General features: G+C 41.0%; 6 protein-coding genes across 8 annotated transcripts; all 6 read left to right on the top strand.

Moving 5' to 3' along the window:
* The first annotated feature begins 6,418 nt into the window (after positions 1-6,418).
* Positions 6,419-9,023, top strand: nfkbil1 (nuclear factor of kappa light polypeptide gene enhancer in B-cells inhibitor-like 1). Its single transcript, XM_083793056.1, has 4 exons — positions 6,419-6,890; positions 7,617-7,729; positions 7,865-7,982; positions 8,088-9,023. The coding sequence occupies exons 1-4, from the start codon at positions 6,617-6,619 to the stop codon at positions 8,681-8,683; spliced, it is 1,101 nt and encodes a 366-aa protein (XP_083649182.1). The 5' UTR covers positions 6,419-6,616; the 3' UTR covers positions 8,684-9,023.
* A 1,703-nt stretch (positions 9,024-10,726) lies between these two features.
* On the top strand, positions 10,727-22,946 carry atp6v0a2a (ATPase H+ transporting V0 subunit a2a). The gene is made up of 20 exons (XM_083793087.1): positions 10,727-11,306; positions 12,117-12,195; positions 12,722-12,822; positions 13,544-13,681; positions 14,507-14,604; positions 14,866-14,992; positions 15,099-15,181; positions 15,319-15,412; positions 15,535-15,747; positions 16,393-16,543; positions 17,005-17,144; positions 17,240-17,397; positions 18,030-18,120; positions 18,212-18,330; positions 18,423-18,633; positions 19,118-19,237; positions 19,852-19,968; positions 20,681-20,798; positions 21,171-21,342; positions 22,006-22,946. Exons 1-20 carry the CDS (start codon positions 11,196-11,198, stop codon positions 22,106-22,108), a joined length of 2,544 nt encoding a protein of 847 aa, XP_083649213.1. The 5' UTR covers positions 10,727-11,195; the 3' UTR covers positions 22,109-22,946.
* Positions 22,947-28,514: 5,568 nt separating this feature from the next.
* Positions 28,515-38,875, top strand: osbp2a (oxysterol binding protein 2a; the record flags this gene model as incomplete). Its single annotated transcript, XM_083793272.1, is given in 13 exon segments — positions 28,515-28,646; positions 29,669-29,789; positions 30,076-30,158; positions 30,160-30,185; positions 31,304-31,373; positions 31,499-31,633; positions 32,478-32,723; positions 34,981-35,101; positions 35,540-35,643; positions 36,177-36,272; positions 36,627-36,811; positions 37,099-37,307; positions 37,516-38,875. Coding segments are annotated over 13 exon segments (1,671 nt in total). The 3' UTR covers positions 37,659-38,875.
* Positions 38,876-43,097: 4,222 nt separating this feature from the next.
* On the top strand, positions 43,098-50,514 carry slc35e4 (solute carrier family 35 member E4). Of its 2 annotated transcripts, none has more exons than XM_083793894.1 (3): positions 43,098-43,208; positions 44,433-45,043; positions 47,068-50,514. In XM_083793894.1, the coding sequence occupies exons 2-3, from the start codon at positions 44,452-44,454 to the stop codon at positions 47,604-47,606; spliced, it is 1,131 nt and encodes a 376-aa protein (XP_083650020.1). In that variant the 5' UTR covers positions 43,098-43,208; positions 44,433-44,451; the 3' UTR covers positions 47,607-50,514. The 2 variants fall into 2 exon arrangements, with proteins under 2 accessions (XP_083650020.1, XP_083650019.1); XM_083793893.1 differs by having other exon boundaries at positions 43,110-43,257.
* Positions 50,515-51,323: 809 nt separating this feature from the next.
* smtna (smoothelin a) lies at positions 51,324-56,931 on the top strand. Of its 2 annotated transcripts, XM_083793152.1 has the most exons (8): positions 51,324-51,529; positions 52,534-52,635; positions 53,545-53,620; positions 53,751-53,879; positions 54,017-54,074; positions 54,469-54,589; positions 54,773-54,924; positions 56,596-56,931. In XM_083793152.1, the coding sequence occupies exons 2-8, from the start codon at positions 52,549-52,551 to the stop codon at positions 56,741-56,743; spliced, it is 771 nt and encodes a 256-aa protein (XP_083649278.1). In that variant the 5' UTR covers positions 51,324-51,529; positions 52,534-52,548; the 3' UTR covers positions 56,744-56,931. The 2 variants fall into 2 exon arrangements, with proteins under 2 accessions (XP_083649278.1, XP_083649279.1); XM_083793153.1 differs by lacking the exon at positions 51,324-51,529 and having other exon boundaries at positions 52,362-52,635.
* Positions 56,932-58,194: 1,263 nt separating this feature from the next.
* inpp5ja (inositol polyphosphate-5-phosphatase Ja) lies at positions 58,195-69,660 on the top strand. The gene is made up of 13 exons (XM_083793800.1): positions 58,195-58,348; positions 61,520-62,140; positions 63,379-63,486; positions 63,815-63,899; positions 64,071-64,187; positions 64,669-64,844; positions 64,955-65,066; positions 65,207-65,316; positions 66,227-66,437; positions 68,062-68,199; positions 68,340-68,405; positions 68,526-68,630; positions 68,752-69,660. The coding sequence occupies exons 2-13, from the start codon at positions 61,524-61,526 to the stop codon at positions 69,244-69,246; spliced, it is 2,340 nt and encodes a 779-aa protein (XP_083649926.1). The 5' UTR covers positions 58,195-58,348; positions 61,520-61,523; the 3' UTR covers positions 69,247-69,660.
* The last annotated feature ends 732 nt before the right edge of the window (positions 69,661-70,392 follow it).

Here is a 70,392-nt window from a genome sequence, read left to right as displayed (position 1 = left end):
GATCCAGACTACCGGTGGTCAGGTTAAACCTAATTTATCTATGATCCATACTACCGGTGGTCAGTTTAAGGTAGATTGTTGAGATAGTTTTGAGCAAAAAAACACTATATGTGGGCGCAGAGCTGACCTTTAACCACATCTATTTTTGGGGTTGACATATAGGTGACATTTTTCTAAAAATGTTCAAAACATTTACAAAAAATGGTTGCAGATCCATTAGTGAATCAATGCCTTGCAATATTTTCGAATAGCCAAAATATAATAAACTAGGGTTTAAGTGGTTAAGTTGACATCCAGTGACTTTGCTGTAATGAGCTTTTTCAGGACATTGTAGCCTATAATCACCATCAGCAGGAGGACAGATGATTGGCTCCTAATCCTGGGTCTACTGACCGGTAGTAGCAGTAGTAGCACCATGTGGAATGAACAGCTGTGGAAGTCCTTCGGGGACCCCCAGGGGTCCTTGAGGGAGGGTCCCCAGTCAAATGATAGTTTGTAACTAAATGGACCCTTTTGGGTCTGCAACTCTGAGAGTGTACAAATGGAACCAAACGGGTCAGTTTGGTTCCATTTGTACACTCTCAGAGTTAAATTAACATTGGTTTTACAATATAAATTGGGGGTCTCAGAGAGAAAAATGCCATTAAATGGGAGTCCGTAGCCTAAAATTAAACGGGTTGAGAATCACTGCTAGAGAGCCGTACAAATCTTCTCTCATGGGGGTCCCTGCCGTATCTTTTCAAATGGGGGTCCGCGGGCTAATTAGTGTCAGTTTGGGCGTCCTTGACATGAAAAAGTTTGGCAACCACTGGTCTAAATCCATCACATAGTACTGAGTACAGCCTGTGTTTATTCAGAGAATGCTAACAAAAGGAAACAACACATCTCTGTTTTCTTAGTGAATATACTCCGCTCCAGCCTGATTATTATACGGCGGTGTCATGTGACAAAAAAAATGGACAATCTACAAGCTCACAGTGCATCACATTGTTTTGTTTTAAATTAGTAAAATTAATCGTGACATTCTCAAAATAGGGACACCAGGTTGTCTCTTCACATTAATCCATGACATACAATATCTATCATAATCAAATGATATAATAAACCCTTATTGATCCTGTGAGGGAAATTCAGGAGCCGTGAGGCAGCAGAAGCCGATTCTACAAAAATGGCTTCGAAATCCTAAAGGTTTTCTGAGTTTCTATGTCAGTGGTGCTCAACGTGCTCAATGTCAAGGACCCCCCCAGAATGTTCTGTATTTGCCCGCAGACCCCATCTGAAAATATGTTGTTCCAGGGACCCCTGTGGAAGCAAAGATTTTGACTTAAAAACGTTCTGAAAGAATATATATTCAAAGATTTGTGCCACATTTTCACTCTTTTTCAAAATTGCCGCGCTACGAGCTTGTATATCTGCTATTTTTCAATAGCTAGCGTATAACATAATGCTTAAAACACCAAAAGGGGTTCCCGTCCAGAATGGGTTAAGTTACAGATACAGAGAGAAGTACTGTGAGGTACAGTGATGAACAAATAGGCAAATTGTGTTCAAGTAAAACATTAAAAACAACATGTCAAAATAATGTGATAAATACTGTATGACGCTACAACATGGAAGTATGTGTTGGTATCCTTTAAGTAGCTACTAATTAGAATAGATCATTAATGGAAACAACTCTCGGATATTCCCTAAAATTTTAAGTACAAATAATTCTTTATGAAAAATGAATCTCTGAATTTGAGCTCAATATAGAATATAGACTATCAGTTTATGTATTGATTCAATTTCAGTGTTGATTCAATTTCACTTTAAAACACTTCTTTGGTCATTTTCCCATCTACGGTACTCAAGCTTATGGGTGCAACCAAGACTATTTTTTTTTAAATTGCTTGATTCAATATTTCCCATTAATTTGATCAGACAAGCCTCACCAGCAACGTTTGTGGTAGGCTACACCTACTACTGTAGTACACAATGTCTCAAAAAAGCCAGACAATCTCACAAAGATGAATTTTACACTAACTTTCACATTATCCCCACCTGCTGCTGGCATCAAAGTCACAGTCAGACTGCTGTGAAACATAACCTGAATAGATTAGATTCATGGGTTTTCAAGTTTTATGAAGGTAAAGCGATCACGTTACAAAGATTTCATGGTACGGTCCTTGCTCCTGCCGGATTTCTCATTTGGCTAGAAAGTATTATTTATGCCACGCAGAAGAATATGAAAGAAATTTTCCCCGTTTATCAATGTATTTTTCTGAGGAGGCACAGAATAAGGAATCCAATACAAGTAAGATGACAGTTCAGTAATTATCACACAATGTTTTCGGATCAACATTCCTCTATAATCACAGTGTCAAGTGTGTCTATACACAGAAGCAGCCTTGCCATGGGGAATCCCGAGGGCTATAGCTCTCACTCACTGAGAAAATGACAAACACAAAAAAACACTATATCCAGACAGATAACCGACTGGTGTATTGTAACATTTAGGCTTTGGTTTGGGTTTTTTTTAACCAGAAGTGTTACACTGTTACAGTTGCTTCTTTAAATGGACAGCTACGAATTTCAGAACAAAAACATTATTCAGATACATACAAATAACATTATTATTATTATTATAATTATTGTTTCTGTGAAAATTCCGCCATGTTAGCCGTTTTGGCAGTTCTATTGTTCTTCACGAAATTCAGCTATATGGTAGAGGGCCGTGAGGATCCCTCAGGAACTGACGCTCACACTCATTCGTCAAAAGACCTCTGACCTTTAGATCTGACCTCTGACCTTTAGATCTCCTGATGAGTAAATTGTTAGGATTTGCTCGATCCACTTTTCGACCTTTTTTTTTGGCCACGTAAAAGAAATTTACATCGCATTTCCATACATGCGAATGGAGTCTGACTCTGGTTGACAAACAACTAAGGGTTTGAGGTCAGATCATGTAGAGTTGCTGGTCGGCTCCATATATGCAGATCTATGTGATGATCCAGTCTTCTCCATGTATAGCTATACTGGGATTGATGAGGTCAGTGAGTGTCGTGATCTTCATCGGCTATATGGAGACGGCCATGTATGGTGGTGTGAAGTGTCACGAGGCGTGATGTCACGAGACATGACCATATATGGAGGCGTGATGTCACGAGGCGTGACCATATATGGATGAGTGATGTCACGAGGCGTGACCATATATGGAGGCGTGACTAACAGACGGCATCGTAAATGCGACCTACGGTCGGAAAAAAACATTAAACGCTGAACATAGGATGTGAATGGCCGGAATGAGATAATGTATGATGATAAGAGCGCCCCTCACTTCACACGGGTGTGATTTTTATTTATTACAAATAATGTCAGTCATCAATGTTTATATAATTCATTGTGTATATATTGCTTATAGCTTTTTTCTTTTTGGGCCCGTCTTATATTTATTATTATTAATAATAATATTTAAATAAAATAATGCATTGATTGATTGATTGAAGTGTTTATTAACAGTTTGCAGAATGGTTACATTTCACATGAAAGCACAACTCAATACAAAGACTGTTACTGTGGACCTCTGTCATCACTGCCTGCCATCACCTATCTGTCGTTCATACCATTAAGGAAACAGAAACTTGACAGAATCTGGACAGAAACCTGATGCCACACCCTAAGACGTCTGTGGCTTTTAGAGTCACCAAATGGATTGCTCACAAGATCAAAAGGGATCAAAGTTGTGGGGGCAAAGGCAGAGGTTTGTGTGGAACACACCTAGACTCAATTGGCATATGAATGGGTGTCAAGCTGTTGCAGTTGCCCTGTTTTAAAACAGACATGTGGCCAGCCCAGCTATATGCCAGAAGCACATCTCCAGCTGTCATAAATCAGAGCCAAATAAACCAGGCCAATGCAGAAAATAGACATGCAGGAAGTGTATGCACGTTTCTCCTCAGCCTGAACAATGGGGACAGGGTCTTTTCAGCCAGCGACCGGACTTTAAGCCTGCCTGACCATAATATGGCGGGTTGGAGAGATGACCCCTGGAACGTCTTGGCGGACCCTTGGCTTCCTGCTGCCTGCCCTCCATTACGCCACCCCCACTTCCAAGAGAAGGACAGACGGACATCATGCAGGACAGGATAGAGTCAGCAGGCCAGGCAGGAAAGTCAAGAGGCGGGTGGGCAAGTTACGAGTTCCTGTCCGGGGATATCCTGTCTTTCAGCAGCATCTCTCTCCTTGGTCCCCGGTGCAAGAAAGATGCATGCCCCACCTGACCCCATGGGAGACCTGGGATCTTACTTCAGTAGCAGTGATGAGTGCCAAATTATTGTGGTAGGATATAAGGAAAGCCCCGTCAATTTATTAAAAAAAAAAATGGGAAGATCAAAAAATGGGGAGTCCTGCAAGACAAGTTTAATGCATACGTTTTGGTCGCTCTGACCTTCATCAGCCATGCCTGATTAAGGTCAGAGTGACCTAAACGTACCTGCATTAAACCTTTTTGTTGTAAGTGAATACAATGTGTGGGATATTCCCCCTTTTTTGCTCCGCTCAAGTGCATTACTCCAATGCACCTGCCCATCTCAGTACCTGTGTGCAAAAGGACTTTTCTTTTTAAAAGAAGAAAAACTAAAATCTTTCTTACTCTGCCATACTGTATAAGAGAAACAGCTCTGCAGTGTTACCATTAGGCATGTGACACCTGAGGTGACGAAATAGGCCTCTCTCTTTTGAAATGCCAGACATTTAAAAGACATTCACACAAGAGCATCGTTAGTGAAGACACGTCGTTTCCGACAGCAAAGGGGGTGGAAGTGGCCATGCTTTGGGATGCTCCGGATCCTCTTCACAGGGCACAAAGTGTCCCTTCATTCCCTCCTCTATCCTCTCCTTTGTGAGGACGCATGCCGTCTCCAAAGGGCCCCGCACTCCCTCCCTCAGACTCATCACAAGCCTAAATGGACCCCCTGTCTTAAGCCCTAGGCCCAAGCCAGTTCAGAAGCTCAGCTGCACTTACTAAAACATCACAGGTAGCCTTCAAATAAGTCCCAGATCCAGTAGCCTCCGAAACCCTACAGATTCAGTGACTGTGGTACATGATGTTGCATCAGTGACAGTGGAAAAACAAGTACAAGTACAAATACAATTCTGAAGTTTGATTACGATTAATCATTGTACAGTGGTGGGTATTGGTAATAGCGGTTTAGCAAATGTTTTAATGTGACAGACTATACCAAGTGTGCATTGGCATTTGCCACTACTAGGCTGCACACAGAATCACAGCTGTAGGCCTAATAGGTCTGCTGTTGCTGTCCTCTCTCTCTCTCTCTCTCTCTCTCTCTCTCTCTCTCTCTCTCTCTTCAATTCATTTCAAACACACACAAACTGTTCTGCATAACCCTTTCCTGGCAGGAGGTGGTATTTTGAAAAGCCCATCATGACAAAGAACAGACTGACAAATCTATGGTAGAAAGTTAAAAACTAAAAAGAGCTACGAAAGTGCGGAACAAATTAATGCCACCACTACTCTAATTGTAAAATGAATAAATGATGTAGGCCTATTGACATTCCAAATCTGTCAACACGACCACGTGTTGTAATCTATTGTGTCTATTGCATGCAATGTGAGATTTTTAGCAGTAAAAAATTGCAATAAAAATATATTTCTTCATCTCTCCCAGACCCAGACTCATTTTGTTGAAGTCGAAGTCGTACCTGCGTAAACATTCAGAGTTTGATGTCAACTTCTCTCTAAACAAAAAGCAAAGAAGCCCATTGCACCTGGCCTGTAAACTGGGCGACGATGCTGTCCTTCGACTTTTATTACAACACGGAGCTGACGTTCTTCAGAATGATCTTAAAGGAGATACACCTTTACACCTCGCAGCCAACAGAGCACTCAAACATGGGAAAAGAGGTGAAGACTGAAGAGTTTTGATTGATTGATTGATTGAAGTATTTATTAACAGTTTGCAGAATTACAGTACATTTCAAGTACAACTCAAAAAGTTAAAAACTAAAAAGAGCTACGAAAGTGCGGAACAAATTAATGCCACCACTACTCTAATTGTAAAATGAATAAATGATGTAGGCCTATTGACATTCCAAATCTGTCAACACGACCACGTGTTGTAATCTATTGTGTCTATTGCATGCAATGTGAGATTTTTAGCAGTAAAAAATTGCAATAAAAATATATTTCTTCATCTCTCCCAGACCCAGACTCATTTTGACCCCGTGTTTGCCTGTTTTTTTTATTAATATTATTGAAACAACTGCCACATTTCACCGAGGCACGTTTGAGCTGGGGAAACACTGACCCCTCGTGACCAGCTCGTGACACGCCACCGCTAGAACATCTTGTGCGGAACCTTTACTAAATGTCTCTGGCGGACTTTCGCTGTGCCGGACATGTAAATCAGTAGGACCGGGGCGGAAGTTCCGATGTTAATGTTTTTGTATCTTGTTGTTTCTATGTTTTGTTCTCTTTTATTTGCCAGTACAGTGTCGTGTAGACTTAACGTTAGATATAATTCACTTGGGCTATATGTTGTACTAGTAGTGGTGGTTATTTTGCCAAGGTTGTTGATATTAAACAGTTGTATGTTCGGTTTGCTAGTTACGTTTAATAATGGCTTCTCGAAAACAGAAGCGCGTTTTAAGATACGTGGAGGAGGGTAGTCTGTTGAAGTTGAAGTCGTACCTGCGTAAACATTCAGAGTTTGATGTCAACTTCTCTCAAAACAAAAAGCAAAGAAGCCCATTGCACCTGGCCTGTAAACTGGGCGACGATGCTGTCCTTCGACTTTTATTAAAACACGGAGCTGACGTTCTTCAGAAGGATCTTAAAGGAGATACACCTTTACACCTCGCAGCCAACAGAGCACTCAAACATGGGAAAAGAGGTGAAGACTGAAGAGTTTTGATTGATTGATTGATTGAAGTATTTATTAACAGTTTGCAGAATTACAGTACATTTCAAGTACAACTCAATACAAAAACTTGATTGAAGTATTTATTAACAGTTTGCAGAATTACAGTACATTTCAAGTACAACTCAATATAAAAACTGTCAACTGTGAGTGGACGACACCATATATTACACTTGTTTATGTGCAAGAGGGTCCACGTGGACCCTCTTGCAAGTAATCCTGAAGGTTACTTGCTTAGGTTAGGACTAGGTTAGGATGGTTTTATTTTAAATATATTAACATATTGTGCCAAATTTGCCAATATAATATGGCAAGTATATGCGGAATATAGCCTATGCTGCTGCTGCATATATTATGCCATATTCAGGTTCATATTAGGTGCATATATGTTAACAAAAGGAGATAAATCTCTATATAGCTTATGCAATTTATATTTCCATGTGGGGGGGTGTGTCAGCTAGGTTTATTTTAGACCATAATTGTGTCGGGTAGGACTCCATGGTGGACAAGTATTACTGCATGAATCTCCCCTGAAGGGGTCTCATATCATATGACCATGTTATTGATTGTAGTTTCAACTGAGAGTTACAAATGGATAAATGAACACGTTTACTGAGTATAATCTGACTCTTCTACCCCATAACATCCCATTGCTGTATAATTCTTAATCTGACTTTGTTTTACTTTTCATTTCTTAAGCATACGATGAGCTGGTTGTGCCTTTACGAAATAGTTGCCCGGAAGCTATGGATATGTGTAATAATGCTGGGATTACCCCGAAAGACCTCTTGCTGTGGATGAAAGATGAAAAGGTAATACCAGTTTCAAATTAATTTGTATTAAAGAGAATAGAAAACTGATGTTTGAGGACTACTCTGGAATTACACGGTTGAGTGTCAAAAACATACATTAATTTATTTTATATTATGTATTGTATGTAATTATAGCCTGCTGCTGCAACTAGTAGGAATAGGGCACCTGCTTCAGACGCTGAGAAGGAATGGAGGGATAAGCTCTTTGGGGAGTGTGAAGATGAGTTCTTTGAAACCTTTGGGGTTTATGATGGTAAGTAATTTTTTTTTATATATACACACACACATACACACGCTATTTTGAACCAAAACCTGAATAGGCATATCATGTGTTAATTTTGCGGTCTTTGTTTTGCAGATGATGATTTCCTTCCAGTTGACGACGACGAAGAGGACTTCGGGGACTGGGCTGATAAAATCAGAAGAGAGTATTTTGCTGAAAAGCATGCTGAAGCTCAACGACTGGCGGCGGCAGCAGCATCATCCTCAGGACGGAAAAGGTCTAAAAGTAGGGAGGAGGCAGAAGAGGAGGAGAGAAGCCGGAAGGAGCTGACGGAGAAGCTGCAGAGGGAGCACGAAGAGTACCTGGCCCGCGCAGCGCGCAAAGAGGACGAGACGAGGCGGGGCAAGAAGCAGCGCTATGAAGAGAGATGCGCCGCCACTTTCCAGAAAGGTGCTTCGGCAGCAAGCACGAAGCTGAGCTACAGTGACATCCCGTGGCCGGCCCCGCGAGGCACAGTGCTAGAAATGGTGGACGTGATGTTGCACGGTGCCAACCGGAAGGACGTGCCTGTGTTCCGGAAACTTCTCAAGCGGCAACAGACGCTGTGGCACCCAGATAGGTTTGCCCAGCGCTGTGGTGCCCGACTGGCCGAAAATGACAAGCAGAAGATTCTAGACACGGTCACCGCTCTTTCACAGGAGCTGAACAGACTGTCTCAGAGTCTGAAGTAGAACTAGTTATTACCAGAACCATATGTGACAAGCAGAAGATTCTAGACACAGTCAACGCTCTTTCACAGGAGCTGAACAGACTGTCTGAAGTAGAAGCAGATACCAGAACGATATGTGGCTTCATTAATTTACTTTTTTGATAACATCCTTATCGGCCGCTGGTGTGTGAACGTTCACATGTAACTGTAAAGGTATTAAATCTTCGGTATCTTGATAATGATAACTGAATGGTTTGTGCTTTGTCTTTCTGTTGATGAATTTATTTATTTGCCACTTGTTGGAGGATTATTTAGTGTGGGTAGTTGGTCCAGAGGTTGATATACTTCTCATTAATTTACGTAATTTCCACAGATTTTGTTTTCTTCTGGGGTTTTTTGAGTGGTGCAACCACTCCTATAGACAGCTATGTGTGTCCCTGGGTCTGTCTGTCCAAGCAAGGAAATAGCGTTATAGCGTTTGTTCACCACCAAGTGTCACTGTTGCACAGCCTAACACAGAGACACAGACACACACAGGCCAGGGAGGAGGGCTTGTATAGTACATCATCATCATGGCAAACCTCGTAAAACGAGGATCCGTTCTCCTCAGCCATTCATTTCTTCTCCTTCTGGACTAGCTGACCCAGCTGCACTCTCCGTCTGTGTGCCTGCTGGTGACTGTAGAGTCCAAGGTGTGTGGAAGAGTCGGGGGCAGTCTGGGCATGGAAGTGTTGGAGGTGGACGGGGTTGCATAAGACGTCTTTGCTGGTGCTTCTCTGCTGCTTGTGCTCGATCAGTCTCAAGTCTCTGAACAACAATGGCAATTGTGCCACGCCAGGCTGAGCGGTTCACTGCCAGGGCCTCCCAGCTGTCCACAGGGATCCTGGTGTTTTTGAGTAGCTCACCACTCACTTCAGACAGGTCTGATTTTTTACTAGACATTTTGAAATTTTGACTGAAATCCTAAGGTCAGTCCACACCAATGCAACTGCAATATGCAACTACAGGAGTTGCGACTAGTTGCATTGGTGTGGTTTGGGCTTTACTCTGCTTAAATGGTATTAATTATTATGAAACCCAGGTTCCTCAAAGTAGTTTTGAAGCTTACGAAAACCATTGTGAAGAGAAGATAATGAGCATCAATTTAAAGTCACCAATGCATGATTCATTAAAATACATGGATATTTAAAACCTCTATACCAATATACTCTCAAATACATTATTTTGAAACAGCTGAGCAGTGACTGAGTGATAAAATCACATCAGATTCACTCTTTCACACAAAGGAAAGGCAGATGGTCGGCCTGGTTTCAGCGATGGAACGGAATATATTGCAGTGGATGCAACGGTTGCCATGTTTGATACTACCAAGTACCACCCCCTTCTAGAATAATCTTAGAATTATATGAATTCAGCATTCTTATAAAAAAAAAAACCTATAGTATGATGTTCACCTAAAATGGTACGATCACTGGTATAAATCTTGTGCGATTGAGTATAAATATTTTGCAGTTTGGCGATTAGATATTATTTGCCCACACATTCCATTCGTTTTTATTTCTCAGAGGGTTATAGTTTGGTAATGTATAGGCCACATAATTCGTATCAGAAAATATATTTTCATAGCCACTTTTTTCATAGCCACTTTATTTGAACAAGAATTGATATATTCATTTGACACCTAGACATGGGTTGGTGTACTGTAAATAATAGGCTATAATAATAAATAGACCAACTGGGCTGCAGGAAATCTAGTCATCATGCTAGTGTGATTATCCCGGTGATTCATATATAATATTAATATATCATTTAAAGAACTAGGTCAGGAGCTTCTTGTTTGCTATACATTTCAAACAATTAAGGAAAACGAACATTTCTCCTAGTTGAAAAAGGTCTACGAGTCAGGCGCACTTATTTGCGTATATAGCAATATCTGGCAACCCAAAGACGCAATCTGTGTCAATTATTGCCGGGGCGACGTAGCAGCCCGGTGCGAATCTAAGGCCGTAGCCTATTTTTGATAATCGCCTTTTAAGCGTGAATTAGATTAATTTTCCATATTTCCTAAAGCATCCAGTGTTTACCGTATACAGCGTTTAGCTGTTTCTTTTGTAGTTTTGACCGAACAGTATCGCGTTGTTGCAGTCCTTTTGCAATACGGTGACAGGTGTTCAGACTACTGTTCAAGGTAGCCTGCAGCAGTATGAAGGCTTTCACGGAGCTCCTCCGATGGAATAGGTGCAATAAGGATGTTTTGGCCTTTGTTTCTGCGTTATTTATGCCGTAGAGATTAAACGCCGCCTTGAAGGAACGCGAGCTAAGCATAAGAAGCAATACAATGTGATGGTGTCTAGACTGACAATGTCACAGCTGATCCTTTGAAAAAAACCTTTATTTACTATCATTAATTCACCATCGCGATCGTGTAGTGCGATGATTCGCGATCATGGCATATTCTTATTAGTGTTAAATCGCTCGATGTCTAACGGATAGTAGACAAATTAAGGCCGGAAGGTGGGTAGCCTACAGATAAGATGGGGTTCCGAAGTGAGGAGATGTGCTTGGCGCAATTGTTCCTGCAGTCCGGATCGGAATATGACTGCATAAGTGAGCTTGGAGAAATGGGACTGGTCGAGTTCCGAGATGTAAGTATAGGCCCTATAGGCAACTGAAGTGAACTAACTGCCAATGTACAGTGAACATATCGCAGACAGTGCTCATGTAACTCTCATAATGTGTATAAGTGGACGCTTGTGGGTCCATTTGGTTACATTTGTACACTTACTGGTGGATAAATGAACACTGGGTGGTAATAGATATTATTTTAGTTTTTACTGTGGAGCGTTATGAACTGTCTGTTTTAAAATAATGACGTCGTTTGTTTTTTAAAGCTGCAACTGTCATAAATTGTTATTTCCTACATAGCCTAGTCTTTGTTTCTGTGTAGGCCAATTAGAGCCGCCATAGATATGCCTGAATGCCCCCAATATGCAATATATAGGCCACTTACTTACTCCATTTAGACGTCACTTGGGTAAAAGTAGAACACTACCAAAACTGTAGCTATTTGCACATGGGAACTAGTGTGTCAGCCTAATGTTAACCCTATAATTCTTAAATCTGACCCTGACATGGACCCTGGGAATATAGGGATTTGTGCTAATCATTATAATTTACTTTATTTAGACAGGTAATCAATCATTTTATTGAAGGTCAAAAGAGAACTGAAGACATGCGATATACATGCAATTTTAAAAACAGCAGAAACTGTCGCACACAATCATGTGATGAACTGTTCGGCTGACTGAAGTATGTCAGTGGCATCAACTTTCCAACAGTTGACTTAATGGTGCCTGCTGTCAAAAGTCCTAAAGAATGTTTCCACCTTTCATGACCTCGATCAGGTATTATTTTTATTTGCACAGTACGTGACTGGAATGCTTCTCTTGTTACAGCTCAACCCGAGTGTCAGCTCGTTCCAGCGCCGCTTTGTCAGCGAAATCAAAAGGTGCGAGGAGATGGAGAGAATTCTGGGTAAGACAGCGATTGGAATGGACCACTAAATATCTGCATGAAATGTCATCTGGACTCTGAACAGCTGATGGTTGCTATGGTGACAACAGACTGACCACATCTCTGATTATGATAGCCTATAGTGAAACTAATCTTTTAGCCTAGTAGTTCTAACTTGTTCTGATGTTTTACCCATTTAGACCTGAGGCCGATTCTAAAAGAAATGTCTTCTAAATCATGACAGTTTACTGAAAAGCCTATGTTTCTCTGTCAGTGGTGCTCAACCTTTTTCATGTCAAGTACCCCCAGAATTATGTGTATTTGGCTGCGGACCCCCATCTGAAAATATGTAGTTCCAAGATCTACATCGACAAGCTCATAGCGAGGCACCGAGTGCCACGCGCTATGAGCTTGTAGATCTGCTATTTTTCAATAGCTAAGGTATAACATAATACACCAAAAGGGGTTCCCGTTCTGAATGGGTTCTTAATTTGACCCATCATAACAAGATGATCTTTGATTTTGGTTATTTCTTTCTATGACCAAGGCTACCTCTTAAGAGAGATCCGCAAGGCTAATATAGCTTTCCCAGAGGATGATGATGAAAGTCCAGTGGCTCCACCACCCAAACAAGTCCTTGAGATCATGGTAAATTATCTGTGCTTACCTTTGTTTGATTACGTATGAACATGCTAAGATATATAGTTTAAATGTGCCAAGTCCTTGAGATCATGGTAAACTGTCTGACATTGGGTCCAATGTTTAACCGCAACCTCCCAGACTCAGGGCGGACACTCTAACCACAAGGCCACTGAGTAGGACAGTAGGTAATAGTTTTCTATTCCCAACTCTCTACCATAAAGATTGGTTAAAATCACCGTTTATTCACACACAAAAAACAAGTTATCGATTATTATTATTACGCATCATTATCCTTTATTTAACCGGGTAAAACTATCAGTGAGATTACAAATCTCTTTTCCAAGAGCGCCCGGTTCAAGAGAGCAGCATAGAAAGGTTATCCGTCTTGATAAGGTATACCGGCAAAAAGCTACAAGCAGTGGTGGAAAGTAACTAAGTAACTAAGGCCATTTGAAAATAGCAGATCTACAAGCTCTCGCGACGCATTGAGAGCTTGTAGATTGGCTATTTTCAATAGACTTTCTACACATTTTGAACTTGTGAAATGGGACATTCTGCTATATGAGTACTTTATGTACATTTTAGTACATTTTCAATTCCGTACTTTTACTTGTAACGAAGTAGTTCTAAATTGCAGTATTGGTACTTTTACTTAAGTAAAACAGTCGAGTACTTTTTTCCACCACTGAGGCTACAAGCTTACGTTGGATCTGCCGTGATGTTTCAGGAGCAGCTCCAGAGGCTGGAGATGGAGCTCAGCGAGGTCACCAGGAACAAGGAGAAGCTGCAGAGGAACCTGTTGGAGCTCACAGAGTACACGCACATGTTGAAGATCACACGGACCTTCGTACACAGCCGCTCCAGAGTGAGTCTGTTTATCCCATTTAGGCCTGACGTAGAAATAAATATATGTCCAAAGATTTGTGCCGCATTTTCACGATTTTTCAAAAATAGCAGACCTACAAGCTCGTAGCGCGCCACTCTGTGGCGCGCTATGAACTTGTAGATCTGCTATTTTTCAATAGTTAAAACACCAAAAGGGGTTCCCGTACAGAATGGGTTAAATACGGCTACAGTTTAGGCCTGTTCGTCAACAGCCGTCTGTCACACGCAATCCATACTCCCTGTCTCAGATTGATCTGTTTTCATGTCAGGTGAGACTCGGCGACATCTCACTCTCGTGTCACGATATTTGTTTTACTACGCAAGGTTGTAATAGACAAGCACCCTGTAACTAATAGCACACAGTGTAGGTATTATTTATTTAAAGACCTGTAAAGGCCTCGGACAAAGCCAACTCGGATCGCGACAAATCATGACAACAAACACAATATTTTGGGACGAACAAAATTAGAAAGAAGAAAAAAAGGGCAGGGAACACTTTTTTTGTTTGTTTTGTTTTTCTTTGTAATTATTTTTCGGCCCAAAATATTGTGTTTGTTGTCAAGATTTGTCACGATCCAAGTTGGCTTTGTCCGCTGTCTTTAAATAAATGCTTTTTGAAATGTCTGGGAAAAATGAATGGGGAAGTATTTCAAAAGAGAGGTATCTAGTCTAGAGAAGCTAAAGCCAATACACAGCTTTATGTGTATAGAAGTGTGGGGGTTACCAAAACACTTTCCATGTGTTAGATGCTTGTCATAAAGAAAGAAATCTGATTTTTCTAATGTGTTTTTTATATGTACTGTAGCATGAGGCTCTTGGTCCACAGTATGAAGAATTCCCCACCATGGAGACAGACTCTGTGACCGGATGCACTGGCATGCAAAGACTAGGAGCCAAGCTGGGGTGAGTTACAGTATGCTTGATTTATATTTGGTTGCGCATCGATCGTGCCGCACACCAAAGATATGCAATCTACAAGCTCACAGAGTGCCACATTGAGACGTGTTGTGAGCTTGTAGAGCGGGAGTGTGTGACGCTGCCCGCACAACTAAAGTATAAATCCGTCTTTATAGTATCAGAGACAGTTACGCTATATATAAGATTGCTGACATGACTGGCATCATGATATGAATCTGGACTCATGTTGAACTGTCCTGGCCATAGATTTGTATCAGGACTTATCCAGCGAGTAAAGATAGAGGCTTTTGAGCGGATGCTGTGGAGAGTCTGTAAAGGTTACACCATCCTCAGCTACGCCGAAATGGATGAGAACCTCACCGATTTGGACACCGTGAGTTCAATAACGCAACTATTAATGGATATGATATGGTCGAGACATGCTATCCACAGAAATGACATGACAGTATATGACAGTAATAACATATCTATTATTACAGGGCGAGCTCAACAAAAGCGTTGTGTTTCTCATCTCATTCTGGGGTGATCAGATTGGCCAAAAGGTTCAAAAGATCTGTGACTGGTAAGTTTGTTGCCATACAACTTGCTAACTTCACCTGAGAATACATTGTTATTATCGGATGCCTCATGTACTTCACCGCCTCGATACCGTGGTTTTAATAATATTTTGCATCGCCGTGTGCTTGGTTATCCCCTCAGTTACCACTGTCATCTTTACCCTCACCCCGAGAATGACGAGGAGAGAGCGGATGTGATGGATAGCCTAAGAACACGCATGCAAGACCTTAACAATGTAGGACTTTTTGCCAAAGGCTAAAACGGCCATAGTACTAAAAGTGTGTTACCGAAAACTCTGCGACTTTGCAATCAATACAGGCTCCACACGGACATAAATAAACGTGCTCTCTCCCCCAGGTGCTGCACCGTACAGAGGACTACTTGAAGCAGGTGCTGCAGAAGGCCTCTGAGTCAGCCTTTACGTGGGTTGTGCAGGTGAAAAAGATGAAGGCTATTTATCACATACTCAACCTCTGCAGCTTTGATGTCACCAACAAGTGTCTAATAGCAGAAGTGTGGTGTCCTGTTAATGACCTGGCGAACCTGCGCGGGGCACTAGAGGAAGGTTCGGTGAGTGTGTGTTGCTAAAACAGTCATTAACCAGGTCTTGTGGCTAAATGACTCTGTTACCTGTCTATAAGAGGTGTGTGCATGCGTGCGCGTCTGTGTCTGTCTGTCTGTGTGTGTGTGCGTGTGCTCGCGCATGCGTGCGTGCATGCGTGAGTGTGTGTGTGCGAGTGTGTGTCCGGAGCTAATCTAAACGGCCTTGAGGTTTGTGCAGGCGGGTTTAGTACACTGTTTCAATCTAAAATGTTGAAATTCCAGTCACGAGCTCCACTGATTTCATTCTTCTTGAACTGCACTTTTACAATGGAAGTCACTGGGGCTTGGATTGGACTAAAATGGTGCCCCAAACTGAGAAAATACTACAGCTCACATCATGAGCTCACATCATGAGTCCACAACACTACATTATGAGCTTGTAGATTGGCTATTTTAACTTCTTTTTTTTGTAAAAGATTTGTTTTAGGCTTTTCTGCCTTTATTGATAGATAAAAGTGAAGAATGACAAGAAAGAGGGAGAGACAGAGGGGGGCATGAAGCAAAGGTCGCCATGAACAGGACTTTAACACAGGCATTACAACTTTTGCAATCTTTTGTTTTTGAAACATATGAAATATCGATGACATAATATGAGTTATTCACCCTTTTCAGAGAAAAGGTCAGGCAACTGTACCGTCCTTTGTGAACCGGATCCCAAGTACTGACACTCCGCCCACCTTGTTGAGGACCAACAAATTCACACGTGGCTTCCAGAGCATCGTGGAGGCCTATGGGGTTGGAGACTACAGGGAGGCCAGCCCAGGTAAGAACAGACGCATGTACAATGTGTTGGTCTTATATGTAACCCGATCAATGTCTCCAATATTCTCAAAGGGCACGAGACATTTTTAACTCAATTACACCCGAGGCCGATTCTAAAAAAAACTAAAATATTTTAAATCCTAAAAGTCTTCTGAAAACCCTATGTTTCTATGTCGGAGATGCTCAAACTATTTCATGTCAAGGACCCCCAGAATTATCTATATTTGGACGACGCAGACCTCCATCTGAAAATATGTTTTTCCAGGGACCCTCCCAGAAACAAAGATTTCAGTTCAAAACATTCGCTCTGAAAGAATATAATATTCAAAGATTTGCACTACATTTTCATGATTTTTCAAAAATAGCTAAAGTATAACATAATGCTTAAAACACCAAAAGGGTTTCCCGTCCTGAATGGGCTAATAATGTGTGTGTGTTTAATCCTTTTTCTTATGTCGGCAGCTCCCTACACCATCATCACATTCCCTTTCCTGTTTGCTGTTATGTTTGGGGATCTTGGGCATGGCCTGGTCATGGCTCTCTTTGGCCTGTGGATGGTGCTGACAGAGAAGGGTTACAAAAGAAAAAGATCCAGCAATGAGGTAGAAAATATCCCTGTGGTCATTTGTACGATGCATTTTCTCTTTGTTATTTATCATTCCCCGGAATGACGGCATTCTACTGTATCTCGGTTAAGATTTGGATCATGTTCTTCGAGGGACGTTATATCATCCTGATGATGGGGCTTTTCTCGGTGTACACTGGGCTGATCTACAATGACTGTTTTTCAAAGTCCTTCAACATATTTGGCTCTGGTTGGAGTGTCAGGGCTATGTTCATAAACCAGCAATGGACGTGAGTCATCAATAGCAACATCCTCAGACATGCAAAGCATGCAGCTATGCTATAATAATGTTATTATAGGACAATAATAGTTGTCTGGAGTTTTTATCTCATTGAGTCACAGTACACCTTATATTACTGATGGCCATTTTCCAAAGCATACTGTCGTTTTTTGTTATTGTTGTATTTTTCTTTATTGACCTGACTTCCCTGGCTTTTTTAATTCATACTTTCAGGTGATAAGCTCACTTTACAATTCTCAGTTCTCAGTTCTGGCTGATATTTATATCCACGTGACAAAACAATCTTTGCTTTAGAGACACATTTTTAGCAAAACCTTTTTAGATCTGCACTATAAGCTGCATTAAATGATGATAAAACATTGACATAAAAAATAATATGGATAACCTGTCTCAAGCGAGTTTCAATACATGGAATGTATTTCATATCGAAATTAATTTAAACCATTGGGTTCCTCAAAAACATCAGCTACGATAGGCTTTGGAAAATTGTCAGCAGTAATGTAATGTGTATGTATCATAAGTCATAGTCAATACTTTGCGGTAAGTTGTATCTTGTATTGGTATGTGTTTGTTTATATAATGTTTGGCCAATTAAATTAATATGTTCATTTTATATTGCAGAAATGAAACCCTCCAAACAAATGCATTGCTCACCCTTGACCCCAATGTCACTGGTGTGTTCAATGGACCCTACCCATTTGGCATTGATCCTGTGAGTATCCCCAGATATCAACAATAGAATTAGTGTCTGGTGCAGTATTTTGTGAATTGTTATTTCTTTATGTTTCCAATGCTCTTGACAGATATGGAACATGGCAGTGAATCGCTTGTCCTTCCTCAACTCTTACAAGATGAAGATGTCCGTCATAATTGGTGTCATACACATGAGCTTCGGAGTGGTGCTCAGTGTCTTCAATCACTTGTGAGTGAATGAATGAATTATATTGTTGTAGTAAACCCGTCTATACCGATGTTCAAGTCCTGCAGGTTAATACACGTGTTCTCTCCCTCTAGGCATTTCCAGCAGAAGTTTAATGTCTACCTGCTATTTCTTCCTGAGCTGCTTTTCCTACTGTGTCTCTTTGGCTACCTGGTCTGCATGATTCTCTACAAGTGGGTAGCATTTGGCGCGCGTGACTCCCAGCTGGCCCCGAGCATCCTCATCCACTTCATCAACATGTTCCTAATGCAGGGAGGAGATGTTACTCCACTCTATCCAGGACAGGTTTGTGTTGTGTTCATTGACTGTTGAGGATACACAATCATACCGTGTCAAATATGAAAGGTCCTACTGATGACATTATTTTCTGGTCATCATTTAATTAATTTTGTCTGGTCCCAAAATGATCGGTTTTGGTTACCTTAACCAAATCCTTAAACTATCCAGATGTTAAGCTATCGCTATCCAGATGTTAAGCTATCCAGATGTGAGTCAGGGAATTGAGGAAGTAAGGACCTCTATGCAACAGAGATAGAGGGGGGGGGGGGGGGGGGGATTTGTCCGGGATTTGCTGATTGCATTCTGTACAGCACCTTGTAAATATTCGTGTCCTTGTATTATTGTATCTCTTACGTGGACATAAATACATTATTAAAATGTGTGTGTGTGTGTGTGTGTGTGTGTGTGTGTGTGTGTGTGTGTGTGTGTGTGGATGTGTGTGTGTGTGTGTGTGTGTGGGTGGGTGCGCGTGCGTACCTTGACTCCCCAGACTGGACTACAGATCTTTCTAGTGGTGGTAGCTATGCTGTCCGTTCCTGTGCTGTTGTTAGGAAAGCCTCTGTATCTCTACTGGTTGTACCGTGGAGGCAAAGGCCTGCGCAGACGCAGGGTGAGTTTGGGAACCCCTTTTGGTGTTTTTTGTAAGCATTATGTAATGCTTTAGCTATTGAAAAATAGCAGATCTACAAGCTCATAGCGCGGTACCAAGTGCAATTAATTTATATTTGTATTTAAATTGCATTTTAATAAATGCAATTAAAATCTGATTTCTCTAAAGATGTGTCTCAGTCTGGACACTCGGACACAATGCATTACTTACATTGCAATGCATTGTGAGCTTATAGATGTGCAATTTACTTTGAGTGACACCATCATACGACAGAGTATAAAGCCTAAAGGTCATTACACACTGGCGAATTAGCGACGCGATATATTCGTGCGAATAATTCGCATTTAAAAAAACCCAATTGAAGTCCATGCAAGCTTCCACATCAGTGGCGAATGTGCAAATGTGCTTTTATTTGTTCGCTCTGGTGTCGTATTTTGCAGAGATTCGCAGGCGAACTGCAACATGCAATATTTCGCATTTTCAGATCGCTTATTCGCATCGCGTCGCTAATTCGCCAGTGTGTAATGACCTTTACTCACGACTACAGTATGTGACACGCCTGTGGCATGTTTTGAGTTTCTCACGTGATTATTAAAGCTATTGTCTTAACTCAGGGCTATGAGAGGGTGAGGCGCGTGAGTGAAGATGACAACTCTACAGTGCCGTCCTATGAAGAAGATGAAGAAGAGGGACTTGATGAGGTGACCGACAGAGGAACCATGCCCAAAGAGGTCAGGCATTTTTCCATCCATCCATGCCAAATATTTGATGTAATCACAACTTGGCCCTTAATACTGAATTTTATAATACTGAAATATACGCATACTCTAAAATTGGATCGGTTCAAATATTTTTTCCGTGCGTTTGCCCTCGCGTGTAGCTCAGCCCCAGCTCTATTCATGATTTCATGTTATTTATTTTATTATATATATATTTTTTATAATTTGTTAAATTTGATGTCAATGATTTGTATCTACTCTATGGACCCCCTTTGTGTCTGGAATAAAGTGAATTAATTGAATTGTTAAATTATCACCATTTAAACATTTGAGTACATACTGATGTACTCAAATGGTAATAAACTACTATAAATTGTGGTAGAGTTCAAATTAATTTCCCTCAAAACCATTAATATAATGCTGCCTTTTGAATGTATATTTTAGGGATTGAGTTTTTTTTCCCAGCATAATTTTGAACCACATTAATTGGTTCAGATCCCTAAAAGTTGGTTCGGAACTGGAACGAAAAAAATACAGTTCTTGCCCTGAAGTGGGAACCAATGTGGGCGTGTCACTACTATTCAGGTTGGAAGATGCAGTCATGCAGATGTGATATAAACCATTATAAAAAAAATAAAGAACGGAACCAGTTCTAGAACCAACGTTCTTTTTTTGGAAAACGGGGCCTCACTGTCTTATATATATGCTTTTGTCTGTGTCGCAGTTTGACTTTGCAGATGTTCTCCTGAACCAGTCCATCCATACCATTGAATACTGCTTGGGCTGTATCTCCAACACTGCGTCCTATCTGCGTCTCTGGGCCCTCAGCTTGGCCCATGCCCGTAAGTCCAGATATTTCCACACCCAACTCTGCTACGCCAGTGGTTTTCAACCCTTTCCACATCAAAACTAAAGTATGTTCTGTTTTCGTTGGATAAGATTTAGTCTACAATTCCATGCTTTTGGCAAACGTTGATAAAATGTTTAATTCTCTAATTGTGTATAATTCTTGTAGATGAAGTAGTGCAGATGATTAACAATAATGTAACTCTCGATAGGTCCATTTTACGCTCTCTCGAATTAAAGATCTATAAGGGTCCATTTGGTTACCATCATTTAGCTGGGGACCACCTGGAACCCCCTCGAGGACCACCGGTGCTGCGGTATTCATGTGTTGTTGGTCGTGTGCTGCTGCTGCTGTTTTGTTCTTCTAGAGCTGTCTGAGGTTTTGTGGACCATGGTGATGCGCCTGGGTCTGAGGTTCACCACCAGAATAGGAGTGTTGTTCTTGGTGCCTGTATTCGGCCTCTTCGCTACACTCACCGTGTCCATCCTACTGGTCATGGAGGGCCTGTCCGCCTTTCTCCATGCTCTCCGCCTCCACTGGTGAGTATACCGCCTCATGTCCGTGAACCTGAACTACAATGTAAGGTAGGTTTATTAACCTATTCTGAGTGGGAACCCCTTTTTGGTATTTTAAGCGTAAAAAATAATTATAGTTATAATTTAGCTATTGAAAAATAGAAGATCTACAAGCTCATAGCGCGCCACCCTACGAGCTTGTAGGTCTGCTGGTTTTGAGAAATCGTGAAAATGTGCCTCAAATCTTTGAATGTATATTCTTTCAGAGTTTCAGTTTTTAACTCAAATATTTACAGATGGGGGTCGGCGGGTCAATTACATATAATTTTTGGGGTCCTTGACATGAAATATTGAGATTCTCTGATATAGGTTTTTCAGAAAAAAGGACATTTTAAAAATATTTTGTTTTATTTCGATGTCAGGCCTAAATGGGTTAACAACGTCCCTATTATAGGCTCATCATTATAGGCGATGTGTTGTTTTTAAGTGTAATGTACAAATGTACAGAAATGCTATAACAGCACATCGGCAACGCAATTGCAATGCGACAATGTTGTTTTCTATAGTCGATGTACGACAAAGTATTGGGCTTAAGTAGTTAACAAGCGTTTTGTTCCTTCTGTGTCGAAAGACATCGCTACAGTGTAATTGCTAAAAATGAAAGAAAAAAAATAATGTCAATTTCAGGGTGGAGTTCCAGAACAAATTCTACCATGGGACAGGTGTCAAGTTTGCCCCCTTCGACTTCTCCCTGATGCCCTCCGTATTTGAGCAAGATGGCTTACTGTAACAAAGGGACTCGGCTGTATTGGACGTGCGTGGGGAAATGGATGATTTTTATAATTAAGAAGGATGCTTAAGGTTTGAGCAATGCACACTGTGATACTGACAACAGACAGGAACTCATTGTTATAGCAATGTTTTTCCACCATGACAATGTTTAAACTATATATTATCGGCTGCACTGACTGCCTTATATTGCCACCGTATCCAGCAAACCTCTGAAAACACTGGGGTTCAAAATTCGTAATTATTTAAATTATTTGAAATATCGCATTTTGTAGGTAGGCTACAGTATATGCTATACGATTGGTAAGTCCATAAATGGGCAAATTCTAACATTTGATTTGCTTTGTGCTGTGTAAAATAGTTTTTTGTAATATTTATTACTTGCAATTAACATATGTTTGGGGCAATACAAATATGTTACAACAGTACACTTCATATCACGCATCCTGATTTTGAGTGCCATATAGATTAGCTCCCAATTATGACAAGTGAACAGCCAAAGGGTTGTGAAGTTATTCAATGCTGCTTATTTATGTGATGAAGATACTTGATGGCAAAGATCATCAAAGTTCCTCTGATAAATCTTGTTACTAATATTAAGGAAAGAAAGAAAATAAGTCATCACAACCTTTTAGTGAAAGCTACTGTCACAACGCACTTTTCAACAACAATGTAGAAATGATTGTACAAAGACAAAAAAAAATCTGAATTTCCAACCATGACTGTGATGATGCCAAATGAAAATAATCTTCAACTGTTTACCGTTTACTTTAATTTAATGCTTATTTAAAAAATAACCTCCCCTGCAATAAATAGGGAAATGTTCATGAAAAAGTCAAGACGCCTTAGTTCTTCCTTCAGACATGATACTGCTTATAGTATGATGATTGGTTAAATTATAATTATTTAAGCCTAAATTGTTGTCAGTATAAGGCTCTGATCCTATATCACAATTCTTGTGTTGGATAACGGTTGCAAGAAATGCCGTCAAATAAAATGTTTATGCTCAAAGATATATTTCCTGTTTCCCTGCAAATCTAATTCAATCGTCTCTACAGTATGTTTTCTTGTTTCCTGACTGAGACACTTGGCTGGACTTGTTTGACCATCGCGATGGTTGACCTACGCGATGTGAAAACACAAACAAACATGGGATAGCCTACAGTACTATACACTGGTCGACTACGGTTAGAGTCTAACCACCAATCTCCCATTTTGAGCCGCCCCGCGATAATTGCGCTGAAAACCTTGACCCGTCCGCCCGCCCCGCGGGTCAACCCGCGGGACCTCACTGCTATCTGTGATGTCACTTAACTATTTATACTGTTGATGTGGAAAAGCATACACACAGATTGGACACGTGTATGCTTTTTGGTCTGACTAACTTTGGCTAGCCTGACGTCAGTGCGCAGTTTTGAAACAGGTGATGATGATAACCTATTCAGTTCACCGTGGCTTTTCACCTCGGATGTTTGTGTTGCAAAAATAGCAGATCTACAAGCTCAAAACGCGTGGCAGGGCGACACGTTTTTTTGCTTGTAGATCAGCTATTGCTATATTTGAATTGAAATCTTGAATATATATTTAAATATTTAATTTCAAATGCATTTAATAATTGCAATTGTGTTTGCATGTTTGGAATTGTAACAGCTGAAATCAATAATATTTCAGTATGACGATCAGAATCCGAATAGAATCAGAATCATCGAACATGAACCTGTGGGCCGCATTAAGTGAAGGTGGGGGCCACATGTTGCCCATGTAGAGCATACAGCCATACACGCTGTGTAGAGAGATGCTATAGGTTTGATTTCCTTTGTGGTCAAAGGTCAAGGTCACTATCCCCTCACATCCATCCCATTCTCATGAACAGATATAGGATCGGGAGCGCCTAGCTAGCTGGAGGGAAATGTTATTACTTACACAAATGTTCACTTGGACTCATGGATGATCTGATTAGAATTTGGTTGCCAATTAATGTTTCTCAACACTACCAAACTGTAGACACCATAGGCTTCTCTTATTCCGTCACATCCAGCAGTTTTGGTGCTTTAAACAGGTTGGGTTAATCTGGTTTCCCAGTGCAGCTCTTAAAGCAGAACACAACAATTGTTTGTCATGGGTGTTATGTCCGATTGTCTTTGAAATAAACAAGCAGCAAAATGTTGGTGGGACGTGGTCAAAAAAGTCCTGCTGCTTTCTTTCGTTTTAGTGATTTTAGACATGGGAGCAGGGGCATTCGATGGGGCTAAATATGTATGTATTTTTACAGAATTGTATAGTGATTTAGTTTTGTATTATTTACTATATTATATACTATAGTATATAATCTATTGAATGTGAAGGGGGAGGTGACAAACTGACATATTGAGCCAACACACAGTATGGCAGCCCCCCTAGTAGTCAGTTGTTCGTTCAGACCTATGGTTCAGACACACCGAAAACAACTAATGTGGCCAGATGTAATTTACTTTGGTCTAGAAGGACTAGTTCTATAGTAAATGACAATAAAGAAATCACCTTAATCTTTTGTAAATATTTAGCCACCCCCGTCCCCTGTCAAAAACACTAAAACGACAGAAAGCAGCAAACGAAGAAAACATTTATAACGACCTAAAACATGAACCGTGGTTGGAAAAAAACAAAGTTGTCCTTTAAGATCACTATGTTAAGGTAAGGATGTGCGTAGGTGAATATTGATTCTGTAGGAGCTCACTGTAGAACACAATTTCTTCCCCAAGGTGATTGGTGTAATTCTCCTAATAAGCCACAAGAAGGCGGTAGTGTTCCACAAATCTTTATACCAAATGGGGTTTGTGTGGTATTTTTATTTAAAATGTATAATTTTGCTGTCTGGAAGAAGAAACCACCTAAGTCCAATTTTGGAGTTTTTTTATTTTCTTTTTACTGCTATTTTTAGTGCATCTTGGTGATGATTGTTGAGTTAAAGAAATTTATTTAGGCCTAGATTTTTGTCAGTATGAGTCTCTAATTCGTATTTTACTTTGTGTCAATAAATTCACATTCATGTTCACCATATTTTGATTGAAATATCCTTGTGAGTGAGTGCAGCTTCTATCCCGTCTTGTTTGGATTGTCTTGACTCTGATGTAGATATAGCACTGCATGTACATATGCTGTACATTGTGTCTTTTTCCTTTTCATACCCAGATACTTATATCAGTCATTCATCTTATGAAGATATGTTGCATGATGTTGTGAAGCTCCCACCCGCCCTATACGGTTTCTCTGTCTCCCTCCCCCTTTCCCCCAGTGTGACGACAGTCAGAGCTGAATGAATTGACCTTCCTTTAGACTCCTCCTCCTCCTATTCTGTAAAAGGTAGAGAGAGAGAGAGAGAGAGAGAGAGAAAGGCAAGGTGAATGAAAAAAAAGGAAGTCTAGCTATTAGCTGCACATCTATCTCCTCCTATATCTTGACAAGACAATAGAGAGCAATGACAATGAGGGCATTCTTCTTTACTAGTGTCCCATGGTAAGTAACCTCTTTATTACTTGCAGTTATACTATGAACAAAATGAAAAGTAACCTTCAGTTGTGTGCCTTTGTGAGGTTAAATGACTTGGCTGTGGCTTCACAGAGCAGCACGTGTAAAACAATGTGTGTGTTTAAGCAAATAAGACATCTCTCAAATATAACCTGCAGATTTTTTTCATAAGGTGAGTAACGGCTCTCTTAATTAAAAAAGTAGGTCATTTCAGAACCTCAAAACACAAATGGGTCTGCATCTGACCCTCTTTGGGAATTGTGGCTAGCCACTATACATACTGTACAGTGTCTATTTCTAAAAGGGGTGTGTCTCTTGAGTGCTCAGTGCTCCTAATACTTTCAATTATATTTTAGGCATTCATCTGACGTGAATGTGTAAAGGAAGCTTTCTCTTATTCTGACTGCAGCTGCTTGAAAAAGTATCCAAGTATCCATGCAGTACGTGCTTGTTTGTTTTTGTTTCTTTGGGTTGGCTTTGATCAGCATCTACAAATGTACAAAGCGTTGCATTGTTTTTGATGTGTCGTGAATTTGAAGCTATTTTCTGTGAAAGTGGTTAAGACACTATAAGCAGGGTTTTAACACATCAAGCTCATCCCATTCAGAAGGTTTTGTTGGTCATGTTTATTTGTCAAAACACTGGTATATTTAAATTGAAACATGGATATTTATTTTCTTAGTTGTGTTAAATTGCTGCAGCCCATTGCAGCAGTTGTAACAAAAACAATAGGGAGATTTTTTTAACACAAAACTGTCAAACATCTGTCAATCTGATCTGTTGCCTACAGGCAAATTAATAGATTTGTAAACTGTCACTGCATTATAATCTGAATTCTATAATTCTATTTATATAATAAAATAACTCCCCTAAGGAAGAAACAGTGCAGTTGTAATGCTGCGGAGCAGACTTGCATTAACTATTTAAACGGCTATACATTAGTTGTACATTTTATCAAACACAGAAAATAGCTCATCTACAGTCATTCAGTGATGACTGATGAGTCATGTCTCATACTGAAGGCAACGAATAAGCACAGCTCACCTGCCTTAATTCTTGTTTACAAATTCATATTCACAGTTTGATTTCCCACATTTTCTATTCCATAGATTAAATTATCAATGTCCGTTTATATATAGTATATATAGAGTGCACGTATTTGTCTTACATGTATATGTGTCATGAAATGCCATAATGTGTTTTAATTATCTCTCCTTTAAATCTTCACTGCTCCCGACTGTTTTGATCCAGTTTAGCTTGACTGTTTGTATTTAATTTAATACAGCATGGCAGTCCGCCTCACTGCTCCGAAGCCCAAAGGAGATCAAGGCAGATCTGACGCTGGCCTACATTCAGGCAACGTGTATGGGTGATTTCACCTTGCACTACAGACAAACAAAACTGTGGAATTTTCCTGTAACTGTTCTACCGGACATAACAGGATGTCAGCAGTTAATCTTATAGCATCAGGCAAGGTGAATGAAAGAGGGTTGCTATATATAAATCTGTTTGACATTTACCTCTGTGACAGCCAGGCCACAGTTTGTTTTAATATTGATTGCAAGTGGAGTGAATTCAAGTGGTAGTCTATTATTTAACTGTTTCTTTGTTCTCTTGCGAGGTGAGATGCAATCACCTCCTGTAATAATCTGATGGAAAATGCCCCTCTTCCTTGGGGAATGACAATAAGACAGTCTCTCCAGGGGCGTGCAGAGAACAGTAGAGAGATAGGGGCTGAAATACCCTAAAAGGGCACTTTTAGCCCAAAATTGCGAAAATAGATCTGCACGGCTTGTAGATCAGCTGTTGTCGAGGCGCAACCCTGCACTCTTTATCTACTTGATATGCGCCGTACGACCTGGATTTCTAAGAGATTTCTTTAGCGCAAAAATGCTGCGTTCGAGTTCAGGAGAGTTCGAAAAAGATAAGGCAATTCTCCTGAATGCTGATTATGGCATGATGACGCCATAGTAAATACTGCATTCAAGGTCTGGCCGGAGAGGGCGGGTTTTGTTTTACAGACGGGTGAAGGGGCAGGGGCTGAAGCCCCCTTTTGATGTCTATGTATGCACGTCCCTGAGTCTCTGTGTCGTACATTTAAAGAGCTGAGACTGATGCTTTACCTCCTCATGCCTACACAGGAAAGAGAGAGTGCAGGCAGCGTGTAAGGCGTGCGTCATCTTGTTTTTCTTCTCACTTCAGCTGCTATAAATAGCTCAACCTCCCAAATGGCACAGTCCTGTGTTTCCAGGACAACCACGTTCATTCATAGCTTTCTGGTTATTGTAGAGGAAGGAACATGTGGATGAGAGTGCGTAAAAAGCCTCTCTCTTCACTCCTCCGGCCTAATTACGACCGCGGGTCACAGTTTACTATGAAAACCTGCACGAGACGTCCGTCATGCCTCGTGACACGCTCCATATGTGGCCGATACAGAATTCATTCCATATGTTGATCTGACCTCATCAAACCCTGTACACTCAAGTCACGCTCCATATATGGCCAGTACAGAATTCATTCCATACGTTGATCTGACCTCATAAATTCATTGTGGATTTTTTGGGTCAAAGTTGATCCCATTGTGATCCCATGCCAAAGCGCCAGCGCTCGCCCAGCAGTCTGCCATCGCCCGACGAGCAGCGGCGGCATCAGGCCAGGCGTGACCTCTAGAGTGAGGTCGCTTCTCACCCCTCAGGGCGTCTTACTGGTTTATACTTATTCTTACATCTATACAGCCTATTGTAGTGGCGCTGTTATGTAATGGAAAAATAACTGGGGACAGTATGACCTTCAGAAATACCCGAGTGTCATACTGTCGTTTGTAATTTATGTAATTATCCCTCAGTTCAGTTGGCTGTATGTTTTATGAATATAGGTTCATGAATGTTATTTGAACATGCATGACCCTCCTTTCTCCTCCACCTTTGGTGGAAGATGACTCGGGAGATGAGAGTCTTGCACCACAAGAGGACTGCGCACTGACTCAGCGGGCACTCAAGACTTTGTCCATTAAGCTTGATTTCCTGCAACGAGTTAAAAATCTTGCAGTGTGTGCTGGCCTTTAAAGCCCTAACCACACCAAAAGGTCAAGACGGTTTTAGCGTTGTCCCTGCGGTGCGATATGTCTTGTTGCACGTTGACCCACGTTGACCCTAGTGATTAAATGCATGGAATTCAATATTGGCCCAAGCCACACCAAAGGATCAAGATTTTAGCGCTAACTCCTTGCAACCGTTTGGTGTGGTTATAGGGCTTAACAGTGACACTACTGTACTGGAGAAACTGCAGGGATCCACTGATGACAAACAAACTGAATGCTGTCAACGAGTCATGTGGCAGTTCAGCCTGCCACTAACACAGAACTTAACAAACAGGGTTGAACTTCATGGTTTATGTTGCAGAGAATGAGCTTTGTTTGACTTAATTGTTTCCATCTGTTTGATGGTTGATTGTTGGCTCCAGTGTAGGGAGCACATACCAACTGTGGGTATGTGTATGTAGGGAACCTACCAACATTGGATTTGTGTAACATGGGAAATTGAGTACTAATTACAGTATTGTATGTTTATATTCTGTGGATATTTTGATGAGTATTGTGTGACACTTTAAAATGTGTTTGTTAAAGTATTGTAATACACTCGTTTTAAAATGTCCCTCACAGCTGACCACAACGGTTTGGTCTTAGGGAAGGTCTAGCTGCGCATGTCTGCTCTGATACACATCACCAGCTGCTTCTTTTTTACCTGACTACGACTACAATAGTGATTAGTGTAACTAGTGTAGTGCAGTGACAGAGATTGCCCTCCCTACCTGGCCTAACGACAGGCCAAGCTGGGGGCACTGCAAGCTAGGATTCGAACCGCACAGTGCCACTCCACGTTACTGTGCTGCACACTACATACACACACACACACACACACACACTGATCAATGCAACAGTGATCATTGTAATGGGAAGGCCAACAGGTGCCATTACATCTTTCCTAGTGAATGGTGCTCACCGCTTATGAGGTCTACATTGATGGGATCTAGATCTTGTGTGTTGACACCTCAGGCTCCTCTGGACCTTTTGGAAATAGCAGAAACTCACACAGCCGGAGGTGGCAAAAGGCCCCGCATGCAGCATGAGAGAGAACATATCCACCATCTGGAGGAGACCATTGGACAGCTAGCCGGCACAACAGCCTAGAAAGAGCCTGGAGGGAGAATCCCAGTTCCAAACAGGTTAAAAGTGCCTCAGCATATCTCTCTCTCTCTCTCTCTCTCTCTCCTCTCTCTCTCTCTCTCTCTCTCCATCCTCAACAAATTACAGCTCTCAAATATGAATACACCTTCTAATTCAGCAGTGGTATTGCAGTCATGTCATGTTGGTTTGTGGCTGATATTTTATACTGTCTGTAATACAAGGACTGCGCCACAAGCAGTGCCCTCAATCACCTCACTGCTTTTGCACTTTTGCAGCAGCTGATGTGGAGGCAACTCAAAGGAGGAAAAATGAGTTCATTGATGCCGTGGAAGAGTCCCCTGCATTCATATCTGTGACTGACTGCCAATAACCACACAAAGCACAAGTAAGTAAGAGGCGTTACATAGGAGCAGCTCCATGCACTGATGCAGTGGTGAAAAGGAACCAAGTAGGCTACATGTACAATGTTGAGGTACTTTTACTTTACTATTTCCAATTTTATATTGTACTTTTAATTCCACTACAATCATTTGAAGAGTTTAGTTACTTTGTAGATTTGGATTATTACGGCAGCCTATTACAAAACATACATTAACCACTTCAGCCCTATTTAAATGTATACAAACTTGTAGCCTGTAGTTCTGCTACCGGTATTTCTGTCATGGTCTGTCTCCCTACAGACCAATGAGACCATGTTTCCATGTCAGCCACTCCCACATTCCATGCTATCTCTCAGTCCTTGCCACACACCTGCTCATACTCCCTCATTAGTCCAACAGTGCCATGCCCCTTTCACACCTGAGGACATTTCTCTAATCATCCTGCTCCCTATAAGACTGGACTCATTCCACACACACATACTTTCTGTTCCTGTCATGTTCCTTCTCCTCTGAGAGATTTTGGACTTTACTGCTTGCGCCTCTTGTAAGGTTTGCCTTTTGGACTTTTTGAACTGTTTGCATTTTGGGCATCACTGCTTTTGTGTTTGAAAAGTTTAGCTTTTTACTTTCCTATTTTTGTGCTTGCAAATATTTTTGTAAGCTGTACTTTAGTTTGAATTAATAAATATGTTGATTTAAACTCTCCTGCTTGTGGCTTCTTGCATTTGGGTTCTATCCTCTGCCAACCGTGACAATTTCAAAGATTTTTCTAAATTTAGACAATGATAACAGCCTAACGGGACATTCCGCATAATAAGTACTTTTACTTTTGGGTACTTGATGCCAATACTTTTGCACTATTACTCAAGTAAATCTTGAATACCACACATAATTGTAAAAGAGTGTTTCTAGGTCACTGTACTACAGTATTGATACTTTTACTACTTAAAAAAAGTACTCCTTCCACCGCTGCACCGATGTGTATGTTAATTATGACATGCACAACCTCAAGCCACCTCAGTGCTCGACGTGTCATAATAAATGTGCATTAATGGAGGAAGGTTCTTATAGGTAGATGAAGCAAAGTTGTTTAATGAAATCTTGTGAATGCAATTGATCTCAGGCACTCAGGGAGCAATCAGAGTATGATGATGAGTGGAGGAATTCCCAATGACTGGAGCCACAATGACAACGTAAGTCCTCAGCAGACTTATCTTCATTAAGAAAAAATGAAATATGCATTACAGATGTTACCAGCTGTAGCTCTATGCTTACATTAAGAGTAGCTCAACTACTGTTTTCTTTTTTTTTTTAACAGGACTCAACCAGCTCGAACCACACACAACAAAGGACACGACGCAACCGTATCCCTGACAAACCCCATTACTCTCTCAGCCTATGGAGCATCATGAGGACCTGCATTGGCAAAGAGCTGTCCAAGATACCCATGCCTGTAAAGACTTTTGACTTATCAACTTGTTATGATGGAGGCCTAGTTTTTGTCTCCGTTCTATAAGCTCCAGGTCGCATGATTATTGGTGTAGTGAAAATAGCAGCTCTGCAAGCCCATTGTGTTCTTGTGCGGTTTTCACTATTTCAGAAATGTGTTTTTAAATATCTGATTTATTATTTCTTTGATTCTTTTTTTATTTGAAAAAAAAAGAATGTCACACATACATGCCCATGATTGCCCAAGGAACACCAGGGTTAAAGGATTGTTCACCACAAAAATAACTTATTTTCAATCAGTCAATTACACACCCCATGAAGCCTTGAATTCATGGAGATTTTATTTTGTTTTTTGTCGCATTTCTAAAGCCAATAATTTGATGACTGGCGAAGACTCAAATGCAGGTCAAGTGAATCAAACCTAAACGGCTGTAAAGTGTTGAAATATCGCGTTCCTCCCTACGGTCCATACAAATGACATACAAAAAAAATAAAAATGTTTAGGATTTATGTGCTCAATTGCACCCAAAAAACCTGAACTTTTAACATTCAGTAGCTTTTCTGTGGTCTGGGGTGGTCTCTGATTTTGCTGTGGAGTGTGATGTACCGTAAGAGCCAGCTAATCCCATATATGACAATGGGATTCGCCAGCAGATGTCACTCTTTTCACTGTTTTGCCTGTTTTCTTTCTAGCTCAAAAAAGGCTTCACAGACACGGAATGTAATCTAGACCACAGAAAATCCACTGAATGTTCAAAGTTCAGGTTGTTTGGGACGTAATTGAGGTCATAAAACGAAAGATAAAAAATAAATGAATGAATGTCATGAAACCTTTTAACATGCTGCAGGTGAACTTCAACGAGCCCTTATCGATGCTGCAGCGTCTGACTGAGGACCTGGAGTACAGTGAGCTTCTGGACCGGGCGGCCCACTGCGGCTCCTCCTTGGAGCAGATGTGCTTGGTGGCTGCGTTCTCCGTCAGCTCCTACTCCACCACGACGCACCGCTCGGCAAAGCCCTTCAACCCTCTCCTGGGGGAGACCTATGAGCTGGACAGCTTAGATGAGTGTGGCTATCGCTCCATCTCTGAACAGGTGTCACACACACACACACACACACACACACACACACACACACACACACAGAGAGAGAGACTGGTGGAAAAAAAGTATAAAAGTAGCCTACCCAAAAGTAGAAAGTGCTCATTATGTAGAATTATTTACAAGCAAAGTATATAAGGTAGAAGTGACATTATAGTAGAAGACTAGAAGTAAAAGTATAGAAATTTGGAAATACTCCAGCAAAGTAAAAATGCTTCAAGATTGCACTACTTTTTCTTTTTTTTAAAACATTGTTTATTGTGTTTTTTTAGTTTTTTTTTTTTTCATACATTTAATAATTATTGCATTTTTATAGCGCTTTTCCAAGTGCTCAAAACGCTTTACAATGGTTCATTCATACATTGGGAGTATGTACATAACATGGTGATTGCTGACATATAGGAGCGGAGAGGATCAATACAGCAGACCAAGAGACAAAAGAATAACGACACAGTTGCCTACTTGAGTGCGTGTACTTAGTTATTTTACTCCACTGCACAGAAAAGTACCTGTGCTTAAATGGATTTGTCGTGGCAGGAGTTAATGTAGCCTATACCTGCTTCACCTATACAATTTCCAAAGGGTAAAGTGGAATGAATGTATTTATTTAACAAAAGGCAAGAGCTCTGGGACCCCACCCCAATTTCAGACATCTGTTACCTTTACACAACAAGAGAACCCAAATAGATGAGACACTTGGTTAGTGGAGACAGAGCCATACATGGCTCTTTTTACATGATTTACAAATGGTTACCCTGACAGACTGCAACAGGTGATTTCATGGTTTGCTTACTAAACTGTGTTGTAAATAGACCTGCATAGTGACCAGAACTCTAAGTAAAGACTCATATGGAGGCATAACTATAATCACGGATAGAACAGTATTATCCAGTGGTGGAAAGCAACTAAGTACACTTTACTATAGGTAGTGTAAGTTACTGTAAGTAGGCTATAATTTGGAGTTACTTTTAATTTACTGGAGTATTTCACCCGCTTCTTTGCTTATACTCCACTACATCTCAAAGGAAAATATTGTACTTTTACTCCACTACAATTAAATGAAAACTTGAGTTACTAGTTACTTTGTAGATTTGGTTTATTACAAAACACACTAACCACTTCAATCAGCCCCATATATATTTCGGCCATTTGAAAATGGCAGATCTACAGTATATAATAGTGGTTGGGAGACTAATTGAGCCTAATGCGATCACGGCACTATTTGGGGCTTCGTTATCGTATTAGGTTGTTTCCCTTCATTTTTCTCTTGTCTTTGATTTCATTCTGTCTTTGTGAAAGTCTTGCTTAATGTTCTTGCAATCTCTTGATCACTTTCACCTTTTCATGACCTTTTTGTAAATTAATGAAAAATACTAAAACAGATTGTGGGGAAGAAAATACAATAAATAAATACAATCTCACAATTGAGAGCTTGTAGATCTTCAACAAAATGTTTTATACATTTTGAACTTGTGGGACATTCTGCACAATAAGTACTTTTACTTGTAACAGAATATTTCTACATTGATACTTTTTCCACCACTGGTATTATCACATTATTACAGACCCACTGTAGGCCTAGTTATTTAGTCATAAGCTTTATTTATACATATCATTGGTTAAATATATCTATAAATGCACCAAGTCTCTGTACATCTGTACGTACGTGTGTAAACCACGTAACTCGAGAACCATTCGCCCCACCGACTTCAAATTCAACACACACGTTCCTCCCCACCACAGGTGGTGCAGTGCCCGGTGTCGAGTCGGTCTGACCCACGTTTATCCAGAACCGCCCCAAAAAGGCCCCTGCCCGGGCTCTGGACAGCAGAGCCATAGAGTAAAACAGAGTTACGAGAACTCCGTTCATTTCATGGGGCCAGTCCAATGGCGGCTCTTCTACATAGACTTCTATTGGCGAAGAGCATAGCGAACAGTGACAAAGTCCTGGACCGGAAGTTGGCAGAATGCACTGGACTCAGGCAACAGCCCAGCTTTAATGATCTTAAATCCCTTTATTTTAGATAGTATGTTAGTACAACATAACATTACAGAGTCTTTAGTTGTCACTGTACAATACTTTAAAACAGTTGGCATGTTGCACACATGCCTAAAATAGCTCTTATTTGCGCCACCCTCGTTGAAAACAATGCTATGCTAATTAGTGTCCTTGTCATGAAGAATTGCACAGAAAACACTGAAGAGCAATGATTCTTTGCATGAAAAATAGATGCCATTCTTCCACTCTCAGGTCAGTCATCACCCCCCCGCCGCTGCACACCATGTGACATCACAACGAGGCTGGACCCTGAGGCAGGACATTACCATTGACAGCAAGTTTCGTGGGAAATATATCTCCGTCATGCCTTTAGGTGAGAGCAAGTATTAATATGGCTGTCAATTCTGACAATATGACAATTATCATGCAATGAAAAATCGAATGCAGAAATACTGTAGATTAAAACTGCAATCTGTAAACTTCTATGCCCTATGTATGGTATTCAAACCAGGGGATAAATTACTATTAATGACCCTAATGCAATACCTCTTGTCAACCAGTAGTGGTCCTATCTAACCACAGCATCTAAATGTTTAAATAGAAGAGCATGTACACGACCACACCACACAAACAGTTGTGTTGAGTTATATTGTGATAATAACATACTCTAGCACAGATTGGTCAACAATCAACATAACATTTTATTCACTTAAAAAAAAGTTATAGATTGCAGCTTTAAAGAGAATACAGAGGGAATTCTTCTTTTGTTACTATTGTGCACTCTTTGGTCATCTTCTTTGTTTCTCTGTAGGCTGTATTCACCTTGAATTCCACTCAAGTGGGAATCATTATATCTGGAGCAAAGTCACTTCCACTGTGCACAACATCATTGTTGGAAAGTTGTGGATCGATCAGGTGTGTTATGTTAAATAAATGTGATAATATTTCATCCTCTAGTCCAGCTCCTCTAGCTTCCAGTTTGTTAGTCAGTTAGTTCATCCATTTAGATATGAGAACTGATTCTACAAATGTCTTCTAAATAAAACAATAAAAAGTGTTCTGAAAAACCCATGTTTCTATATCAGCGGTGCTCAAACTATTTCATGTCAAGGACCACCAAAATTATATATAATTGGCAGCCGACCCCCATCTGAAAATATGTTGTTCCAGTGAACATCTTTTGCTGGGAAAGAACATATATTTGCACACATTTTTCACGATTTTTCAACAATAGCAGTTCTACAAACTCTCAGATCTAATCCAAGCTATGAGCTTGGAGATCTGCTATTTTGCAACAGCTAACATTTAAAATAATGGATAAAGTGGTTAAAAGCTATAAGGCGACACAGATGCTTCAGGTCTAAATGGGTTAATACTGTATCTCATAGCATTTCTCTCTCTTTAATTTCCTACTCTCTTTCTCAAACCCTATCTTCTTCTGTTTGTAGTCTGGTGACATTGAAATAATTAATAGCACTACCAAGGACACCTGCCATCTCAAGTTTACCCCCTATACCTACTTTTCCAGAGAGGTCCCGCGCAAAGTAAGTATCATCCCTTCGGTCTTTGCACGCTTGCTTCTTTGAAGATTCATTTAATTATAATGACTATATTGGTGGCCATTATTTTTGTTCTTGCATCATACTCCACCCATTGGGGTATATTAAAAGTAATGCACACTCATGTTAACTAGTACACACTTGCTTGTGCATATTTAAAGACATAAGAAAGTAGACTGTAAAATGATATATTTTAGTAATAAATTATAAATTACTTTGTCTGATTGAATGGAATGCTAAATGCAGAGAAGACAAAACATGGCGCCTTACAATATGACCAAACTGAGTCAGGAGAATTCAATACAATACATTTTACCCTATCTTTTCCATTGTCTCAAGGTAACAGGGGTGGTAGAGGACGGTGAAGGAACAGCACAATATATTTTGTCTGGAACGTGGGACGACAAGATGGAGAGCGCCAAGATAGTGGAAAGCAGCAAAGGAAATGGAGGGTCTGAAGGCAAGCAAAAGATGGTTTATCAGACTCTTCCACCAAAACTGCTGTGGAAGAAATACCCACTACCGTATGTTCATTTCCAGTCCACTCTATTTCTTGTAAGAAAAGCTGTACCACTTTTGCTAAAGTTGTGAAGTTTTATATGCCACCATACACAGATGTTATGCAGTAATGTCATGTGCTGAAAATAGCAGATCTACAAGCTCACAGTGTGGTGCGATTCAACATGTATGTTTGTAGATCTGCTATTTTAGTACAAATCAGCTTTACAAACCCTTCCCATTCCTACAGTATCTTTTTAGCCTACCCGTGTACATTTTCTTCCTTTTGTGTCACCTGTCGCCCAATGCACAGGGATAATGCAGAGAACATGCACTTCTTCTCTACCCTGGCTCTAACGCTGAATGAGCCAGAAGAAGGTGTGGCCCCTACTGACAGCCGTATGCGTCCTGACCAACGCCTCATGGAGGCAGGTTTGTGGGATGAAGCTAATGTCCACAAACTGCGTCTAGAGGAACAACAAAGACGGGACAGAAGGAGAACCAACGAAGCCCTGGAACAAGGTATGTATACAGAGAGAGAGAGAAATGGGGGGCTTTTACAGCTTCACCCAGCCATGAATGGAATACACATGCAGGACCACAATGGAAACAAACCATAGTGCCTTCTTGGGTATATCCTCTTAACATCCTTTTGTACAGAACAGTGCAAACTGTTAGTAAAGTATGAAATCAAAAAAGCATGTACTGAATTACTTGTGGTACCCTTCAGGCCAAGACATCGAGGGTCACCAGCCACTGTGGTTTGAGAGGACGACAGACGATGCAACAGGGGAGAGCGCCTACGTCTACAAGGGTGGCTACTGGGAGGCTAAAGAAAATCAAGACTGGAGACAATGTCCTGCAATCTTCTAATTTCCTCTGCCTCTGTTTTTGACAGAACATTTTGAGGGCAGATTAAGAGAGGGTCAACATGCAAATACTGCGTGTGTATGTGTGTGAGAACTATTTTAAATGTGTGTATAGTTACGGGTAAGAAAATGTGAACCGCAGAGACAGGATTGCCGTATTGAAGCACTGATTCATCATAAGTTGTACCTGATGGTATCTCTCAGGAGAGCAGTTACACTCACTGGATGACCTTTTCTCAAAGCTGTTCTGAAACAAACTCTTCCTCCAGCATCAGTCTGACTTTGACAACAGATTGTGAACGGACTGCAGCAATGTGGAAATATGAATTTCTTCCATTCAGTTTATGAGAACATTTTATATTTTTGTTAATCACACAAACTGTGTCTTTAGGGATGTGTATTCACCATTCTGACATGGTTCGTTATAGATATTACTAGTATAGTGTATATAATATATACCAAGGTCCCTCTGTATGCATAATTGACCCACATAAGACGGCATCCTATAGTATGTAAACTAAACCTATTTTTGTGCCAGGTTGCATATAATATCTTGAGTTACCCCCCCCCCCCCCCCCCCCCCCGGCTTACACCCAGAAAAAGGTAAATAAATGGGTACATCTCAATGCAGGATATCAAGGAAAGTTTAAAAAAGGTGCTGGCTGGTACTATATAGTACATTACTGTATTGACAAGCTGTGTCTCTTGTTACATTCACTTCTGCATTCTGTGTGAATCATGATTGTATTATACTGTAAAAAGCCTGTTTGATTTTGGCCTGTTTATAACAAAAGTATTATGATAGAATTACCTCATGTACTGTATTATTACTGGCAGATCATATTGATTGCTCTCAGTTGTCCTGAACATTTACAGTATATATTCTGTCAGAACTAAATTTCAATTTGTGTAAGCATAATCTTAAATTGATATTTTTTAAATCAAAATACAATTAAACTATACTCGTTTTTATATTAAATTAAGAATCAGAATATTATAAGTTATGTAATTGTAGTAGAGGTGCAACTGAGATAAGATGATGCACATACTGTATTTACATTTGCCTGGTGGCAATTACACATGCAACTAAGTTTTTGTGAAAACAAACGAGTAGCTATGCATGATTTTACAGTTACTTAATAACACTGCACTAGCACAAAAATAATCTCACCATCTCATCAACTAGCAGATTGTATTTAGATTCTCACTTAACATGATGTGAACTCACCTTTTGTGCCCTATGACTTGGAAACAATAAAATAATTGAGCTAACCAAAATATTACTGTGTGCTTCTTCACAACCACTGTCAGAAGAGAGCCCTCTCTGTGAGAGTCTGCCCATCCAACACTTGTATGTGTAGGTCCCAAACGAGATTGGCCTACTTCAAAAGCTACCGGCAGGATAACCAAGGAATTTGCTGACCCCATGACCTTTCCAGTAGTGCCACCCCTTTGCCAACATTTTAACACAAGTCAACTGATAATCTAACTAGAAAAAGTGCCCCTCGGACACAGGTCTCCACCAGGCCAGGTCAGATTATGGTGGCCTCCTGGTGGCGCTATAATAGACCAATGTGAAAAGGGTGCAATTTTTTCTTACGCCTTTGATGGCAACTGGATGATTTGAGGCATTTTGTTCCACAAATGTGTTTAGTAAAAATCCACCTGTTGGTGGCACTATAACAGACCAATGTGAAAAGGGTGGGATTTGTTCCTCAGCCTAGTAGGAAAGTACGGGAAATATTTCATGTAAATTGCACGCTGCATTCATGATTTGAGGCTTTTTGTTCAAAATGAAAACGGGACAATCCTGCAAACTTAGGAAGCCTATAGCTAAATAGGATGGAATCTGAAATATCGGACAGATCCGTCTTGAGCGCATGACTATAGAGATACTGTGTAACGATGTGCAGGATTTAGACAGAATCGGGACGAGTAATATAAAAAAAATAGTTTTACTAAAGTCGGCCTCTAGGGAGCATTCAACGTTTCACGCAGATCGGTGCAATTATAGGTAAAAATGTCTGCCTCATGGTGGCCCTATAATAGGGTATAGGTATAATAAGATTTGGGGCAGAGGCTCGTCGTTGGCATCCAGGGTGTGTATGAAAAGTTTGGCATTGACCGGGTTAATTGACTGCCGAGTGTGACCGTGGACCAGGCCTCTTCATGGAGCCCATCAGAAGTGTGACCGTGGACCCGGCCTCACAGAGCACGACCTGGACCAGATGTGGACCAGGCCCCTCGGAGCCCACCCTGTCTATCTCTCTTCTATTCTTTCTTCCTGAAGATGGAGGACCGTTAATATTAGAGGTCGACTATGGTATTTAGCAGACACACAACACAGGTGCAGGTTTTGGCAGGAGGTTCCCCTTACTCAGTTCTCACCCTTATGACTTTGTCGGGTGAGCGAGTACTGGAGACAAGTCTAGCTATAGGCTTTGTCGTAGAGAAAGGTTTTCAACCTAGTCTTGAATGTGCAGAGCGTGTCAGCCCCACGGACCGAAGCCGAGAGAAAGTTCCACAGCTGAGGTGCCTGGGACCTAAACGCCCTGCCTCCTATTGTAACTTTTGATATTGTTGGGACAGTAAGCATTTTTGCATACTGTAAACGCACTGGTATTCTATTTGGTTATAGGGATCGATGAGTTATTTGAGATATTGTGGTGCCTGACCATTGAGAGCTTTGTGTGAAGAGAAGAATTTTGAACTCTATTCTGTATTTAATTTGATTTGTTCTCAAAATGGGGTTTGGGGACCCCCAAGGGTCCTTGAGGTGGTTCACATAATAACAGAGACAATGAGGAGCCACTCAAACCTTTTTATACAGTATAGGAATTCTACTAACAAAACCTGATTATGAATGTTTTTTTCCCTTAATGGTTTTAACTGTAGGCTACATTTCCCGTCTTAGTTTTTAAATTAGTTTTGGCACAGAGGTAATTGAATTCTCAGAACTAATTAGAGCACACATTGAGAAGGTTATGACAGGGTTGGAATAGAAAGCTGCGTGAAAGGACAGGACGTTCTCTACTCTGCCTATAGAGCTTTTGTGCATTTTTACAGTGTTCTCATTTACCGTCCTGGGAACAGCATGTTCCACAGTCCACACTGATAGTCTGATATGGATGCCAGGCCAGCTGAGCTTCTACAGCAGTATTCTCGAATCTCATTCAACTTCATGTGGGGTACGTACCGCGTGTGTGTGTGTGTGTGTGTGTGTGTGTGTGTGTGTGTGTGTGTGTGTGTGTGTGTGTGTGTGTGTGTGTGTGTGTGAATTGAAAGCAACTGTGTGTCGCCTACCCCAAATCTGAATGTTAAGAAACGGATAACACTGCAAAATAAACCATATGCTGTAAAATTCTCAGTGTTACTTTAATTCTGAGAGTGCAAATGGATCAAGTTAAACCATGGGGATTTTACTTTGTAGCATTGAGATATTTCTGTAGCGCAGCGTAACACACGTATAGGCTTTGCTGCGTGGCTTATACGTTTTTATCTATAAGGAAACTCGAAGCAAATCTCCAATTATAACATTAGGGGCTATTTTTTCTTCATGCAGGAGGAATATCTTTCATATGCAGACATCTTCATTACTGAAAACTGAAAAGACAACTGATGAAGGCCTGTGTGCCGAAACGCGTTTGTCTGGTTTGACTGCTTCTGAGGATCCTCAACATTATTAAACAATCTTTCTGTAATTTATGTTATTTTTGTCTCCACCAGGCCGAAGGCATGGGGAGAGAGTATGTTCCGTCGGTGTGTGTGTGTGTGTGTGTGTGTGTGTGTGTGTGTGTGTGTGTGTGTGTGTGTGCGTGTGTGCGTGTGTGCGTGTGTGTGTGTGTGTGTGTGTGTGTGTGTGTGTGTGTGTGTGTGTGTGTGTGTGCGTGCGTGTGTCCGTCCGTCGTCCTTCCTTCTGTCCTACCAGCTAATCTCCGGCCCGATTCATGACAAACTTTGCACACATGCACACTCCCTGGATGCCAACGACGAACCTCTGCCCCAAATATTCCTCAACGGCCTGTTATAGCGCCACCATGAGGCCGATTTTGGCAAAACATCTGTAATTACTCATACACATTTTATCCATACATCACACAATTCGGTAGCCTATACATATACACTATCTCCATAGTCATGTGATCAACACGGATCTGCACAATTTCTCATCTTCCATCCTGATTGTCTAAGATTGGCTTCCAAAGCTCACATGATTGTTCCGTTTCGAACAAAATTTGTGCAATTTCCGTGAAATTATACACGCACATTTCCACTAGGCCGAGGACGATATGCCACAAATTATTTTCCAAATCAGCCTCATTGTGGCACTATAACAGGGCAATTGGGAATGCAAGGCTGATGTCACAGTAGGCCATTTCCTGTTTTTACCTATAACTGCATGACCTGCATACAACTTTGTATGCGCACTCCCTAGAGGCCATGGAAAAAACATTTTCCCTGCATCCCTCCACATCTGCCGGTTATAGCGCCACCATGAGGCCGATTTCTGCAAAACACATTGTTTTGTTCGCACAGATTTCATCCAAATCTCACGCAAACGGGATACAATACAATACATGATCTCTGTAGTCATGTGTAGTCACGAGTCTGTTGGATTTCTCAGATTCTACACTGATTAGCTAAGATTGCATTCCAAAGTTTTCATAGTGGCCCGTTTTGTACAAAATGCTGCACATGTCCTGCTCATCCAGAATTCTATCCTCGGAGATGCATGAGTGATCTAGCTCTGCATTTCCTCAACAAAATGAAGAAAATTGTTGCAAAAAACAAACAAACAAAAAAACATGTTTATAGGCCTATCACTTTTTCTAGTTGAATCTGCACCCTGCACACGCCTGAACATTTAAAAGACTGAGTTGAGCGAGCCTTTTCCATTGAAATTACTAAACTGTGCTCAATGTTCAAAACGGGTCACACAAATGAATGAGAAAATCATTCCTTGTATAGTTTTGACAGTGGTGTCCTATCATCAGAGTCCAGTAAAGTTCATGATGAATATATATATATTTTTTAAACATTTAGGTTTACAGATCCTGAGTGTGAAAACAGAGATATAGCCTACCGGTATATCTTTTATTTTTCAGTAGTTTTAGCATGATTATGTTCCTTCTAATCGTTTATAACTATAGACTAGTGGCATATTGCCCTTTAAATGAAGCATCCAATGACAGTACTGTGCTATGTTGCTGCACTGACTGGCGGAGTGGGGTCAATTTACTTTGCAGGTTGCTGATCCTGTCCGGGAGGAGAAGAGCGGATGCGGAAACGTTGCGTCAACTTGCATGCATAATGCATGTGTGCGTGCAAAATCGGGTAATACTGTAATGACCGGATACAATAGAATAGGTGGGTGGGATCAGAGCACCGGGTAGTAAGCTAGTAAGTAAACAGAAAGCAAGCTTTCCACCGGTACTGCATGAAAGGCTTGTGCGGTGGTGGCGGTGTAACGTCACGCGAGGTTTATTATCCGTCTATGGGAGAATGGTCTGGATGCTACAGTCAAACCAAAGAAAGATACTCCGAGGAGAAGAAGGTAAAGAAAGAAGCAGACAGAGCGAAAATATACACTACACTGATGCCATGTAAGTTTAAACTACCGTTATATTGTAGATCGCTCGGCTAGTAGTGTGATAGTGTCACATTATGATATAACATTGTTGACTCCACTGAGTCGCTTCATAATCAGCTGTAGTTTCTTCTTGACTTGTAGTCCCAGTAGAAGCCTCAGTGCTAGCGCCGCGGGGCTAAAGTGATTTTAGCATAACAACAGAAGCTGAGGCCACTAAAAAAGCCAGGCAGGGGACATGATGCGACGTGCAGCTGCCCCCTGTTCGACCGACCCCGGCCGGAGGGGGTGTCAAATGTCACCTCATTTTTAAACGAAGGTTATGACCTAACCTTGCTCGTACCTTTCTTTACCCTGATTTAGGCTATACTTAGTCGCAGGGTGTTTCAGTAAATTATTTGACATGATCTATTTTTATTCGTACCGCGATTCGCGAACTACATGACTGAATCCAGTGATGGCTGTGCTACCCATTAATAATACTTTTGTGAATTGTGATATTAAATTATAAACCCGCTTATTGTCAGTCAGAGTGAGTTGTATTGTATGTATGGCGAGTTCAGGAGTTCAGTTTAATAGCGACACACATGATGATGATGGGAGCACACGACGATAAGGCATACATGATCAGATGAAGTAAGTTGCTATTTTAAAACTATAACTGGGTGACTATGGGTACCCTGCGGCCGTGCCGCGAGGCGTTGTTTCTGTTTTATGAACGACGATGTCTGAAAATAAATTCTAAAAGAAAACAACTGTCAACGCAGACAACGCTCAGCCAAGTCGTCATCGCGCCATCTTGTGATTTGCATGCCAAGATTTAAACCAATCACGCCAGTCCCCGTCTAGAAGGAGTATCCACTCCAGGGAACGTTTCTGTTACACAACCAGCTGCCAGTGTGCCAAATGCAAAATAGAAGCACGTGTCTTCGTTTCAGTGGGACAGGAAAAAAACGCAAGTTCGTTCACGGGACGGCCAAAGAACATGGCTTATTTTTCAACCTGCGTTAGGATTTAACCGCCGGATTATTATGTAATAGCCGTGAGACTCGTGAGTTCGCCACAGGCGGGTTGATTTTTTTTATTTTTGGGGATAGGTGTCACTACTGTTGTAGTGTTGTTCCTTTCTTCCGAGATGCGAGTGTCGTTGCGTTACGAAGTCAAGCCAAGCGGTATGTGTTTACCTTGCAGAGACGAGGATGATACGAACATGATCAACACCGATGGCTTCTCAAAATGCGAGGAGACCCTGCCAGAGACGACGCGGAGGAGGCCACCCGCGGAGATGCTTCATCTTCTGTCCGCCGTCATTGTATGGCTAGTGACTGGAACTACCATCTCCAGTCTCAACAAATGGATTTTTGCTGTCTATAACTTTAGATACCCTTTACTGTTATCGGCTTTGCACATGCTGACAGCCATTGTTGTGGACTATGCTCTGATCAAGCTGAGAATGATCAAGCACAACGGGGCCGGGGAGCAGGACCTGACACCCACCGCTAAATACAAGGTGTTTATGTTAAGCTTGACGTTTTGCGCCAGCATTGCTTTCGGCAACATTGGTCTGAACTATGTCCAGCTGTCCTTTGCGCAGATGATTTACACCACCACTCCACTCTTCACGCTGGCCATCTCCACACTGGTCCTGGGCAAACAGCACCACATCCTCAAATACACGGCCATGATGCCAATATGCCTGGGAGCCTCTTTCAGCATCATGGGTGAGGTCCAGTTCGATCAGACCGGCTGCTTCTTTGTGTTTGCAGCCACTATGTTGAGAGGAGTCAAGAGCATTCAGCAGAGTAAGTCCTGTCATCATCATTATTATCCACCACCACTGGTGTCGTTTCAGTTGTCTTGTCATTAACTCTAAGTAAAACAAATGTAACAACTGCAACTTATACAAATGTAAACTTTAAATGTCATTTTTATGATATGGACATGATAGAATGATGGAATAATTTTCTGGAAAATGTCTCCTGATGCTGCTAACTTCAGAGTGTATTTGTGTTTCCCTCGTGGTGGTGTAGAGTAGACGGTGACCACTGCTATGCAGTCTGAGGTCGTGGAACATTTTAGTTGCACACTGATTCATTCCTCTGTCCTTGTAACACACCCATCTTTATAGGTGTATGACGCCCAAGCTTGTTTCCCTGCATTCTGTTTACCATGGAAACCATTCAGGGTATCCTATGAAGTATGAAGCTTATAGCAACAGCAAGCCTCCCACAAACATGTCATGGTTAACCTGAGAGTTAAATGGTTGCTTGTACTGCAAATGCAAGTGAATACAAATCAGAGGCAAACTTTTAATGGTTCTGGGTTATATAGGTAATTCGCTCTCATTTCAAGAACATTAACTTAAGCATTAAAAGCTGCAAAACGGATCGCGTTGTCGTTTTGACAGTGCAGCATTCATACAGGTTCAGTTAGTAAATGATTGCTATTGCAGCAGTGATGGGATTTTAACAAACAGTAAACTGACATTAAATTAAAGTATTTCTTCTTTAATCAAAGGTTTGCTGAAGTTTCCTCAAAAGAGTCAGACACCCTCATGACTTAAGAGGTTGCCTTATGTTCTAGCCATCTGTATTTGTTTACTTACTTTCAAATTGATATCAGCTGGCATGTGTTATGTTAAGTGGTATCCTCACTAGAATCATTTAACTATAATGTCCTGTGCTCAGAGTGAATCGCCCAAGGTTGGCATCGCTGGAATGGTAGATTTTTGGGGAAAATAAATGTCCACTACTGTGGTCAACTCAAGTGATGTATTTTGTGCAGGTGATTAGGGTTACTAATGTCATTAGTTCACATAATATGGTAGCTGTCTGGGAAGAAAGAAACCACAAAGTACAGTCTCTAAAATAAATGTATTCTGAGAGACTGAATGCATGTACATAGAAGAGTGTTTGTAGCCGTATGATCAGAGAAGTAGGCTTGTTTTCAGTTTGAGTCTGCGTTCACACTAGCAGCACCATCAACAAACGCTACACAACAACAACCAAGCATTGCCACTGCCAAGTTGCAGGTGAAGTGTTGCTCCTCAACCCTCTGTGTAAATGAAAAGGGTTGGTTTAAATGGCACAGGGAACTGATGTATAGAAAGAAGGAGTTTGTCTTCCTTTTATGGAATGGAGCAGGAATTGTGAAACACAAATACATGATTGATTGATGCTTCACTGCGTCATTGGCGTGCTGAAAAAAGTCAGCTTTTTTTTGGTAATCTGTCGTGCCTGGCTGTCACACAGCATCAAGTGTCCGGCATCAGTTTGTAGCTTTGTGATGTCTTCAGTTGAAAATTACTTGAACCTTGTTGCTTTGTGTGTGAATGCAGCATTAGGCTGCCGTGGACAATAAGTGTGGGAAGTGAAGTGAGCAAGATCCCCTGTCACCTTGTACTGACCATGAGCAAGAAGATACTGGGGTTTACACAATGTTCTAGTTGTGCACAGTGGCAAGCAGTTCAACCTAGTTGTACTGGACAGATCCAAGGCCTCCCCTTTATCAGTTTTCACTGCACTCCATGACTATTATGTACACAGTGGTAGAGTATTTGTATAGTCAAATGTACCTGGTGAAAGAAGTATTCAATGGTAAAGGTTATAATGCTAATGCTATAATGTGGACCAACATTTGGAGACAACTAAATGTTTTAAACAGATTAACATTTTTGCATATTTTATTTTATTATTATACTGTGTTGTCAGGTTTCAGTAAGCTACTTTAATACACTCTCTCCCCATTAGAAAATAAATGTGTCACTATGTTTTTCGGAATTTGCTTTATACTCGTCTTTGTAACAAATATCTTTGTTATTTCTCAGGCATCCTTCTTCAGGAGGAGAAGATAAACTCTGTTTTCCTGCTCTACATGATGTCAATTCCCAGTTTCTGTATCCTGTCGGTGGCGGCTTTGGCCTTGGAAAACTGGGCTGTGCTCGAGTCTCCATTCCACTATGACCACCACCTGTGGGTCTTCATCCTGCTCAGTTGCCTGGGTTCTGTCATGTACAACCTGGCCAGCAGCTGTGTCATCACACTCACTTCTGCTGTCACACTACACATTCTGGGCAACCTGAGTGTGGTGGGCAACCTGCTTCTCTCCCAGTTGCTCTTTGGCAGCGAATTGTCTGCCCTCAGTTGTGCTGGGGTGGTGCTCACACTGTCTGGCATGCTTATCTATCAGAATTCTGAGTTTATTGCCAGCTATCTGGATTCACGGAGGGCCAAAGTTAAGGGTATAGGAGAGGGCGAGCTACCTACTGGGAATGAAGATGGTGTGGACAATGCAAATACATCTGAATGCACCGAGCCAGATCATCAGGAGAGAAGACATGGGAAACAGGAAGACAAGCTGGACTGAACTCGTATGAGTAGGAGAATGCAGCGAATAATAAAGTTGAGTGTGTAAATCAGACTGAACTGTGGCAGGGAGTAGCGAGAGGTCTGTGACCTAATGAGGCCATTGTCAATGATGACACAGCTGAACACGTTAAGTTCAGTGTATTTTATTTTGTACTTTAATCACTGTGCCAATTTATTTATTTCTCTCATGGAACTGGGGACTGACATAGAAAAAGGTTGCCTTTTAAACAGTTACCATTGGCATTTTCTCCTTTGTACATGCACTCATACATAGTCTATAGTGGTACTATATGCATGCATGAGCACACTAAAATACTGTACTGTATGTGATACCTCATAAGGTGTCCACACTGTCACTCATACGACACTGAAAATGTTCTTTACAGAGGGCTCTCTAAAGCCAGATTTATACTTTGTTACCTCCTTGTGTTGTGCGCTGAAAATAACCGATCTACAACTAGATAGTAGGCTATTATCAGTGCCTGACACTGTGCAACAAAGTATATGTATATCAAGCCCTTAATGGTTTGGGTGGCAGGTGTGGATATTGTACACTACAGATAGCCTATTATGGCGTTAAGGTCGGAACTGTTACAGGTATGGATATTGAACACTACAGATGGACTAATATTAATGTATTAATGTTGTAGCTGGTAGAGAGCAGGCATGGATATTGTACACTACATTTAACCTAACGTTATTTTGGCGTTTAGGTTGGAGCTAGTAGAAAGCACAACAGATAACCGACCATTATGGCTAAGGTCAGAGTTGGTAGGGAGCACTCCACCTCGAAGTTTGATGGGCACAAGTAATTGAAAATGCAGTAAAGCACTTGTACTGTTACCTAACAATGACCTGGTCCTGCCTGTCAGGAGACTGTTTTTTTTTTTGGCAGCTTTTTGTGTGTATCCGTGTGTGTGTGAGAGAACAAAAGGAAGCGTGTCAGAGGTGCTGAATTTGTTGTAGAGCTATAGCTTTTGTCAACATAAAGTTTGGACATAAAGGATGGACAAATGCAAAGTTTGTAAACCCAACATTTTCATGTAATGGCATAGCTCTTTTTAAATCTCTTGCGTTCATATTATCGGCGACAAAAGCTACAAAGCGACCACGCCACCACGGGTGGCCAGATGCATTGCTGCTGTACGCAGTGTGGATTCAGGATTGAGCAACACTGTGTACAGCATTTACAGAAGAACAGGAATGGAGAGTAGGGGTGAAAATGGTCAAACAATATCATGATTGATGCTTCACTGCGTCATTGGAATGCCAGATAAAAGTTGAAGCCAGCTCATCTATTTTTTGTAGCGTGTCATGCAGTCACAAGTGTCGGACGTCAGTTTGTAGTACGTTTCATGACTCTGGCTTCCATAGAGAATGACTTGTAGCTTGTTCCTTTGTCGCTGCTAGTGAACGCAGCATTAGCCTGCTACTAATGCACAGAATGCCTGGCTGAGTCCTTTCTTTAGCCCAGTGCTATGTATGACCCTCAGTGCAACCTTCCACTTAAGATCTAGATTATTTTTTTGGTTGGGGAAAGAGAAAAACAACCTCCTTGGAATTAAACAAATTACTGTTTTACGAAAAGGTATTCACTGCGGCATACTTGCGTATATTATTAGGTTTCGAAATTCTCTAAGGAGTCTCACCCAACTTAGGCAATCTGTTCCCCATGGAAGTGTTGAGAGGAAAAAGGCCTTCTTTTCTGGTTACCTCCTAAAAAAAAAAGGCTAATTCATATTTGATTGTCATTCCATAAAAATGCATCGAGTTTGTCCTGTCATGTAAGTATAAATTAGCTGTATGCCAAAAAGATGTTTATCCCTTGTTTGGTCTCTGTTAAAGTATGTCCATTCTTCAGGTGCCTCTGTTTGATTATTGGTTTAGTTAACCAGTAAAACTAGAAAGCTGGCTTCTTACTACTGGGCAATGTTGTTTTTTATTTTATTTTTTCACATCAACATTAATGTTGATGTGAGAACGGCATGTAATTGTTTTTGTTTGGTCATAATAGTCCAAGGCTTTAACTTGCCATTATTTTATCCTAGAAGTACAGTAACTTAGAAAGAGCAGCTTATAAAACTATCTTATCATCACACATTGAAATCTCATCCATGTGACAATTTAGCTACTTATATTTCTGAAATTGCTTCAGATCTGATTTGCAGGGCTGTGTATGGTTATGATATTTCCATCCCATCATTCCAGACACATCCATGATCAGTCAGATAACTTGCATGCAGTCAAGCTAAGCACAAGACACAGAGTAGCAAAGATAATAGACAATATTTTAATACTAACATCTGCCGCTTTGTTTTCTCCTTAAATGTTTTGCCGTAAGCATAACAGTTGTTTGAACTGTTAACTTCGTTAAGATATAACCAACCTCCAACATGATGTGGGAACTGGGAATTTCGAAAGAATAACAGCTGGAGATTTCTTGCTATTACAATACTTGAAAGAGCTGTAGCATCATCCAGAATTATATGCCCTCTCAATTCGATGTATATGTACTGTTCGTGTATGGTAAACGATACACTGCTGACTGCAAACAAATGACCACCTTATTATATTTTCTATGTCATATTTGTATAGTGCTATATCAGCCCTTGCACATTAATGATCTACTCCCATTCCAGATAATTTTGTTTTGATTGTTAAAACATTATTTCTGATAGTTTGATCGGTATATGGCTGCTGCTTTTCATTGGTATTGTTTTTTGGGAGGTTATAAAAGCGTATATTGCACTGACAAGTTAAGGAGATGCCACCTTCAAAGCGTGTGGCTTCTGTGTACATACTGTTTTGATTGTAAAGATTGTTGGATGTAAATAGTTATTTTATTATATTTATGTATTTTCCAGTCATGAATGGGTGGCTCAAATATACTGACTCAAGAACGACAATTAGTGTCTCCTGTCTTATTTTGCCAAAAAGTACATATATTATTTTTTTTCCTTAAAAAAAATAATAAAACAATATCACACAATTTTCATTTGTGTTATTTCAGTTGAACTAACCCCCAAAATATGCCAAAAATGTACATGGTCAAATGTAATTCCATTAATATAGACTAAAGAGACTGAGACTGCAGGGCCATAATGCTATGAAATGCCACATGGGGTTGTAGTGTATGTGCTTGCACTGACCACTTGATGGAGCCGTCTGTTTAATTTATATAATCGTTTTGTTAGAGCCAACAGGTTCTATTTCAGATAAAGTCATGACACTGTTTTGGCTTACTCTTAACTACTGCCAAAATAGAGTCAATGTATATATGAATACATACAGGGGAGTGTATGTCCTGTCCTTCAATATGGAGATGTCTATTCACTGCAAACTGGGTGTCACTGAGTGGCCCAACAACTTTTTGCCTGAATAAGGCAGTGCTATTCGCTTTCTCTTTCTTTTGTTTTTTCTTCTTCTAGATTTTAACCCATTGCTTTCCTGCCATTGTGTGTGGTAAACTGCACATGCTCTCCAAATTAGTACAGCATTTAATGACAATTCCTAGATGTTTAATGAAGATTCAGATATCATCTCTAATTCACCTAATAAATAGAGCATTGGCAAAGCCGCAAAAGTATTGAGGAATGGAGTTGCCAATAGTTGCAAATCCAATGTGCTCTCACTCCCCCTTTCCTACAGTATCTTGGGCAGCTCATGTAAGCGACCTCCACTTACTATCCAAACATGCATCCTTATGAAGTGCTATGGTGGGGGGTGTGATGACAAGACTGGGTGCAAACACTTCCAAGTTTAAAGAAGTGGAGAGAAGGGGAAGGGAAACATTTAACCTTGGTAAGAAGGAGAGAACACACAACAACGGAATATATTTGGGAGAAAAACATTAACTGACAAGTAACAGCTACCTCATTGCTTCACAGCAAACAATAACAAGGGACTGGATCCAGAAAACAGGTAGGTAACCTAGGAGCCATACTGCTCCACATCCCATCACAATCTCAGCTTTTACAATTCTCCCAAATCAATGCATTTATGGTATTGGTTGTTATAAATAGTTTTTGATGTGTAAGTAACTCTCCATAGCTTGTCCGAGAACATATATACTATACTATATTTAGATGCTTTAGGCAAGTTTAGGGAGTTCTCCTTCATTACTATATTTGTACGTGTATTAGGAATTTATTTGCCTGCTTCCAGTTGCTGCTGAGTACTTCACGTAAGACAAACATCTCTAGCAGAGCTGCTTGGTTTTCCAGTTAATACTCACACAGACTCTGTTTACATTAAGATTGCTGAACAGAACAGTGCAAATAGAATAGAATGCATTCTTTCCGCATGTTCATTAATGCCTTTGCTCAACAATCATTTTAAATTAAAGTCCTGACCTTGTTTGTTCTTGCTAATAGGTTAAAGATTATAGTTTTTATAACTGATAATGCATATATATTCTTTGTACAAACTATTGTACAGTACCCTACAAGCAATATGTCGTGTTGTCATGAATGTAACTTCCTCTTCATCTGACTTCTTCTATGGCTGTAAAATAAATTCATATAATACATTTGGCTGGTCGTCATTTAGTGACAGCTATACAAAATGTATCCACAGAACAAAGTGAGTCTACCAGCGCGCCTCACGCCTGGAACGGCTGGTCCGGTGCATCACAGGGACAAGGACACGTGTTGCAGAAGGAGGAGAGGACACTGGAGCAACATGGACATTTTAGGCCTTTTTATTAGGTGCTAGTATACAAAAACGACCGAACAACCAAATCGACCGAACGTTTCGTCTTCATCAGAGTCATGACAAAGGCTTAAAATGTCCGTGTTGCTCCAGTGTCCTCTCCTCCTACTGCAAAATGTATCACATTTTTTGTGACACAGCAATATCCTCAGTGTTCATTTAATTCTGGTAACCGCTTAGTATGTATGATGGTGTGTATCTCTGTACTACGGTAGTCTCACACGCGGATCATGGACATAAAGGCAGATGGAGGACCAAGCTCCATGACCAGCCAGGAGTTGGCAGCCATTGAGGATGAGGAGGTCCTCAATCAGATGGTGAGTCTGTTGAATATAGGAAACTCGTCTAAGTGCTCTGAAGAAAGTCTGAGTGAAAGCTTAGCATTGAAAGGTGATTCTGCAATGGAGAAATTGTGCAGAAGCCTCCTTTCATTCTACTGCCTACTGCCTAGTGATTTATTTCTTTATTTTTATTTTTATGAAATAAGCATACATTATGGTATTGTACTGCATGTCACCAGAGTGACTATACAGTATTGGTGGTTAGCTGTTCATGATGAACATCAAGTGCTTAAAGGTGATCATTTTATTGAAATCATTATTCAAATACACTGGGTTAGGGCTCGGGCATGGTGGTGCAGTCGGTAGCGATGTCGCCTCACAGCTAGAAGGTCCCGGGTTTGATTCCCGACAAGGATGCTGTGGGCGCTGGGGGGCGTGTTCTCTCCTCCGCGTTATCAGTGCCCATACCCTAGATGGGATTGGGGAAAGGGTCTTTCTGTGCGGAGTTTGCATGTTCTCCCCGTGTCCCCTAGGGTAGGTACCCTCACAAAAAACATGCAGGAACTCTATACTGCCGGGGCGCCTGATGGAGGGGAAAGGAACTGGTTAGAATAACGTGTTCCTTCCATGCGTCCCCCCTACTTACTCATTCATTGAAGGAAGCATGTGCTCAGTTCTGGGCTCTCCCCAGGTTGACAGGGGGGGAGTCGTGCCCAGGATTACAGCTTGGCACCGGGTGAAAGAATGGGTTACAAAATCGTTCAATAAAAAAATAAATTTATATATTGTTTTTCCCACTGTTTTTCCCACTGTGTACCTCTGGTTGGCAGGGGGGGAGTCGTGCCCAGCATTACAGCTTGGCACCGGGTGAAAGAATGGGTTACAAAATCGTTCAATAAAATACAATAATTATATATTGTTTTTCCCACTGTGTACCTCTGATAGTTGGATAAAGCTGTGGATTTTGAAGAGAGACGTATGATTCGATCTGCACTTAGGGAACTGCTCAAGAAAAAGAGAGGTAAATACTAAATTATTAGTGCAGTTGTGACGAGCCACACCTCCTCTGGACCAGTTTGTTGTTGCACAAAACAATCTCTATAATTCTGTGATTATGGTTTTATTTTCAACCCACCATTGTCTCTATTCAGATAAGCGCGAGAAGGAGAGAGGGTCTAGGCAGCAGGATTTGAGACAGCATGGCTTAAGCAAAGCTGGGACAGTAGGTGTGTCCGCAAGTGTAGGCAGAGGGTCCATGAATCACCAGCCATCTTCAAACAGTGAGTATCCCATTGATCAAACGGACATACTCGGACTGTCACACACTGATTCATATGGTTGAGTAATATTGTATCCAAATCTGTCATTTTGTATAATATTATTATGTATTTATGAAATTGTGTTTTTCTCTTCAAAGAGCCCCAAACTCAGTCCTCACAATCACCATCCAAACCATTTAACAAGCCAACAAGCAGGTAAGTTACATTATGGAAGCATGGCTTATGTGTGAATGTTAATGTGTTTTATTTTATGGTGTGGCAAAATGGTAAATATGGTCTACAAATCTAACACCTTTATCCAAAATGCTTTACACAATATGTATTACATTCATTCACCCATTCTACTGACGGCGGAGGCAACTATATGCAAAGCTCCAACGTGCGTGTTGGGAGCAGTTTGTGTCTTGCGCTCAAGCCAAGGCCATTTTGACACAAACCCACGAGTAGGTTCAAAATGGGGATCGAATGAGGGCCTTTTCGGTTCCTAGGTCATTCCACGCGTAGATGTCACAGTACACATGGCAGGTCTGTTTACAAAACGTGTCAAATAAAATAAAATCTGTATGTGCATGCTTTATGTTTTCCTCAGCAATGCAAATCTCCCTGTTGCTTCAACTCAAGCGTGCCCTGCTGCCACTACAGGACCCAACACTAAAAATGTCAAACAGATGCTACTAGATTGGTGCAGGGCCAAAACAGAGCCATATGAGGTAATAAATGCCGTTCAAGCTGTCTGCTCTCCAGCCTTATAGCCTACTGCCCTGTTTATGTAGAGCTAATAATAGAAAAATCACGATTTTGCTGTGTTGTACTACAAGAACGCTTGTCTCATTTACTGCTTGCTTTCTTCTTCATATTGTTTCTTTTTAAATGCTATTCTCTCCTTGGTTAAGGGGGTGGAGATCCGCAATTTCTCCTCCAGTTGGAGCAATGGCATAGCGTTTTGTGCCTTGGTGCATCGGTTCTTCCCTGATGCCTTTGAGTATTCCATCCTCAATCCTAACAAGCGCCGGGACAACTTCCAGTTGGCCTTCAACACCGCAGAGTGAGTGTCCCTTCCTAATATGAGCATATACAGATTTATAGATTTACAGAATGCTTCGGGGAAAAACTCTTTCTTCCTCTTTCTTGTACATACCGATTTGTTGATACACATTACTGTTGATTATCTGTACATACCTACTGTAGTACATGTGTGCACATAATACTGGTGGTTATAGATTGCACATTTGCCTGTGTCGAAATACAACTAGATACTAGCTTTATCTACACTGTGCCTATATTTATAAATATAACTACATACCTTTATCTACATGCCTAAATGTACATAATTATCTATTTTACCGTTGTTACTCAGTACATACATAATGACTATAACCAGTGTTGTCAAAGTTACTCTAAAACAGTAATATTACTTATTACTCCATGCCAAAAGTATCTAGTTACTTATTACTTTATTTTCTCGACCCCAGTAAGCATCGTTTGTCCCCAAAAGTCTTACTTTGCATTTTCAACACGAATGCTATATAGAGTCTGGAACTGCATCTCCTGAAATCCGAGTAAGGAAGCTGCTATTACCATTCACGGAAATATATTTTAAAATATCTTTAGAGCTTATTTTCTTATTTCCTTTTCTGCTAAGCAACAAGCTATGCTTAGATAATTTCTATGTATATTAGGAAAATGTGCGCGACTGTAAAGACGAAACAGAAGTGACGAGAAGGCTCCACTTCCGCTTTATATTTTTCTTGTGATAGAACTTCCGTTGCTCCAGACTGTATGATGGAAGCATTTGGAAATTGTGAGAGGCAACAGTCTTGCAACACGAGATACAATGAAATACAACGGTAGCAAGCCCCAGAATCCTCGACGTATGTAATTCTAGTGAATTAATTTTGTATACGAATAAAAAGAATCACAACTAGAATTTGCCGCCCTGCAGGTGGTACCGATATGTGAAATCTGGGGTCTTGACCCAAGGAGTCAAGGACTATATAAATAAACACTCAACCTCAAGCCCACAGTACCACCAAGGCTCATGAAAATAGTAACTAGTTACTTGTGAGTAACTAGTTACTTAACATCAGTGACATCAGTTGACATCAGTGACAACAAAACATCAAAATACATAACAGAGGGGGGACACAACATCACACAAGTGCACAAATAGTATGGTTAATCTAACCTACCCCTCACTTCTTTATGTCCAAGTGCAAGCTGCCAGGTCAGTCCCTATAGGTATTTAATAATAATAATAATAATAATAATACATTTTATTTATAAGGCGCCTTTCAGGGCACTCAAGGTCACGGTACAGGTTAAAAACAGTACAAGAACACAGTTAAAAGCAGAACAAAACTAGGGCACATTTGTATATTTGTCTATTTGTATGCCTTTTTTTCATACGATACCTACAACTCTAATTATTGTTTTCTACCTCCTAATACGTACATCTGACAAGCATATATAGACATATTTTATATGAATTCTCCTAGTGTCACAAATTAGTCTGTACGTGTTCTCTACCCTTACCTGCATCTTTAATCCTTAGTCTGGTGCTGCTATTGACAACTGAATTACCCTCAGCATCTCTCTCTCTCTCTCTCTCTCTCTCTCTCTCTCTCTCTCTCTCTCTCTCTCTCTCTCTCTCTCTCTCTCTCTCTCTCTCTCTCTCTCTCTCTCTCTCTCTTTCTCTTTCTTTCTTTCTTTCTTTCAGGAGACTGGCAGATTGCCCCCCTCTGCTGGATGTTGAGGACTTGCTGCGGATGGAGGAACCTGACTGGAAGTGTGTGTACACATACATCCAGGAGTTCTACCGGTGCCTCGTGGAGAAAGGCCTCGTCAAAACCAAAAAGCGACTCTAAAACATTGAGATGTCTGAAACAGTCTGTCATGATGACGTGACTGTCTATGACTATAGGCTACTATTTAACAAATGGTTCACACATTTTCACTAGTTGTGTTCAAGTGCCTAGCACATGCACTTTGCATATATAGCCACGAGTGTTTACCTTTTGTCTTTTTTTATTACAGTTTTACAGTTAAGCGAGTGCATTTGTATTCGTTTGTATCTGCTTATGTGTGTCTACGTGCTTTGAGTAGACAGCTGGCACATAGGATCAGTACATTCCATTGAGATTACACATCTGTATTAATCTCTGTCAAAGCCATAGCAAATCTGGGAATAGCTTTTTATGGTGCTGCTGCTTGTGGGGTAGGCCCATGTTGCTGTGTGTGTGCGTGCGTGTGTGACGTGTGTCTGTGTGCGTGGGTGTGAGTGTGTGAGTTAATTCATGCATCACGTTTTCGTTTACCCTTTTTTATTTATTTTTGAGGGTAGGCCTATATTCAGCTATAGATTTCCGTGTTACACAAACATTAAATTGTTAATTCCCATTGACAATTTATTAATGGAGAATTTTCGTCATATATAGCAATAGGCTATTTTATCCTACATTGACAATGAATGGATGATGTACGATGATCAGAGCGCCCCTCACTTCACACGGGTGTGATTTATTATTACAGACTTTGAGGCAGCATTTGAACATCTTAAGCGATCTGTAGCACATGTAGGCTATCTAGGCTATTATTGCTACAAAGATAGATCACATGATTTAACTGAGTGCTATAGCTCTTAATATATTTACCATGCCTGCTGTCTGATGTTTAATTCTCGACGTCGCGGTTCAGGTTGTAGCCTACAGGCCTATACGTGCAGATTCTAGAACGATGATGCCTGGACAGATGTTATCATCATATCATGTTAATTATTCTGGATGATAGACAGATAGTCCTATAAACAGTTGCACTTTCACAAAATAATGTGCGGTTCTTTTCTTCATATCGCATGCATGCACTGTCGGCTATTGCCACAATTCATATTCATATCTAGGGTGCCTATAGCTCTGGTCCATAGCCTTCTACTCCTACGATTGGGCAGAATCGTAGAAGCAGTAGAAGGCTATTGACCATGAGCTAGGCATGAAAGCCTATATTCCAGCTGGAGCAGGTAGGCTATAGCCTATAGGCTATAAGCGCACAGCTGTCCGGTGTGTAAATGCGCAGCACAGTAGAGTTAGCCAGTATCAGTATCAGATTATAACGTTTAATATTAATAAAGTCAGGAATTGTGATAGATGAAATCATCGTGCAGCTGAGCTCAGCCTCTGAAGATACAGACACATCAAGTGTCACCAGTTCCTCTCGTGACCGGCTCGCCGCTCAGCCCATCTCAAGCGTGACAGACGGTCGCTCGCTGTCCCGACATTGCTTTTCGCAACAACATTCAGACTGCGTGGTTGCTTTGAATCGACATCGCGCTCAAATGATGTGAGCGATATAGGCTACCATGTGGGCATCCCATGCTTTTTTAATCGCAGTCTGGAGAACAGGACAGCCGATGCCTCGTCTCGTCTGATTTCTGCGAGGTCACTTGGCTATCATTCACCTTGGAAAACGCATGAAAGGTAAGAGAGAGATGTTGCGTTTAGGCAATCTCAGACTCAGAGATAGGCTATCAGCAGAATCAGCACACACATCTTTGCATTTATATTTTATGTAAAATTGCGTTTTAATGGCCAAGACATGTTTCGTATAGCCTAGATTTGGACAATTTAGCCTAAGAGTCGGGTATTATTGACTTAGGCTTACATAATCGACCCTGATAGGGCGCATCACAGACTCTGCCCCTTCACTTTTGAGCATGGATTTGAATTTTGAACACAATAAGGTTAGGCCACATGATTGTGCATTACATTCGCACATTCACAGAATCACACACCATGAATGCCGGAGGAAACCATGCACATCAGGAGCAAAGTGTCTTGCTCAAGGACACTTACCATTCGGTCACTCTACCCCTGAGCCACGGACGGATTGCAGTTATACCATGGAGATCATGGGATTGATTGATTGATTGATTGATTAATTGACTGATTGATTCAAGAAACAGATTGGAGAATTACATCAAGCACAACTCAATACAAAACTGTAGACAACACCATAAAGCATTACACTTGTTTATAATATAGGGTCCACCATGTTCAATTCATCATAACATTTAGAGACGTACAAATAAACACTTCTATATAGCCATAAACAGGAAAAACTGTGAGGTGAAAAGGGGGGGGGGGGGGGGGGGGGGGGAACATATACAGTGAGGCGTAAAAGGGTGGGTGGGGGATTCGGATTCAGATTTTACGGGTGCCAGTTTCGAATTGCAGCCGTCCGTAGGTGCCCTTTGAGAGCGGTTTTGAAGGAGTCAAGGGATTCACATGTCTTAATGACTGTTGGTAGGGCGTTCAACTGCCCGCCTGCATGCCTGATGTTGACCTATAGACAGAGTGAGGTCAATTTACTAGTATAATGTGCAATGAAATAACCTACCATGTGACGTGGCCTACTATACTGTGACAGTGTCCCATATATGCAGCTGTGAAGGGTTGCTGCCTTGCAGATCTGCATGGGCGCTGTTCTGGTTGGTCTGTTACCTAACTCATTGTAGGTGAGGATTTTATTAAAAATTTCCCCCCATTAATAGGAGTATAAAAGTGATTAACAGGTTGGGAAGGAGAGTAGGATAGATGATAGACAAGTAGACAGAGAGAGAGAGAGAGAGAGAGAGAGAGAGAGAGGTGGAGGGAAGGAGCGAGATTAAAGAGATGAAGAGCAGATGCTTCTATAGTTCTCCTTGCCATTAGCAGTGGTGGAAAAAGTACTCAAATGTTTTACTTAAGTAAAAGTATAAATACGGCAATGTAGATGTACTCCGTTACAAGTAGAAGTCCCATATTCAAAATCTACCCAAGTAAAAGTACAAAAGTATCGGCATCAAAATGTACTTAAAGTACTAAGTGTGTGCAAAATCTTTTGAAAATAGCAGATCTACAAGCTCACAATGCGTCGTGATGCGACACATTGTGATCTTGTAGATCTGCTATTTTCAAATTGCTGAAATGTATATAGGGTTGAAGTGGTTTCTGTATGTTTTCTAATCTCCAAAGTAACTATAGTAACAAAAGTCTTCAAATAATTGTAGTGGAGTAGAATAAAAATGTTGGCTCTGAGATGTAGTGTAGTAGAAGTAAAAGTAGCCTATTGGAAATTGTAAATACTCAAGTGAAGTACAAATTCCTCAAAATGGTACTTAAGTACATACAGTAGTTATATACTTGACATACACCACTGGCCATTAGTGATGCTCAGTATAGTAAGGCAGGCTTTGATCCATACTCCATACAGTAAATCACAGAACATTCTCTGCCCCACCACCAGTGTTGATTTTGAGTTTTAGTCAGTTTTAGTCAGTCTCGTGAATAGTTTTAGTCACCTCGAATGTTTTAATGTTAGTCTAGTTTTAGTCAACTAAATAGCATAAGATTTTTGTCTACTAAATCTACAGTTGATTTAGTCGACTAAAATGTGTAAATTTGGCAGGCCTTGATGCCGTCATAATGGCAGATCTTTACACTTGCTGAGAATAGCCGATCTACAAGATCACAAAGCGTCACAGCGCAACACCTTGTGAGCTTGTAGATCTATTTTCAGCAGGCAATTACTTATACTGGATCCCTTGGCCACTAGTCCCTTCCTAACATTTTAGTCTAGTTTTTAGTTGCTGATGAAATTGTCAATATATTTATGGTCTTAGTTTTAGTCATCATAGCTTAGTTTTCATTTAGTTTCCATTTAGTTTTCGTCAGTGAATCGACGAATATTTTTCACCATAGTTTTAGTCGACAAAAAACTCATCAATCCTTGGAAGAGGGTCGTGGACAATAAAACGTGCAGGGTTGTATAGAGCGTTTCAGAATGACGAGGGACCCAGAAGATAATTTCTCATGCATTTTTCCCATAGATGTTTCAAAAAGTATTTATTTAAAGACCTGTAAGCCTCAGACAAAGCCAACTCGGATTATGACAAATCATGACAATAATCACAATTTCTGGGAAAAACTCATGGGAAATTATTTTGAAAGGGGGCGGGACTGCGACGCTCTAAAGTGGGACAAAGGACAGAATATGTTTCATCCTAATTGAGGCGATTTTTTATTTAATTTTTTTCAAAATATTAAATAAACAGAACTACGTTGATATATCTTCAGAATCCAATCTTTTGATCTGAAAGTAGTTGGAAGAGCCCAGAATTGGATAATGAAACGGAAATGTGTCACCTTACTGCTATAGAAAATTTGGCCTATATAACAGTCTGTATTGCTACTTGTAGTAGACCTCTGAGCACTACAGTCCCTATGCCAGTCGGCAGTCTAACTTGTGTCGTCCAGAATGGAGACAAAAATTTGTCCTTCAGTTCAAACTTCAAATGTCTACCAATGATGTCTGTGGAACAGGAGATGAACATGTACCAATTTAAGTTTGTTATTCCTTTTCCCAGCATCCATTGGCGGAAAAATGGATAACACAAAAAAATCTCCTTCCATTAGGGACTGCATGATGAATGCAGAGGGTCTGTGATCCTCAAGGGAATGCAAGACCGAGGGTGGTGTGGGATTCAATCCAAACAAAACTAAGTCACTTGTGTTGTTCTGTTCTGTCTTCATTCATGCACTGATGAACCTGCACCATCCTCTTTTTTCATCCTCTTCTCTTTCAAAATCTCCTTGTACTGCATGTTGCAGGTTGATGGATCAGATGCAGCAGATGCAAAGCAGCACTGACCCAGCCAGGCCCAAAGGTCAACTTGGGTTTGACGCTTTCCCACCAGCTGGCCCAGGACAACCTCCCTGCAGGCTAACACCCCAAGAAGACCCAATCCTTTGTCCCTCAGGAAGGCTCCAAACGAATGCTCATGGGCTGGGTCTGGCACAGGCAGCTGGTGCATCTGCAAAAGTGACAGACCCAATGCAGCCAGGGCAAACAACATGTGGAGGAAGTCCAGCACCACTAGCCAGTATTAGCCGACCCAGACCAACTGCTCTGGGAACCAAACCTGCTATAAAGCCCACAAAAGTTTCAGAAGACCTCTCCAAGGATATGGACCACATAACAGTTTGTATCCCAGGACCTCAGAGTGCCAACAACACCCATTCACAGTCTCCAACAGAGTCCTCTCTCTCTCTCCAAAGCCATCCAAGTCCTCAGCCTTACACCATTCAGCCTTGCCCAAACTTCCAGCCCAGTCCAAATTCAGCATCCAGCTACAGTCCCAAACTCAGCCCCACTGCTCATTCTCAGGGGGTCATTTCACCTTCGAAAACGACAGAGAACCTTCAACAGTCAGTGGAAACTGCGGAATTCAGGTGAGACTGATAATGTGTTTGAATATCATGTTCATGATATTAGAAGGCCTCTGTCTCTTGTACAAAGGTTACAATGGTTTGTTTTAGTGATGCACCAAATATTCGGCAGCAGAATGGCTAAAAAAGCATTTTCGGCCTATTCGGTTTCGGCCCGAATAGGCAGAAAATATATCCCCGAATAGTGTATGCAATTAATGCATTCAAAAGAGCAGAATAAATGTTTTATGGACCATAATAGTGATTATTATTTAAGTTAAGTTTTGCCATAACCATTTTTTTTGCCATAAATCAGATAGCTTTAAGGTACGGCCATGACAGTAATGGTAGGAAAAAATATATAATATTAATCATATTCGGATATTCGGTTTTCGGCCAACTGTTTCCTATATTTGGTATTCAGTTTCGGCCAAACATTTCCTAGTTTGTTTGTCTCCTTGGAAGTTGTTATACCCTTCTCTATTTGGCATATTAAACAATAGTGACAGGATAGTCATTGGCTGTACAAGATTGTGCCAGTCTGTGTCTGATTAATCAAAAGCTGCATCTTTGAGCTTGGTAAAACTGACAGAATAGCACAAGCATGTTACATTGGCCAAGGTCCATTGACCAGGACCCAAACCTTTTTTTTTCTTTTTCTTTTGTAAGTTTCTCTATAAACAACAAATAATATAACAATCAACTCACAAATATACACGTTTGTATATAAAATAAATTGACGAAAGTGGAAACACCTGTATTGGTGAGGTGCTGGCAATGAGGAATCTATAATGGGGAATCCACACACTTGTAACTCCCATGCAATACTTAAATATACAACATTTTGGCAGACAAGCTAGCTGATTTCATCCTGAAGAAGACATCTTGTCTGCCAACATGTGTGTGTGTGTGTGTGTGTGTGTGTGTGTGTGTGTGTGTGTGTGTGTGTGTGTGTGTGTGTGTGTGTGTGTGTGTGTGTGTGTGTGTGTGTGTGTGAGTGTGTGTGTGTGTGTGTGTGTGTGTGTGTGTGTGTGTGTGTGTGCGCGTGCGTGTGCGTGCGTGCGTGCGTGCGTGCGTGCGAAGTAGGCTATTGCACAGGAGTTATGAGTGTGTGGATATACAACAAATGTGCCTCATTGATTGATTCTGCCTTTCTTTCTTTACACATAAAGAATAGAAAATTATATAGACAATTTCAATGAAGGCAGCTACCTACAATGTCCTAATTCTGTATGATTGCATCTATTACCATCCGCTACTAGGGTGTATGTAGTCACATGGAATGTTGGATCAGCTGTGCCTCCGGACGACATCACCGCTCTGTTTGGGCCAAATGTTTCTGATGGAAGCATAGACATGTTTATCGTGGGGTAAGGAAGTATTTTTTGTCATTATCAGCCATGCCAGAGAAATTGTCTCGATTGTCCACATACTAGTGTGTATATCATGGTGCTGTCTGACGGCCTATTATTCCAACGTCCCAATTGTATAACAAAATGTTAGGTTAATGTGAGGTTGAGGTTAGGCATAAAGGGGCCCGTCAGACCAACGTACCGGCATGGAACAATGAAGCGTTGGACTAATGGCATTGCATCATATATCCACCTCCATTTTTATCTATTCCGTCCTTCAGTAAACATACAATAGCTTTTGTTTTTGTGAGTAATTATATTTGGGTTCTCTTCTGTCTCCTTCTAGTCTTCAGGAAGTGAACTTCCTGAAGTTCACAGATCAGTGGAGTGTTCTGTGCATGGACACACTCAGTCCTTTTGGATATGTGTTGGTGAGTGTTACCTGTGTGTGTGTGTGTGTGTGTGTGTGTGTGTGTGTGTGTGTGTGTGTGTGTGTGTGTGTGTGTGTGTGTGTGTGTGTGTGTGTGTGTGTGTGTGTGTGTGTGTGTGTGTGTGCGCGTGCGTGCATAACTGCTTCTTTCTTTATCTCATTACCCCCATAGATAGCGTCACAACGAATGCAGGGAGTGTTATTGCTTGTGTTCTCAAAATTCGTCCACCTTCCCTTTCTGAGAGGAGTGCAAACAGTGACCACACGCACAGGACTCGGCGGCTATTGGGTATGTGCTCTGCATTGCACATCACTCTGCTGACTATATATCACTCAGATGTAGCCTAAATACAGACTTTAAATGTCTTTATACTGGTGTACTGCATATATATGGGGATGAGGGGGTGTGCTTATGACAGTGGGTACATGTTTCTGTGGATGTGTGACCTTCCTGTGCATGTTGATGTCAGCATCACCTCTCTGATGTTGGTGCAGTCTCCTTCTCTCTGAGGTCAGTGCAGCTGCTGCTGCAGCAGCGGAAGGACTGTCTGGGTTTCTGGTTCTCTAATTCAGTAGCCGGACCCCCCACAAAGAGCACAGCTATGTCAGACGCATAATGATACTGATTAATACGTCATTCCTCAATGACGCGTAGTGCATTCATATATCACTCTTGTCTCTCTCTCTCTCTCTCTCTCTCTCTCTCTCTCTCTCTCTCTCTCTCTCTCTCACACACACACTCTCTCTCTCTCCCCCTATGCCAACTCAAGGGTAATAAAGGCGGCGTCAGTGCAAGGATGACAATGTTCGGCCACCCGGTTTGTTTTCTGAACTGTCACCTGCCAGCTCACATGAGGAATCTAGAGCAGCGCATGGAAGATTTTGAGAGCATTCTGCAGCAGCAGCAGTTTGAGGGAGGGACTGCCAGTGGTGTGCTCGACCATGAGTGCGTGACATGAATTTTGCACATGACTAGGTGCCATTATTATACAGATTGAATTGTTTAGTCCTGTTTATTGTTTCTGCGCTAAATGGCTATCCTTTTTTTGTCCTCAGTGTGGTGTTTTGGTTTGGGGATCTAAATTTCCGCATTGAAGACTATGACATTCATGTGGTGAAATGTGCCATTGATAGCAACAAGCTGCCTATGCTTTTGGAGAGAGACCAGGTGAGGCAGCTGTAGACTGCGATCTTTTTAAGTCTCTATTATAGCCATTTGTCACTTGATCAAAAGAATGTGTCAACAGGGGGCACTGTTGCACAACAAAACACGATTAAAAACGATCTTCATTTATTTCTCTTCAACAGCTCAACATGGCTAAAAACACAGAGGCCATTTTGGAGGGCTTCATGGAGGGCCCTCTTAATTTCCCTCCTACTTACAAGTTTGATGTGGGCACACATACATACGACACCAGGTATGCAGCTCTCTATGTGGAGCAAGTTAGCAACACATTTACTGTAGCACACAGGTTTTTAAAGTGGGAATCCCACCTGAGTGCCAAATGGAAAGGAAAATATATAAATAAACAAACAAAACTCTAAATAGAATAATAATAATAACACTTTCAATTCGAATTCAATCATTCGATCATTGTGCCATTTTAAACACTTTCATCATTATTGTCTTTTCAGAAATCGCTCAAATCTACAGAGATCTACAAGCTCACAATGCAGCACATTGCCACACGTTGTGAGCTTGCAGATCACCCCTTAGGTTTGCATTTCCAATAGGCCAGCTCGCCCAGAGGCTATGCTATTTGAGGGGCCATGGAATGGAAATGTTTCGGAGCCCCTGATTTAGGAGATTCTCTTTCTTCCAGTGTTGTTTTTGACAAGAAATCTAGATTTTAGTTTTAGTCATAGTCTTTTGAATGGTTTTCATTTAGTTTTAGTCACATTTTAGTCACCTGGAATGTGTTAGTTTTAGTCTAGTTTTAGTTTTAGTCGACCAAATATAAGATTTTAGTCGACTAAATCTACAGTTGATTTAGTTGACTAAAATGTATTTTGGCAGGCCTTGATGCCGTCATAATGTCTGATTTTACACTTGCTGAAAATATAATGTGAGCTTGTACATCTGCTATTCTCAGCATGCAACCACGTCTAAAATGACTTATACTGGATCTCTTGTCCTCCAGTCCCTCCCTATAACATTTTAGTCTAGTTTTTATTTGTTGACGAAATTGTCAGGTAGTCGACGAACATTGTTTTTGTCATATAGTATCAGCCGACGAAATCAACACTGCTTTCTTCGTGGCTTTAGTCCTTTAGTTGAACATTATCTGTGCTATATTGTCATCCTCGCTCCAATCTTTACTTTGTTAGTACCAAGAAGAGGAAGCCTGCCTGGACAGATCGGATACTATGGCGCCTCCATCGCACCGGCTCCCCTGTCCCTAACCACAACTCAGCACTGCAGCGTGGTCTGACCTCGTGGATGGGAGGGGCAACAAAAGTGACCCAGCATGCATATCGTAGTCACATGGGCTACACCATCAGTGATCATAAGCCGGTTTCTGCCCTGTTTGCATTGCACGTGAGTTTGAATGCTTTGACATATTGCATTACCATAACGTTTAAAATATTTATTATCTTCACCCTAGGCCTATGCCCATGTATGCCCCCCAGGCCAGTGTTGTTTTTGGCAGCAAATTTAGATTTTAGTTTTAGTCATAGTCTCTTCAATAGTTTTCATTTAGTTTCAGTCACATTTTAGTCACCTGGAATGTTTTAGTGTTAGTCTAGTTTTAGTCGGGCCTTGATGCCATCATAATTACTGTTTTACACTTGCTGAAAATAGCCAATCTACAATCTCATGCTGCGACACGTTGTGAGCTTGTAGATCTGCTATTCTCAGCATGAAACCAAGTGTAAAATTACTTAATTATACTGGATCTCTTGTCCACTAGTCCCTTCCTAACATTTTAGTCTACCGGTAGTTTTTATTTGTTGACGAAATTGTCAGTATATTTAGTCTTAGTCATCATAGCTTAATTTTTATTAAGTTTAGTTTTCATTTAGTTTTCTTCAGTGAAAAAAGGTAGTCGACGAGCATTTTTCGTCTTAGTTTGGCTATCTAACCACTGCACAGATCGGTGTCAAATGTATTATTAGTCCGGCAGCCAACAGGCTTCTTTTGTTAAAGTGGGAAAGTTGGTATAGTCTTTTTTATTGGCATAAAATATTGTCTATATACCTACATTCATGAATCCACTTGCTGACCAGCTGTCACTATTGGGCAATTTCTTTTTATAGGGGTTTCTTGTGACCCCTACCATTAACCCCTATGGCAGGCAAAAAAAAGGCAAACTTTCCTTTTGCTTTAAGTAGCATCTAGTCAAACTACAAACATGTCAAACTAGGGGGTCTTCATGATTCTGAATCCATTCCAAGCATTCTTTTTGCACAAAATACACTCCTTGGGCTAAACGCAGCCATAGCCACTTAGCCCAAATGTGCCCAAAAAGTGCTGACCTCATCACATTTGTCATGACATCTATGGCAGATAGATCATGAAATCATGAAAATCAGAATCATGAAAACCCCCTAGTTTGACACTTTGCTAAAGGAAAGCAAAGGGAAAGTTTGACATTTTTGCCTGCCATAGATGGTAGGGTCACAAGAAACCCCTATAAAAAATTGCCCAATAGTGACAGCCGGTCAGCAAGTGGATTCATGAATGTATGTATATAGACAATATTTTAGGCCAATAAAAAAGACTACCAAATTTCCCAGTTCCCACCTGTCCACCTCGGCTGCCGGACTATATGCACTCTATATACTATATGCCACCAGGGCAAGGGAGTTAATACTGATTATTTTTCTCCACACTGGTGGTCACTTTTTTTTGTGTGTGGGAATGAATAGGACAGTTCCGTATTATCTTTTTGAAAAGTTACTTTCCCGACCATGCACCGGGTAAATGAATGCTCGGAGAGATTGAGAATTTGAGACGAATTACAGTCAGTGCGTGCTTCCTTGATTTACAAATTAATCACCTCAGACCTAATGTCCTGCCAGGATATGGCCAGTCTGGAGCCAGATATTGTTTACTGGCCAGTGGCCACCCAGCCTGGCGAAGATGTGCTCCGCTAAGCACCCTTTTTTGGTTGTACTGCTAGCCTGTCGTATGTTTTTTAATCTCTTATGTACTCTCATAGTTCCCATTTAAGGTGGACAGTCCGCTGGTATCACTACAGGTAAACAAGGAGTGGTGTAAAGTCTCTGACGCTACAGTCAGATTCACTGTGGCGTCAAATTATCAACGGAGCTCATGGGACTGGGTAGCCATATACAAGGTAATGTTACATTCGTTTAAGGTTTGAAATTAATACATTCATTTGGCTTAGATTATCTCAAGATAAATTCATTATTGCTTAGTATCGATATCAATTTTTATGGCTGATTGATTGATTCTGTCTGGGCTTTGTCTCCATAGGTTGGATTTAAACATCACAAGGATTATGTTGCATATGTGTGGGCCAAGGGAGATTATCTGACACAGGTAGGAAAAGTATTATTTCTTTCTTTTATTTTATTTTCTTTTTTGACAGAATGTTATCTTGATTCCATGCCAAACTTCACTGTTCATATCTTAGTTCTGTATTTATATCTATTCTCTCAGGTAACATTCACTGAGGAGGACTTGCCAAGGGATGATGGGGAATACATCCTGGCGTACTACAGTCATAATATGAACAGTATTGTCGGAGTGACATTGCCCATCAAGGTAATAACAAGTGGCAAATGGACAAAGAACTGGAATATAGATGAACACCGTGTTTGCCTACTTTCCTCTCTGCACTCTCTGATGCATTTATGTCACATCTCAAATTCCTCATGCTCAATAGATCCAGATTCCAGTCCACAGTCCCACAGTGTGTCGCTCTGACAGCTCTGACATCAGCTCGGAAGACGATAGCACGCTGGTTCTGCTGGCTCCAATCTCCCACAGCACTAGTCCCAAAGCAGGAAAGCACCACCATCAACATCATCATCGCCGTAGCCACAGTCCTGCCGTGTCAGCTCTTTCTTCTAACCCCCTCCCCTCCCTGCAGGGACTCTGCCTCTGTCCTCGTCCTGAAGACGGTCAGGCACGTAGCCGCTCACCTGGCTCCGGTGCCAAGAAGGAGCGGCTGGTTTCTCTTGATTCTCTGACGTCGCCCTCCTCCATCAGCCCCCTCAGCCCCCACAGCCCCCGCAGTCCACGCAGCCCGGCATCTCCAGGCAATGGGGTTTCTGCCCCGGAGGCCCTTATTGCTGCCATCCTCGGCGAGCACAGACCAGCACACGAGAACCCCACAGGGGGCAGGCAATCGGGGAGGTCAGGAGAAACAAGTTTATGAGAGTTCTACAGGCAATGATGTCAAAATTCAGAAAGAAAACTTAAAATGGGGAAAGGGAAAAGTATGAATGGCAGGTATCGGAGCTGGTAAAATCCATGCATTCAGATGCTGTCCAGACCCCACACTGTCGCTGCGCTCATAGAAGCAGCACATGAATTGTAATCTAGTTTGCAACATTCCGCATTGTAGCCAGCAAGTTCTCTATTACTGAATCTACCATTAGTGACTCCATTGCATACACGATACTTCTGGAGTCAGAGGCTCGTTCAGACTGCAGGCATTCGAGTCTATACCCTCCCCCAACAAGTGCTTTTTATATAGACTGAAGATCAATGTCGTAAACAAACATGTTGAATGTGAAACCAAAGTCAGAGCAAATCTGCAATGGAGTGGACCATTGTTATCTAGATAAAATGATCCATTATCTTATATCAATGGAGTGGACCATTGTTATCTAGATAAAATGATCCATTATCTTATATCAATGGAGTGGACCATTGTTATCTAGATAAAATGATCCATTATCAGAATCAGGACACTGAACTATGATGTCATGACATGGTCATGGTATCATAGTTCGCAGTCACACACTCACAGTGTGTGTGTGTGTGTGTGTGTGTGTGTGTGTGTGTGTGTGTGTGTGTGTGTGTGTGTGTGTGTGTGTGTGTGTGTGTGTGTGTGTGCGTGTGTGTGTGTGTGTGTGTGTGTGTGTGTGTGTGTGTGTGTGTGTGTGTGTGTGTAATACATAATATAAGGGACACTGGCTTGAAAAAGAACATTTATGTGATGTTTTTAACCAGATTAATTATATAAATTCAATTTGCTAAACTATTTCTGGGTCAATATCCATAGAATATAATAAGAATAGTGATCTTGGTACATTTTGCCATTTTAGTCATCCTGGTGTTAATTATCTCCATGTGACCCAACCAATGATCCAAGATTATTCTTAGGTTTGTGAATAAGGCCCCTGATCTACAGATGAGTTATAGAGAGTTTATGTTTAGACTGTTGTGGATGTTTGGGACTTTGTGTAGGCCTGGCAGTAATCATTGTTATTTTAGTTGTGTATGAGTGGAAGAAGAAAATAAAAAATATATACTACATGAGAAGTGGCAGAAACAGGTTTTCCTTTATCCTGAATAA

Source organism: Protomyctophum parallelum (genome assembly GCF_964188405.1).
Source record: "Protomyctophum parallelum genome assembly, chromosome: 21".
In the NCBI taxonomy this organism is placed as follows: Eukaryota; Metazoa; Chordata; class Actinopteri; order Myctophiformes; family Myctophidae; genus Protomyctophum; species Protomyctophum parallelum.
This window is presented reverse-complemented; position numbering and strand designations above follow the sequence as displayed.

Excerpts from the sequence above, each read along its gene's own strand:
- nfkbil1 (XM_083793056.1), top strand. The coding sequence starts at position 6,617 with ATGGCTTCTCGAAAACAGAAGCGCGTTTTAAGATACGTGGAGGAGGGT. Across the intron at positions 7,730-7,864 it reads TGTGGATGAAAGATGAAAAG|CCTGCTGCTGCAACTAGTAG; the intron begins GTAATACCAGTT and ends ATGTAATTATAG. Across the intron at positions 7,983-8,087 it reads AACCTTTGGGGTTTATGATG|ATGATGATTTCCTTCCAGTT; the intron begins GTAAGTAATTTT and ends TTTGTTTTGCAG.
- atp6v0a2a (XM_083793087.1), top strand. The coding sequence starts at position 11,196 with ATGGGGTTCCGAAGTGAGGAGATGTGCTTGGCGCAATTGTTCCTGCAG. Across the intron at positions 15,413-15,534 it reads GCATGCAAGACCTTAACAAT|GTGCTGCACCGTACAGAGGA; the intron begins GTAGGACTTTTT and ends TCTCTCCCCCAG. Across the intron at positions 16,544-17,004 it reads CTACAGGGAGGCCAGCCCAG|CTCCCTACACCATCATCACA; the intron begins GTAAGAACAGAC and ends TTATGTCGGCAG.
- slc35e4 (XM_083793893.1), top strand. The coding sequence starts at position 43,157 with ATGGTCTGGATGCTACAGTCAAACCAAAGAAAGATACTCCGAGGAGAA. Across the intron at positions 43,258-44,432 it reads ATACACTACACTGATGCCAT|AGACGAGGATGATACGAACA; the intron begins GTAAGTTTAAAC and ends TTTACCTTGCAG. Across the intron at positions 45,044-47,067 it reads AGTCAAGAGCATTCAGCAGA|GCATCCTTCTTCAGGAGGAG; the intron begins GTAAGTCCTGTC and ends GTTATTTCTCAG.
- smtna (XM_083793152.1), top strand. The coding sequence starts at position 52,549 with ATGGACATAAAGGCAGATGGAGGACCAAGCTCCATGACCAGCCAGGAG. Across the intron at positions 53,621-53,750 it reads ACTGCTCAAGAAAAAGAGAG|ATAAGCGCGAGAAGGAGAGA; the intron begins GTAAATACTAAA and ends GTCTCTATTCAG. Across the intron at positions 54,075-54,468 it reads TTTAACAAGCCAACAAGCAG|CAATGCAAATCTCCCTGTTG; the intron begins GTAAGTTACATT and ends TGTTTTCCTCAG.
- inpp5ja (XM_083793800.1), top strand. The coding sequence starts at position 61,524 with ATGGATCAGATGCAGCAGATGCAAAGCAGCACTGACCCAGCCAGGCCC. Across the intron at positions 62,141-63,378 it reads GTGGAAACTGCGGAATTCAG|GGTGTATGTAGTCACATGGA; the intron begins GTGAGACTGATA and ends ATCCGCTACTAG. Across the intron at positions 65,067-65,206 it reads TGCTTTTGGAGAGAGACCAG|CTCAACATGGCTAAAAACAC; the intron begins GTGAGGCAGCTG and ends TCTCTTCAACAG.